Source organism: Trichosurus vulpecula, chromosome 7 (genome assembly GCF_011100635.1).
Source record: "Trichosurus vulpecula isolate mTriVul1 chromosome 7, mTriVul1.pri, whole genome shotgun sequence".
In the NCBI taxonomy this organism is placed as follows: Eukaryota; Metazoa; Chordata; class Mammalia; order Diprotodontia; family Phalangeridae; genus Trichosurus; species Trichosurus vulpecula.
In genome coordinates, this window is record NC_050579.1 from 95,311,745 (window position 1) to 95,383,833 (window position 72,089).

General features: G+C 38.0%; 2 protein-coding genes across 5 annotated transcripts in view; one reads left to right on the forward strand and one right to left on the reverse strand.

Moving 5' to 3' along the window:
* Positions 1-4,954: 4,954 nt before the first annotated feature.
* Positions 4,955-39,812, reverse strand: LOC118856959 (WT1 associated protein). Of its 4 annotated transcripts, none has more exons than XR_005010897.1 (8): positions 39,435-39,812; positions 26,612-26,649; positions 24,501-24,556; positions 20,739-20,797; positions 18,729-18,856; positions 11,353-12,095; positions 7,353-7,507; positions 4,955-6,243 (listed from the first exon to the last, which is right to left on the reverse strand). XR_005010897.1 is itself a non-coding variant. In XM_036767539.1 (8 exons), the coding sequence occupies exons 2-8, from the start codon at positions 26,639-26,641 to the stop codon at positions 5,663-5,665; spliced, it is 1,188 nt and encodes a 395-aa protein (XP_036623434.1). In that variant the 5' UTR covers positions 26,642-26,649; positions 39,435-39,714; the 3' UTR covers positions 4,955-5,662. The 4 variants fall into 4 exon arrangements, 2 of the variants coding, with proteins under 2 accessions (XP_036623434.1, XP_036623432.1); XR_005010896.1 differs by lacking the exon at positions 39,435-39,812 and adding an exon at positions 39,020-39,286; XM_036767539.1 differs by having other exon boundaries at positions 11,917-12,095; positions 39,435-39,714.
* A 31,889-nt stretch (positions 39,813-71,701) lies between these two features.
* Positions 71,702-72,089, forward strand: part of SOD2 (superoxide dismutase 2) — a 14,198-nt gene continuing 13,810 nt past the window's right edge. Inside the window, exon 1 of the mRNA XM_036767886.1 lies at positions 71,702-71,893. Within this exon, the coding sequence (XP_036623781.1) occupies positions 71,862-71,893 (32 nt within the window). The 5' untranslated portion in view covers positions 71,702-71,861. The remainder of the gene's footprint in view (positions 71,894-72,089) is intronic.

A 72,089-nucleotide genomic window follows, 5' to 3' on the forward strand; every position in this document is an offset into this window, starting at 1 on the left:
AGTTGTTTTGGACGTGTTAAGCTTGAGAAGACTGCAGGGCATCTAGGTAGAGGTGTCAAGCAGGCAGTCAGGGATGCAGAATTGACACTCAGGAGAAAAATGAAGATGGGCTATGAGCTATCTGCATGATAATTTAATCCACAGGGGCTGGTGAGATCACCAAGGGAGTACATGTATAGATGGGGCCCAGGACAGAACTTTGGGATAACACTCATATAGAGGGCAGGGTATTTATGAATCACCTGTAAAGGAGACAGGATATTCAGACAGGTAGGAAGAGACCCATGACAAAGCATCTTCACAAAAGGCCATCAGGGAGAAAGAATCCAGAAAGAGTAAGTAGTTAACAAGACTAAAGGCTAGAGAGGAGAGATAAAAGAAATACTATTTTAGATGGTAATTACCACTCAGTGAAGAGAAGTCAAATAGAAAGCTATGGCAAAGGATCACAGATCCCAAGTTTAGAGCTGAAAGGGACCTCAGAGGTCATCTCAAACAACTGAGGTCCAGAGGTTGACTCACCCAAGGGTCACCACACAGGCACTAGGTGACAGGTGGTATATGAATGCAGGTCTTTTGAATCCAGATCCAGTGTTCTTTCCACTCTGCCTTTATTGCCTCTCAAGGTGTGGAGAAACAAAAGGGAAGCAAAGAAATAGGAGGAGTTTAGGCCATCAAAGGGAGAAGAGATATAAGATGGTGTGGGGGTGTGGTGGTGGGCATCTTTATTTCTCCCAAATCTCCACCCTCATTCTGGATATCCTACCTCCTATTCCCTCTACACATTCATTGTGCTCTCCTGCCTTACTCAATTCTCTTGACCTTCCTTTTCTCCTTTGCTCTGCCCCTGTCCTGCTAACTTTCCCTGCATGTTCTATCTTCTGGAGACTTTGTTTTTGTCCTCATAAATCTTTTATTTGGAAAAAATATAATTGTGTACACTTTCAAACAGATGTTGTTCTTTGGTCTACTGTATATTCTGAAAGCGTAAGAAAAGCATAAGTGACTAAGACAATCCAAGACAGAGATATTATTCCCCAATATTTACTTAAGGACTAAAAATGTTATTATGTAATCATGTCCACATAGGGGAAAAAACAGTAGTTCTTTTCAGTTTTAGTCTTTCACATTAGCTCATTTACTCTTTGCAACAATCCCTGAGGTAGGTACTGCACAAGGATTACTCCCATTTTGCAGACGAGGAAATTGAGGCTCAGAGATATTTAAGTGGTTTGCCTAGGGTTACAGTTTAATTGAACATATTCCCATTAGAAATAAGCCTATTTTCTGGCCTTTTGATTGGTCTTCATTGCAGAAACTGCCTCCCCAGATGCTTTCTTTTTTGTCATTGATTCAATTAGGACTGAAAATATGCTCCCCACTGCCACTTCAACATCAATCCCATTCAGCTTCTCAGTTTGAGAATTAGCTTCTTCATCTCTACCATGCAACAAATCCTGGTTATTGCTGTTTAATATTTTCTATGAACCACATTAAAAGATCAGTTCCTTATCAACACTTGAATGAAACTTCCTCCAACCAACAGCCCTTTTCTCTACATTTCTACTACATATTAAATCTTTCTGAGCCTGTTTACTCAGATGTAAAATGAGAAAAGTAACACTCACTTCAGAGGTTTTAGTGAGGATTGAGAATGTATATAAAATGATTTGTAAGCCTTAGAAAGACATAAATATCAATTATTATGTTATTAATAATTTCAGCATTTGACTTAAGTATCTTAATTCATCTTCCTAATCTGACCATTCCTTAAAAGTCCAGTCTCTTGATATATGGATCACGATTCATTTCCTTTCCTTACTATGTGATACACAGAACTATTAAGGGCCAGAACAAAGATCTGACCCATGATACATTTCACAATCTCTAGATGCACTCTACCTTAACAGGGCCTTGGCTCACCGGGTCATCTATCCAAAATCTTTTGACCCTAGTAACCAATGCTCATTCTAGCCCCTCACAGCTAAGAGCTTACTGCTTTTTCTTACAATTGTTGGAAAAGATTTCACCTACTTCCTCTTATCTGAGAGGAAACATCCCTTTTAGTTGTATTCTGTGGTGTCACCCTCCCATGCCATAGAAGACCAGTTTTTCTGACTCATTGCTTCTCTTTGAAGCCATCTTTAATCATTCTTCTACCTACTGACTAATTTCTCATTGGCTTTAAAAACCTTTACTTTTCCTGTCTTCAAAAAAAAAATACCTATATAGATGTGCTATAGTTTTCTATATCATACTATTTTTGTACTTTTTATAACTAACCTTCTTAGAGAGGTGTTCTATTCCCAAGGTCTTATTTCCTGCCTCCCTCTACAACTTCTTGCAAAACTGACTTTTCCACCATTTTACTGTTCTAAGATAAAAACATATAGCCTTTCTACTCTTGACCACCACATTCCATTTTTCTTCCCTCCCTTGACTTCAATGACATTCTACTTTCCTAGTAATGTCTCTGATAATTTTTCACTTTCCCACCCATTCAGTAACTGTAAGCATTCTCAGCATTTTCAGCCTGGCACCCTGGTCCCATTCTATCTACTTTCAACGAAGTTCATCAAGTCCAAGTGTTTCATCTTCTACCTTCTTCATGATTCTTAAACCTACATTTCTAGCACCTACCATTCGTATTTGCGATTGCTGAGCTTACAGATGTCTACTTGTACTTTTGCTGCTGAAAAAACTAAAATCATGTTTCTCCTCTAAACATCCTGGTTTTTCTACCAGCAATTCAGCTTACTCTCCCCATTGAGTTTCCAAGTCCTGCCACTGGACTGAGTCTTTCTTTTTATACTTTAACAACCATCCATGCTCAAGCACCAATCAGCTCATGCATTTAGTCTTCTAGGTCTCCTGTACTTACAATTAAGGAATTGTTCCTAAAGGAGAATGGATTGGAAATACAGATACAAGAATTATCTCCTGCAAATAAAATTTTTATGTCATTCTCCTCCAGTGCCCTGTCATATCCAAACTCAGCCTCATGACTGGGCTCCCTTAAATCTCTTGTTCTCCAACTCTGCACCTCAAGTCAAGCATAAAGCATAAGAAAAATCCACTTACTGTTCAGAGATTTGCTGATTTCTATGACCAAAGGCACACCATAGAGGGATGGACAAAAGAGTAATCTCCCTTTGGTCACAGCTTTTTTACACAAAGTATTTTTTCTCATACCATGTAACTCATTTTTATGCTAGTACTCATGAAATACCATTTGGTAAAGGTGTATTTGTTCCTTCCATTCAAATATTTTACACAAAAGATATCTAGAATAAAAAAAAAAGTATGCTTATCTCTGGTAAGGGAGACCAGAGATCATAGATTACTTTATTAAAACAAAATTTAGTTTAATTAGAAAGCCTAGTAGGCCCTCAAACATATTACTGAAATTTTCTTGGTATTTAAACTGATCATAAATGTTCACTTTTAACTCACCTCCTACTACAGAATTTATATAATCCATCACAGGACGAAAATATGCTTTCAAAGGCACACATAAAAGATACTCACACCCTCTCTATGAAACCTCACAGAATGTTTTTTTCTTTCTACTTCAATGATTTACGATGCATGTGTTGAATTATTCTTACTAAGGCTTCGATAAAACTTTCTCCTATTGAGTGCCACTAATTTCCAGGGGAAATTCAACAAAATAATTCTACAGGATACTTTCATTTGTCCTCCATTATCCTCAGTGAGAAGCAAAGCACAACCTTGAAAAAAATTGAAGAAAGCCAAAGCATCCTTTTTGCTTATTTTTAAAAACTTAATTAAGGCTATGATTTAAAAAAACCCCAACACATTTTATACCTGGACAATAAGGATTACTTTGTAGAAGCTGATTATCCTTTTATAAAATAATCCTGGATCATATATAGAAAATTCATATGATGAAATTAATTATTTTGATGCACTTACATGAAAAAGTCCTACATTCAAGAATTTTTAATCTACATTTGATACTACTCATTAAGATAAATATACAACCCTAGTAAAAACAAATTATCAACATTTACTATGTCCAATATTACTAGTACATTTACTATGCTTGCACTACTGATATTAGGGGACAAGCGATTTCAAGAACAGGCACAATTACTTTAAAAACACAGTATTCTGACGGATATTTTGAGGGAACCAATCATTACTTTTAAGTAGTAAAACATGAACAAGAATATTACAAATTCACTTATGATAGTGCAGGACACTAATAATTCATTTTGACATCGTACATATACCAAGATTTCAAGACAGTCTAGTGGAACATTTTACATACCACTGAAGACTTAAAAATTTACTCATACACCAGGTAGGTAAGAAAATTTTTTTGAATGGGCTTACATTGTGTTACGCATGTCAGGCACTAATATTTCTACCAGGCTTAAACTTTTCCTGACAACTTCTATGCTACTTTACCTAGTTTAATAATAACTAAATCAAAGGCAATGCATTTTTTTATCTTTTTAAAGAATGTATCTTTTAAAATATCCTAAATGAAATCATCCCAACATAACTAAATTCTTAGAGACAATGTTTCATTCCCATTACATAAGAGAAAACCTCTAAAATCGTTTATTTGTAACTGGAGATGGCTAGCTACTAAATAAAAAACTATTTAGGCTTGATGTTATGATCAGAAAATGTACTTTTTCCTATCATGGTATATTACACAATTACAAATTCTAATACACCACAGTATTAATGATGCAGAAGTATGACTGAAATAGCATTGATTCAATATTCAAAACAGACATCAAAAACAAAATTTACTGAACTAAAATTAGACCATAAACACTAACTGCCCCTCTTTAAAGCATCCTTGACTTAGCATAAACTTAGGTCTCAGTCTTGCAACTGGTTGAAATATGATTAACTGGAATTCAGGTGTTCATAGAAAACAGTGCTACTAAATACTAAAAAACAACTAATGAAGGAGTTACATTATTAAAAATCTTTATTTAGGTTTGGTCAGTACAGGTAAGATATAGTGGAGTCACAGAGCAATCTGCATTAACAGGATACAACAGTTCATAAAAACTGAGTAACTATGCACACAAAATTCTTAAACATTCAGTCACCTAAAGAGAAAATGCACAGATGTATGGTGGAAAAAACTGTAATTAACACGGAAACTACTACGGGACTCCATCAACAATCCAACTTTTAGTGATAAAACTACTGTACTGGGCAAACTTGGCAGTCATAAACCCACAACTACTATGACAAGTCTGAATGTTGCATAAGGATAAGAACAGTATGAGTAAGAATGCCCTTACACAGCACGGGTTCTAGATATACATGAATTTGTACAGACATCATCGTGTTATACTTTGTGGAAATTATTTCCCATTTTCAACTTCACATTAACTCATATAAAAATAACTTGAGCCTACACAAACGTCCTTTTAGCAACGTTCAACGTAATTAACTGTTACAATTTCCAAAGTGGCAGAGGTATTGAAGCAAGGGGAAAAAAAAAACAAAACCAAAAAAAAAAAAAAAAAAACAAAAAACAAAAAAACAAAACCCCCACACTGCACAAAAGGCAAATTGTGACAAAAAATATGCACTAATTAAAATTGTTTCTGGACAGTATCCTCTCCCAAATTAAATGACACTGTATAAAAATGTTGCTGGAAAAATGTTACAAAACTGAGCCCTGTACATTTACACTTGAGTCCAAACCATTCTGAACATGGCGGGAACCCACAGTTCGGTTACCTTTCCCAGTCACTGCTTTCTCCTCTTGAGGATCATGATTGGAGTCTGTGTCATTTGAGTGGTGTGTGAGAGAGTTTTCACTGCCCGTGGGAGAGTCTACACTTTCATACCCCGTACTGAGTTGGTTTATGTAACTACTACCTCCTCTGCCAGTTCTCTCTTCAGAGTTGTTGGAGACCTTATTACCATTCCCTGGAGATGTAGGAAAGTCATCTTCTGTTGTGTTACCCTCCCTAAAAAATCCAGACCCAGACGTCCTCTGATGGGAGGAGCTGCCGTTACTTGGTCCATTAGCCAGACGGCTGCAGTCTTTACCCACGACCTCTCCCTGGTCTAAAGGCTCAGAAGATGGAGTCCTGCTGGTACCTGGGACTGAGGCCTGGGACTGCTGCTGGTATTGAGCCAACTGCTGACGAGTCTCCTTTAGTTGCTGCTGAAGAACTAGAATGGTACTCTGCATACCCTCTACTTCTTCATCAAGCTGAATAATGAAGTCATTGAGTTCTGTACAAAGAAAAAGTCAAACCTCTTTTTAATATCACTCAAAAACAAGTTTCATGTAGTAGGATAGTAGTACTATTATCTAGAATTCAAACAAGGGTATTCAAGTAAAATACTGACAAATAAGGTTTGAAATTTATCTAGGGTTAACTTTCAAGATCCACCACACACGCGCGCGCGCGCGCGCGCACACACACACACACTCTCTCTCTCTCTCTCTCACACACACACGCTCTCTCTCTCTCGATGGTCCATTTGATCTTCTTTCTAAACCTTCTTATAGAAAGTTGCTTAAAAGAGATAAAAAGAAAAAAAAGTAAAATAGCTCAACATGTCAAGATGTATGGATTCTCAGTACTAGGACAACTCATGGAAAATCATTTTTACTTGTAAGCACAGCTAATTAAGAAATCCAGTGAATGCACTAATTTTATTTATCTCTGCAAAATAGTTACAAAACACATTTTCAGGATTTAGAAAAAAGGAGGGGGAAGACTCTAGAAGGGAAAAGGCATACTTTCCTAAAAACTTCTAAGGCACTTAAGAAAAACCGCAAATATGTGGCAAACTTTAGTAGGCTGTATTGGATAAATCATAGTTTTATAAAACTTACAGATTATGCTTACTAGTAAAAGGACCAATTTATAATATTTTAAGATGTCATTTGAGCAATGTATTCCAATTAAGTTCATGCATTATTTCAAATACGAATTCCAGTTTGCAGAATCAATTCTTGGATATTTCCCTCCAAATATCTTTATTGTCTCTATAGCTGCTAAAGAAAAGGGAAAATAGGATATCTGCAACTATGCAAACTGGTCAGAGTATAGATATGCTCCCCAGCCTCCCTTAAGCACTTAATATACATGCATGTTCACTCAATAATTTGGACAGTAAAGGAATAGCCTTTGTATTCATAAGAAATCTACAATTTAAATGTCCTTTTGTTTACCCCTGCCCCCCTTTCCGTCCCTCAAATACTTCTTTCTCCACAGTCATTATGTAAAGAAGGTAATCTTGTACTACAACTTGAACTACTACATTCAAGCTAGCAGATTTTTAAAGCCAGTGCAAAATTTTCAAGGAACACTATTCAAAAAGTAAGCCCTTACCATCCTGACTGCTCTTAAGTTCTTCACTATATTTCTTCTGTAAAGCCAACTCTGCTTCAAGTTGTGCAATACGTCCCTGTGACAGTTGCCTTCCAAGCTCTTGATTCTCCTGAATAAGCATTCGACACTTCGCCATTAACTTTTTGCCTGTTTGGCTGCAAAGGAAAGAGCCATCCATCACAAAATGAAGACAAAAGCTTTTGTAATCTTCCTTGATTATAATTTTAATAGCAATAGTAAATGTTTTCCAGATAACACAATTTACACATTATAGCTCAAAATAGCTATGTCACAAAGGTAAATCTCTCTATAATTACCACTTTTTCCTCTTGTGCATGTTGATCTTCAGCATTTCAGTTATTTGATGGCAGAAGTAAATAAGCAAAACTTAAATGTATATGGCTAAAATGGCCATTTCTTGCTTTTATATCACAGCAATAAATCCAATCTGGAATCCATTCATCCTTACCCCAATTTATTAACAAAAATAATATGCACCTGGGAATCTAAATGCAGAGCACACTGAGAAATTTATCAAATATTCTGCTTAGAGAATAATAATTCAGTAGTAAAGAATGAAAACCTGATATTCAAAACAGGCATATGTTAGGAATGCCTTGTTTTAAAGAAAACATAATGTAAAAATCTGTATTAACACACACATACTTAAGTATATGTTTGCAGGAATGGTTATGTGGAGAGTTGGTTAAAAATTTTTTCATATAAATAACCACTTACCCTAGAGTAATTTACACCTGACTTTTTAGGAACACACACACCCCTTTGTGGATCATATCCACTTCATAAAGATGTTTACTAAACAGAGCTCGATATTTAAAGAAATTCATTAGGCTCTTTTCTAAAACAAAGAATCTATTAGTAGAAGTACATAGTCCTTAATTTATCAGTTTTGTAAACTTAATTTTTGTGTATTAGTTCTTCTTAAACTTGGACTCATCTATAGGTCAATTTGGGGTTTGTGACTTTATTTTTAGATGTTTACAATTCTAGGTACAAAATGAGGCACCTTGGGATAGAACAGAACTAGGGGATATAGTTTTCAAACAATAATGCAAAAATAGACATCTAGCAAACCGAGCTATTTATACTTGCTGAAAAACATTACGGGGAAGTCTGTGTAAAATACAACCATAGAAAATATAAATACAAAACCCCCTCAATTTAGTTTGTCTACAAACTGGGAGAAAAAAAAATCTTGTTCAGCAACAATATGAAACTGTTTTTCATCATATATGTTCGAAATCCCTTAAAAAGACCTGATCAAATGTTAAAAATCTTTCAGAACCTGAATGTAGAAGGATATTGCTGTCACTAAGTTTCAAACTCATAGAGATCTTAGATCTTAGGTGAAGAAAAAAAAAAGCTAAGTTATTATAAACAATTCAATCAAAGCTTTCCCTTACAAAATTAAATCAGATGTTTCAATTTGTGATTTTTTTTTTCCTGAAAAGTAACTTAAAACAGGTTACATATTCCAAAGAATCAGTGCCCACACTCTGTTCTCTTTAATCTTTTCTTTAGGCTTCCCATAATTTCCAGATGTGTTGCTCCCAATGGCATCTGGTCCAGTCAAGTCTTGAAAACTTAACAATGGGAACATATACAACCACTTGCTGCGATGTCCAAAGCCAGGTCTTGTAGTTAATTCAGGTAAGTACTCAAGTTTCAAATGCAAAATATGAATTAACTGAATTTTCTTATGAAATATGAACTATGGCTAAACCTAGATAACTGGGGTTTAGGCAAGATAAGCAATTACAAAGATACAAACATTTATTTGGCCAAGCTATAAGTCAACATCTATTAGGAGAATTATTCTTTTGCATTAAAAAAAAAAGATCTGATTTATGTTATTAATTATAAAATCAATCGAACTGCTTGTTTCTCTTTCAGTTTTAAGTGTGACATTTAACTCCACGTATTATAAAATATGATAAATGAATTGTTTTGTATACACAAAGAGATGTAGATCTTTCTAGGCATTTTAATGATGTTTCCTTCTATTTCCAATATTGATGCAACTACTCTATTTATAAGATGGTCACTGTATTCTATTTGAGTTATCCATCATGAGGTAATAACTATACCAAAACTACTAAACGACATCTAACTTAGCAAATTCAGAACTATTTATGAGACTATATGGTAAAGAAAAAACCCTATCATTAGAATAATTTTAAAATTCAGAACTAACCTTTTTCAACCTACAAATCAAACATAATCAATTCAACAAGTATTTTGAAAAGGGACATAGTGTTGTATGATGGTGTTTCCCTGGTTTCTTTTTTAATAAAAGGGAATTTGGCTACTTGATACAGCTTCTCAACTATTTAAATGCATATGGATAATTCAAAAACGCTGGTATTTATTAGTAGTTGAAATGTTCCTAAAGTGTATCTTCACACGAATGTTGCAAGTATTTCTCTAAGTTCTTCTCCCCCTCAAAATTTAGAATTAAGTTGCCTCTATGAAAACAATTACCAATTTGTATTTGGACTATACAAGACAAAACATTGCTAAACCAATGATAATCTGTTTAAAGGCAATCATATAATTAATGAAACCTGAGATGATCTCTTCTATGTTCTGCAATTTAAAAAAATGTAGATCTCAAAGTATTCTAATTACCTGTGTAGCAAGTTTAAAAAATGTCATATATTGCCTTGAGTAAATATATATCAATAAAATTTCCTATGATATTGAAATCATTCTCTTTTACCTTTAATGGCAAAAAGTTCATACAAAAACCTCTATGCTGTCATAATTCGCTAATTTCAAACAGAGATTTGATTATTTGTTTAAAAAGTTTGGAACCATGTTTTTTTTTTTCCCCCGATGAAAATTATACAAACAACCCCCCTTCACCAGCCCTCCCACTGCCCCACATAACAGTTCCTTAAATCATACATATTCAAGATACTTACAATTGATTTGAATGATTAAGAGAGAACTTAAGTCACCTTTCATAAAAATTATATTTAAACGCTGGGACATGCTGGAACATTTATCTTCCACTCATCTTAGAATCCAACATCACCTTATGAAAACTTCAATTGGTGATTTATAGAATGATCTGAAGAAAAAAATTCACCTCCAGGATAGTCGGATGGAGACATGAAGAAGTAATGCCTTATATCTAAGTGAGCAAATGGATTTGCTAGCAACAAACACTAGACCTTTGCCAATCCACAAAACATTAAAATTCTGCCAGCCCACCATTTCCAAGACTGACACCCCAATCTTCAGGCAGGCATTCTGTGAAGTTGTCCCACAATATTACTGCAACGTCTTGGGACAAAATGACAAAAAGTACCAAGAATGACAAAGCTCCTTGACTGATACCAGCTGGATAAATGCAGGTCTTTAAGAAGTGAGAAATAAAAGCCTTTTTCCTTCATTTTGAAGAGCACAACAATACTCTTCCAACTGCCCTTAAAGCCCCCAATGATTCAAAATACAACAGAATAAATCAATAGAAATTCCTTGAGCTATTTACAACTATTTCAAGTCATATTTTAAGTCAAGAAAATAATTACAAAAGGCCCCAATACAATATGAAATAAAAACACATCCCCATTAACACTGAAGAACGGTTAGCATTGTAACGTGCCTAATTAATGTGGAGATGTAATAATTTTCATAATACTGCAAAAAATTATGCAGTGAGGCTTATCACAACCAATATCCTTAAACAGTTTAGTTGTGAAATGATTGCTTATATATAAAGCTTCAGACAATTTAAATCTATAGATACTACACCTTCATTTTTATACAGTCCTGAATCAATTATCTACATCATTTGCAACCAAAGAACAAACCATTGCTTAAAACCACAAACGAGCCCCGAACTATATGGGCCCAAAGGTAAGCATAAGAACTATGACTGGTATGTGTTACTTGATCCTGTCATCGCTATTGAAGCAAATAAACCCTTTATATATATATGTATATATATAGAAATATATATAGCAAAATTCACCTCATTTGAGTTTTGACCCAGAAGTTCAAAGAATAAGCAGGAAGTCCACAGTCTTATTGGCAAAACTGACTTCTAGTGTCTCTAAGTCACTAGGCTCAAGGTTAAGAGCGAAGCATATTCCATTTTTACATTTTACTGGAATTTTACATGTTCAATTCATGATTTAAAATCTCTAGGTTTTCTTTCCTCCAAACTGTCTGTAGACACAGTGTGCCACAGACTTAAGACTTCTGTTTCTCCCTCTATTTTCTTCAAACAGAAACACTTGTCAAGTGTCTACATGTTCTAGAAAGGGAATTTTTTCGAAGTTGGCCACTTCTTCGGAATAGTCCGACGCTGTCAGGCCTCTGAAGCAAGGGGGGGGAGGAGAGAAAAAGCTGAAACACAAGGTTCATCTGGTAAGTTTTACATTAAGCATTACAAGCTGGACAGTATAAGAATGTGGCTTTTTTGGCTCAAAACGTCTGAGTCTTGGTGTGGAAACGAGTACTTGGCTGTCCCACCATAGCATTCTCGTAGTGGGACTGTCAGGGAAGTCTTGACTGGGGAGTATGTTTTGTTTACCTATCAGGCGTAAATTTCCAGGCACTCAGTTCATTTTGGGCTTGTTCCAGTTTGTCTTTAGTCTGTTCCAGTTCACCTTTCATTTTTAGGAAAAACAAGTTGATTGCTGGGTCCACCATCGTTGATCTCAGTTGGGCAACACTAGGCTGCTGAACTTGTTTGAGGTACTGGATTTGAGTCTGTGCAAAATAAAAAATAAATTATTACTACCACATCACAGAAGGAGGCTTATGTTAGTTTCAGAGAACACAGTTCAAATTATGTACAAATAACAATGGACCCAAAAAAAAAAAAAAAGCAGCGCCAAATAGGGAAAATACTTGGTTAAACTCATTAAATAAAACCTGTTAAAAGCCTTTTCAGGTGTTTTCAAATCAATGAAAAATAGCTATAATCTTTGTTAGGCTGCTTGATTTTACTATTAAAACTGTAAGCCTGAATTCAAAGACCTTATCTTTGTGACTTTTTCAAAAGAATCTATACCAGTGACATTTGGGATTGAAAATAAAATGCTGTTCAACTATTCTAGCCTGGAGGACAGAAATCAAATAGTTCCAGAAGGAGTAAGCAATTTCTGTTTTCATATTATCATGGAAAGAAAAACTGATTCGACTTAGCATGAAAAAGAATTCACACACAACTCTAACAAGGTAATGTAGTGTTTAACACTGGAATGCAGTCTGAAACTGAATAGTTCTCATATAAAAATAGTGAAAAGAATGAATTCACAGGTCTGAAAAACAAAAAGCATATCTTTCGTTCATGTATCTATGCATACCTGTGCAAACTACTAAATATAAAACCCATCAGAAAAATATAACTAAAAACAAGACTAATATTAAACTAAAACTTTTGAGGTAGGGTATAGATAACCAATGTGATTTCATTAGTTAACAGAAAATTCTTCCCTACTAATCCTGATCTGCAACTTACATAACATTGAGTCACCTGGGCCACTGAGAAGTTAAGTAACATGCCCTGAGTCACATCACCAGTATATGAGAGGAGGACTTGAATTCAGGTTGTCCTGACTCCCAGGCTGGCCTTCTACCCACCATGTTACACGGTCTCTCACAAATGTAAATGTGGAAAAACAGACTAAAAAGTGAAAGTTTTGGCCTTTAGTCTGGCATTGTAATTTGACTTTTAAAAAACAAAAATGTAGTGTGACAGATTTAAGAAACAAAATTGCAATATAAATAGCAACTTAAAATACACAGCCAACACATGTGCTGTTCCCAGCAGAGTATACCCTGCCCATACCCCTCTACCCCCCTACCCCAGCATACTTGAACACAAAGTCCCAAACTGTCTACTTCATTATTGTTTATTGGCATGGTAAAAATCCCATTGTGCAGGGTGTCCCTAAAGCCCTAGTGAAGTGTAAATGCTACAAACTACAAAAAACCATCATTTAAGAGTTTAATTATTTAAATTTCATTTATAGTTCTTATGAATTTAAAATAAATTTTAAGATGTGGCATCATGTCATTATACAGTGTGTGTACATTCGACAGTTTGTCAATGATACTTTCTCAGACGGGGGATCAGTAGAAGGTCCTCTTACTTGGCCATCCCAGTCACTTGATCTATTTCCATTAGATTTTTTTTTCCTGTGGGGTGATGTCAAAACTGTCAAGTATAAATCAAAACTTCATTCTTTAGATGATCTTAAAGATTACAAATGCAATCCTTTCATTCACTGACCAGCAGCTGATGAAAGTTTTTACAAAGCTTGAAGGCTAATAGAGTTATCTAGCACAAGATGGTGGTTATGTTGAATTTTATTAAGAAACATCAACACTTTAAAAATTTAAATACTTTCAATTTTTTGGTAAGTTTGTAGTATTCATACCTCTTAAGTTATTAAAGCTTAAAAGTACACTAAGACTCATAGGGTACATTGTATAGATTTATATTTAGCAATTTGTAAAATACGACTGTACTAACATTAATCCTCTTACCCCAAAGTGGATTTAGTTCGGGTGACCTGTCCTAAAGCTAAAAAAAGATTATAGCTGATGTTTTTAAAAACACCTTTACTCTCTTCTTTAAGTAGCACACTGTGGGGATCATTTAAATTATTTCATTGTGCATTTATTTTGAGGATATCTTTAAAAGTCCATGTGCACTACCTAAAATCAAGACTTTTAAAAATGCTTACAGGGAATTTATCACACTGGCCGTACATTTAGGACTGTACAACACATAAGGACAGGATAGGATAGGGTGACCTGTGATTCACTGGTGGAGGGAGCTCCAGAAGAGGGACCTGGTTATCAATGCAGGCTGGCAACTTCTCTGCAACCTATGATCTTAGAGTTACTTAGACCACATAGATGTTAAGTGAGTTACCCAGGGTCACGTGTCCAGGATGTGTCTGAGGTGGGACCTGAAGAGGGTTTTGCTGGCTCAGAGGCCTGGTCTCTATCCCCTGCCATGATGTCTCAAACACATAACCACTAACTGCAATGCCAATTCACATACAGCCATGTCACAAATAACCACAAATCATAAAACGTTCCAAAACTGCTGATGTAAATTTAGTTGCTTATGGGAATGTTTATGTTCCAACAGACAAGTCTCATTTCAAAGACATTTTAAAAAATAAGTTAAGGCAAAAACAGTGAGGAAGATACAATGAACTCTTGCCTTATTTGAGGATATGAAGACACAATTAGGGCAAAAATACCTGAATATATTGGGCCAATGCCTCTAGAATATCGAAATCCATCAAGAAATTATTCAAAACATAAAATCAGTTAACTCATTCATAACTTTTTGGATATTTTAATGGTATCAGCAATTACCATCCCTTCATAATAACAATGATGGTAATTTATAACATATTCCAGTCAAATTTATCTCTGCAAGAACCTAGAAGCTAAACACCTACTCCGCTTCATTTGGCAGTATCACCCACTGAATGATTATAGTGAAGCAGGGGAAAATCTCTGAAAGTAAGACATTTAATTAATAATTCTCTTAGCACAAAAGGAAATTTCAGACAGTGACCTGTCACAAGTTCCTCCCCTCATTCCTAAGTGACTTGGCCTGGAAGGGGATGTTTATTTATCTTCACCTAACATGGAACTGGAAACAAGGAAGATTTAGAACAGTAAATAAAGTGGTTCTCTAAGTTCCTTTTGAGGTCAGGTTTTCAATACTTTTATTCAACAAAACACAAAAAATATATTCCACCAAATACAAATTTTTGGATTACTGTCAATGCATCATCATTAGCATAGCATCATGGAGAGCTGAGAGTAGCTCTCTGAAGACTTCTGTATTTAAAAAAAAAAATCTCATTTATTACTCAATTTTCCATGAAAAAAGCTAAATAAATATCTTACAGATGAAGAAAATGAGATTCATCAAATGCTTTGCTTAGAATGACAGGAAACATAAGAGATAGGTATATGTAACTCCTATTTCTTAGCCTACAATTTTATTTATAGCTAGAAATTTAGGCTTGTCTTGTCATCAAACAATACAGTACAGTAACAGGCTAAGATGGGGAACTAGAAATCCTTTCATACAAAAATCCTTTGAATCTAACTAAAGTACTTTTTGTGTTTTCCAAGATCTCAATCAGAATTGAGAATGTGCTAAGTATTTATGGAATTCTGACAAAAGTTCAACTTCAAGACATGCATTATACTGTAGGTTAATTTAGATTACTTGGTAAGGTTTAATTTCTATATTCAGAAAATTTCAGTCAATGAAAAGATACTGATAATTCAATCCATCTTCCACAGAGCTGCCAAAAACGTTTATCTGACCACAGGAATAGTTCTGCTGAAAAACTGGAGTGGTTCCCTATTATCTCTAGGATAAAACACAAATTCCTAAGGGCATTTTAAAGCCCTTTACAGACTGGCACCAGATTTTTTTCCACATTATTCCCTTTACACAGTATCTGTGCCAACAAAAGTAGCCTACTTGTTAGATGAATGGAGCATTCTAACCCTTGCCTCCTCCATGTCTTTCATTGCACTGACTGTTTTCATTATGCCTGGAATGTACTCTCCTCTCACTTCTACCACTTAGCATCATTTGCTTCCTTAAAGCCTCAGTTCAGGGCCATCTCCTATTGGAAGCTTTTCTAAGCCTAATTGTTAGTGTTCTCTACCTCTTCCGAGTTATCATATATGGCCTTCTCATCCACCATGCAGATGCAGATAAATTTCTATATATGTTTTCTTCCCAATTTAGAGTGTAAGCGCCTTAAAAGTAGGGACTCTTACTATACCTAGTTATATCCCCAGTACTTAATACAGTGCTTAGTATATAGTAAGTGCTTAATAAATGCCCTTTTATTCATTCAAGTGCAGTGGTAATCTCCGAAGAATTGACTGACATTAGTTGTTGGGTATATATTAGGAGACAGCTTAAGTTAATTTTGCTAAACATTACATTGAGTAACAAAGAAATAATATTCTGCATTCACAGATGCAATGTTAAAAAAAATCTGCAGACAGCCACCATGTGCTAGGTACTATAGAAAATAAATCAAATTTTATCCCTGAACTCCAGCAGTTTATAATCTTGCTAAACAGACCAATTGTATTTTATCATAAAGTTAAAAAACCAACTATATTTGGAGGGTGGGCAGTAGAGATTATATATTCCGTCCAGACATTATCACCAATTTTCCATATATAAAACCCACTGAGAACAGGTAGGTTTTGAATTAACAATAGTAATTTGACTGACAGGTCCTATGTTATTAGGAAAAATATAGTTTTTAAAAAGGCATAAAGACCATAAAGGGAAATTATCATGCCTGAAATGAAATTAGGCTTTTGGGCAGGAGGATTACACAATGAAAACTAGTAAATCTCACCTTCATTCCCAAAGCCATTCTGACCTAGTAAAAAAAAAATGCAATGGTGATAGATTATCACTGCAAGTAAGGCGAATAAGGAATAATTTTATGGAGAAAGCTGCAGCAAGATTTAAGAAAACAGGAACTGGAAAAAACCCCAAAAAGCAACTCATGGTGTTTTCCTTAAGCAAAAAGTATTCTTTAATAAAAGTGACTGATGACTGATTTGGTAAAACAACATGAGGAAGAATCAAGTGGGGACATTTAGGTATAGCCCAGAGTGAACAGGAAAGCTCCAAAGAGGAAAACATCTTTCCTAAGTTTTGATTAAAATGGCACAACAATGAGGCTGTTAATAGCTCACAGGTCTGGGTAGAAGGGAATAGGGATAGTCTAGGAATGCACACTGAAGAATAAATCTGAGGATCCTAGAAATTAAGAGTTGGAAGGGACTCCAGAAATCATCTAATGTAACTCCTAGTCAAGGCACAGATTCTCTCTACATGTTCTTCCCAGAGTGGTAATGTACCCTCTAATTTAATAACTTGAAGATCTCCAAGGACAAGGAACTTACTATTCTTACAAGTAGCCCTAGAATTTAAATTTAATGAACATTTATTAAGTATCTTCTGTATGTAAAGGTTACAAGGATAAAAAGTGAAAAAAATAAAACTGCTTCCCTTAAGAAGCTCATATTCTATTGAAGAAGGGGTGTGTGTGGGTCAGGGATCAAGAGACAAGAATAAGTTAAAGCATATAATTAAGCACATTATAGATGAGGAAAGTAAGATAGGACATTCTAAAAGATTAATGATTTCTTGGGGGGGGGGGAATTTTTGTAGAGTAGGCAAAACACTCAATTTGGGCCCTGAAAGAAAGAAAGTGATCCATATATTTAGCGGGGTAAAGTAGGGATGGGAGAGTGAAAATCCAGTCTAGGGCTGGGGAAGGACATGATTGGGATACAGTAACTAGTCCAATTAGCCTGGACACAGGAAGTACAGAAATAGACAAAAGCTTATAAACAACAAATGATTATTACAGTCTAATGCTACAAAAATTTTAACGCGAATTAGAAAGAGGGCACCAGATTTGATACTACTAATGATTAGTTATGGAAATGCTGGAGTTAAAAGCATTAATGGAGATACAGACAGCACACTCCATAAACTCAAACTGTAAGAAAAGAGAGAAACAAGGAAATAAGTCAATGGAGAGGCTAGGTATAATCAAGGTCATCTGTGGCTGAGAGAATTTTCACTTGTATTCATAATAACTAGCTCTAGTCACTCCATGTTATTTTGAGAATCAGTGAGTTCCCTGACTTCTGGCTACTTATCTCCACTGACAAGTCAGTAAAGAAACGAAGACGTGCAGGATACAGAATGACACTTCTAACCTAGTCTAAAGTAAGGCAAAACTTAAAGGCAACACCAAATACATGTAATTCGTTGGAAGGGTAAGCAAAGTCTGAAAAAAGATTTTATTTAGATTGGTTTATATTCAGATAAGGAAGGTGAGAAACTGAAATGATAAAGAAAAAGAAATATTTTTTAAAAAAGATCAAAAGGATCATGAAGATACAGAGGAGAAATTAGTGATATGGTTGGCTCATAGAATGAAAGAAAAAAAGAGGAAATTTAATTTAATATCTCCTCCTGAGATAAGACTGTTGATAGAAAGAACATAAAATAGGGTATTAACTCTTTAAGGTTGGGAATTCAGAGACCCCCATTTAAAGGAAAATATAAACCCCAACCAACAACCCCCAAACTAACAAAAGACCAATCACAAAGTGTTAAAAAGTTAATTTTAGATTGGAGGAAGTCTAAATTTAGCCTAACATTTTTCAGGTCAAAGGTTATCTACTCTCATGCTGAAACATGCTCAATATTAATATGCTACAGCATAAAATAGATAATATTCATATAAAAAATTTGCAACCTATTTTTTTTAAAGATAATGTGAACCTTTAGATACTTACAGTACACTCTTGCATCTCTTGTTCCTTGGTTGCCAGTCTCATCACAAGAATATTTTCTCTTCTTGCAGACTCTTGTTGTTGCTGCTTTAGCTTTTCTTCAGACTCTCTCAAACCAGTTACATCATTAGCTAATGTTTTTGATAAAAATGGAGAGGGAAAAAGAAAACCATACTGAGATTATCTGAAGCATTATTTCAATCCTACATAGAACTATTTGCTTCAAATACACTGAGCACCAGAGTTAAAAATCTCAAACCATAGTTCAGGATGCTAGTGCCATTTATAAATGGGATATGTGTGCTCTAAATTGCAAAGTCTACTTCAGAAAGATAGAATACAGTTTTATAAAGTAAACAAGAGGCGCCTACTAATAATTAGTTTAAAAGAATAAAATTCAACAATCTAATCACAGCTTCACCCCCTCCCCTAAAAAACTTTTAGAAGAACCTTCATCCTACATAATAATTGCTCATATTTATTGTTTATTATTGTTGAATTATTTTAATCATAATAAAGTAATCTTATTACAAGAACTGTGTGAGGTTGGTAGTCATTATATATTATCCTCATTTTAGATATGAGGAACCAAGGATCAGAGGGGATAGGGTACTCACAGAGGCTAAGTGAAATTGGAAAAAAAGATTTTATTTAGGTTGGTTTAAATTCAGACAAGGAAAGTGAGAAAATGAAATGATAAAAAAAAATTTAAAAAAAAAAAAAAAAAAGAAGACTAAGAGGATCATGAGTCACAGAGATTTAAAATAATAACAGATCCCCCAACTCCAAATCTAATGTTCTTTTCACATTATCAGTTGCCTCTTCCTAAGAAGTATCAAAAATCTGTAAATTTGTCATTTCTAAAAATTCTTGCAAGAAACCATAATAATTTTTTTATTAGCATGAAAAGCTAATAAGACTACCACTGTGTAGGCATTTAGAATAAGGTTTTTTTAAACATGTAGAAAGTTTTTTTTTGAGGTTTTTAAAAAAGTCTCAACAAAATATAATGCATGTGCGTGCGTACACACACACACACTCTCTCTCTCTCTCTCTCTCTCTCTCTCTCTCTCTCTCTCTCTCTGTCTCTCTCTCTCTCTATTTTATATCATATACTAGAACTCTACAACTTATAAATGTTGCCAGGATATAACTTCCTGAGCTAGGGACAAATAGTTTACTATCTATTATAAACTAAAAAGACTATTACTCTGACTTGTTTAAAGTGACCAATTAAAATATTCAAAACAATAAAGGTTTTTTGTTATCCAATTTTAGCATTCATTTTTAATAGTACATGTTATTTTATATCAGGGGACCTGAGGTCGTGTGTGTGTGTGTGTGTGTGTGTGTGTGTGTGTGTGTGTGTGATTCCCTTTGGCAATCTGATGAAGCTAAGGGACCTCTTCTCAGAATAAGGTTTTCAAATAACTGAAGAAAATGCTTAAGTTCCTGAAAATAAAGTTGTAATGTTTTTCTGATAGAAGTTCAGTGATCCCCTAAAATCCATTCAAGGATACTTTTGAGATCTATGAACCCCTGGTAAACAACAGTTCTACATGTAAGTTGAATTCTGATGTCTAATACTGGCATGGAAATGACTCAGTTTTTGAAGGCTATGCCAATGATGCAAAAGTTTTGGCAGCTCTCACTAAGTTGCAAAGACTTCAAGTTTGGACCTGGAGATAGAATTGTATTATGTTATGTGAAGACCAGTCCAAGTAGGTTTGGACAGAATGAAGATCACCAGAGTGTTGGTCACTTAGAGGATGAATGTCTCAGGCCATAGTAACTCATGAAAACACACAAGGGGAGGACAGTCTGTCAGTGGAGGAAATACTCATACTGATGAAATCAAAGATCTTGTGAAGTACTAAAACTTGTTTAAATATATGTTACAATTAAAGTCACTGTGTAATATTTTATGTTGCCTTTGCATACTCATACTGCAAAATCTTATTTTTCAAGTTATAGCAATCTATTCTCAAAGAGGTTGAAACTCAGGTTACTTACAGTTTAAGTCTGTGTACTTGCCCTCCAAAGCTTGTACATATGCTTCATACTGCTTCCACCTATCACAAAAACAAATTCTTCAGTTTATTAAACAAGTGGAAGAAGCTTTTATGACAGCAGTTTACATTTACATGACACTTAAAGGTTTATAAAACACTTCCCTCAAAACAATCCTGTGAGGCTGTTGCAGTAGGCACAAATAGTATTCTCATACTAAAATTTAAGTTCAATTCCAAGAACCAAGTAGGCAATTAATAAATGTTTGATGAATCAACTATTAAATATCTATTAGACTCAAGGCAAATGAAGAAACTGAAGTTCTGGGAGGTTAAACAAATTGTCTAAGGTCACAGTAAGTGTCAGAGTTGGCATCCTTTGCACTACACACTATACACTAGAAAAGACAAAGTTATTTCATAAATCCAAGAAATTTACTATTCAATTAAATGCATCTAAAAATGAGAGCTACTTCACTATCACAATGGTAGTTCAAACATAGGACCCTTGGTTTAGAAGAACTAAAAATGTAGGAAAGAATTCATGCTGAATATATACTATATACTTGTGAGCAGCTATGTGGTACAGTGGATAGAGCACTGGGCCTGGAGTCAGGAAGACTCCTTCCTGAGTTCAAATCTGACCTCAGACACTTACTAGCTGTGTGACTCTGGGCAAGTCGTTTAACATTTCAAGCCTCAGTTCCTCATCTGTTAAATAAGCTAAAGAAAGAAATGATGAAACACTCCAGTATTTTTGACAAGAAAATCCCAATGGGTTCACAAAGAGTCAGAGAGAGCAAATGACTGAACAAAAATATACTTATCAATAAGCAACAATCCCTTCAGTAATAGGCCAGACCATCAAGATAAATTGACGGAAACTTGTATATTACTCTCTAAAAAAAGAAAGGTAATGCGTACTGTAAGCAGTACTAATAAATGTTATTTATTCTTGGACTGACTCAAACAATATTTAGTTAAAAAAAAGAGAGAGAGCATGGAGGTAGAATGATGCACTGGAAAAAACACTGGATTTAGAGCTGTAAAGAATATTGGATTTGAAATTGGGGAACTTGGGATTCTAATCCCAATACCGATCCTCATATTTGTGTGACGGTGGGCAATTCAACAATTCCCCTCTCTGGACGTTAGTTTTTGTAAATGAAAGAGTTGGACTGGATTATCTGTCAGGCACTTCTCTCCATATGATCCAGCAGGCTATAAATTATAGAGCTAGTGATTCTTATTCTTGGCTCATCTGTGGCACAATTATAGAAGTTTTAGCAACTCATTTGAACATGAGATACTATTTACTTATGTGAATACCATAATTCAATAGTATACAAGTTGGTATTTACTCACTGTATATGTGAGCTCAATAGAAATGTTACCATTATTCCGATGTTGCTACAGATGTTGAATAGCTTCAGCAGATGGGCAGCAGGATCTCTTTGTTGCTAATAATGAAAACTCCACCTCCTGCCCCTTGATGCTAATCAAACAGTAGCTGCTTTAATAGCAGACTCCCCAGAAAACTGCATTTCCAAAGTTACTGCTAGTAGGAAATTGTATCACAGACACATAAATTAATCCCAGTTCTGGGAAAAAAAAAAGATGTTCTTCCCCAACATTTTTTATAAAGTGTTAAGATGTTAATAGTAAGACATCTTAGAAATCAAGAATTTTAGAGCTGGAAAAGCCCTTAGGAGTCATTCTATCCTATTTTCTAATTTTACAGATATAGAAACTGATCTTATCCAGACACAGGAGGAAGAAAAGCAACATATATCCCATGCAGAGATATTGCACACAGACATACAACTTCTTCATCAAAACGTGATATTAATGAACTCTTTACAGATATGAGGGTGCAAAAACCTAGTTGACCACAGCTTTGGCTTTAACACTGTGTTTGCAACGCATGGTCTTAAACCATGTTAAATAATCTGTCTTTATAAAGCACGTTCATAAAACTCATCTAGACCTTTAGGAAAATGGAAGGCCACCATCTAAGCAAGGGCACAAATAGCTGTTTTTGTAGGGGTCAAAATTAAGGCTTTGTCTAGATCACTGGAGGAAAAGGAAACATAGGATCTCAACCAAACGACACATCAATTGGGTTCAAATTTCAACTGAGGAAGACCTTAAATACATAACTCTTAATTTAAAAGTGCCTTTAAGGAGTATATGTGGTAAAAGAATCATGAGCCATATGGTGTGCTTTCTTGTAAATTAGTTAATTCTCCATGCCTCCTGGGACAAATTTAAGAGAAGGCCAGGCCAGAAGCAAGGATATACCTAAAAAGAGTTATAGCAAAAGGTATTTCCTTGCATGAGGACAAGTAGATTACTGAATGGTGTTGTTCTAGGATGCTGCTAATCACAAATTACAATCAAGAAGGTAAATATGGAAAATAAGATCAACTGTCATAGGTATGTAAAAGGGATGGAAGTAGGGTGGCTAAAGAAGATGATCAAGGATAAAAATGGGACATGTTTCTAGGTATCCTTCCAGTTTACAAACCTTCTCTTTCTCTCTCCCACTTTTAATATTCAGTCTTTTTAACCTGTTTAGTTCTTCACAATTAAGAGATTCCTTGTAATCTCTAGAGATGAGAAAACAGGGAGGTTAAATTACTTTCCTCCAAGGTTACTGAGAAAAACTCTATTTATTAATATCAAGTCACCATGAAAGTGCACTAAAATAATTAAACATAAAAAGAGTTCAACTGATTTCTTAGCCACACAGGTATATAGTAATTTCAATACAGTTCCAAACTTTAAATTAAAAAAAAAAAAAGAAAAGAAAAGAAAAAAAAAAGAAAGGTAATTGACAGAAGTGAAGTGACTTGGCCAAGGTTACATGCTAGTTAGCAGCAAAGCTTTATCTAAAATCTAGGTTTCCATTTGATTAACTTTTAATTAATGAACAATGCATAATTTATTTGTTACAAATAGAAGTATCCTTTAAGGCATCTATTTTCAAGTGTTAAGAACAAAAAAATGGGGGGAAAGACCTACATAGTATACAGGTAGTCTAGCCCACCAGCATTAGTTGTAGAGTTTGGTTTTATTTTCCCCTTGGGAGGAAAAGAGAGGCAGGGAGAAAAGTAAATGGAAAAAAAAAAACTGGTGCATTACTAAGGAATTACTATCTTGGAGGGTACTGAAATAGCCTTATATTACCCATAGTAGTTTTATTCATCTCAAAGTAAATTTAAAAGTCCTTACTTTAAAAAAAGTTTTTTTATATCCAGCATATCTATTAATCTAAAATAAAACAAAGGTTTCATGGTACAGTTGATAGAGTTGGGAAAACCTGGGATCAGGTTCTGCCTCTGCCACATACTAGGTATATGACCATGGACATTTCACTTGTCTCAGAGCAATTTTCTAAGACTTTAAGTTACAGACACTCTGAGTTGCTGATCTGCATTAATGGACTCACAGATTTGTACTCTTCCCTTTAAAAATGAAGCCCAGTTTTTGTGGCAAAGGTATGACCTTAGGCAAGTCTCCGAGCTTCAGTTTCCTCATTTATATAACGGGGTTATCCATTATATAATACCCAACAGTGTATTCACAAGGGTGTCATGAGGAAAGCATTCTGTGAATTATTATGTAGGGGTGCAAATTCAAGCTATTATTACCAGTCCTGGTTGTAGTCATAGTACATCATAAAAATTAGAGGACGATTTAGGGGAAGATACTACTCTATAGGAAGACCTACACATTTTTAATTAAATAGTATCAATTACTTTACCTTAGGATCAATTCATCTCTTGCCATAACTTTGAAGTCTGTTTCACTGAGTCGAACCTTTAAACAAAAGATAATAAAAAACTTGAACTAGATGCACATTTTTTTAAATCTAAAAACACTGTGTTAGCTACATTTAGGAACTTATTATTTTTGATAATGCAGAAGATGAGGCAAGCCAATCTTGCAAAAAGGGCAAACCACCCATTTATTCTTCAGATCTTTAATTACTAGGTCTAAAAACTCATTCAGGTAGTCAATAAGCACTTATTAAGCCCTTACTATGTGCCAAGCACTGCACTAAGTACTAGGGATACAAAGAATGGCAAAAACAGTCCCTGTTCTCAAGGATCTTACATTCAAATAGGAGTGATATACAGTTATCCCTTTGACACTGAGGAGGGTTAGGGGCAAGGTGCTCCCTCAATCTGGAAAAATTTTTGGGCCTCCCTTTGTACCACAGAAGAAGTCAGAATTTTTTCTTTTTCTTCTATGGGGTATTTATAGTACGTTATTGTAAAAAGTTGATATCATACAATACTATGTATTTCTAAATTTCTAAACCTTTTCTGTGTTGTCTGCTGGCCTTCATGTGTCCTCTGAGGCTTCCACAAAACTCCCTGAAAATTCCAATTTAATTTCTTATGCCAACCTGCGACAGATCACAACCAAGACTGGGAAAGTTGTGATGTGGAAGGGATAACTGAATAAATTACCAGGTATACACAAGATATATACAGAATACATAGAAAGTAATAGTAAGAGGGGAAGGTCTGAGCAGTTGGAGGAACTAGGAAGGTGAGATTTAACCCCTATTCATCAAATATCCCTTTGAAGTCCATAGGAGTTTTGCACTTGAGATATATGAGGCACAAATTAGTTGAATCACTGAATGCTGCTTATTACAAATGATTTCTTTGTTCACATTTAATCTATTTTGTTGAAGAGGTTTTTTAAAAGCTGAAAAGTCTGGTGTCTCCTGACATCTAATGTTCTAGGGTCACTGAAGTTTGCTATAGGAAAAGTATTTTGAGATATCCACTGAGGATAAAAAAATGAAAAGACAGGTTCCTAGAATTCTTTTCCCTTGGTGTAACTACAATGGTTAATTTGCCTCAAGAAGCTGACTTTCTTGATCTTCCCTTAATACAATCATTTCAAAGTGAACATGAATCTAAGGGGATGAGGAAGAACAAAAAGATTACAAAGAAAAGCTAAAATGTTAAGAAATAAAAGCAAGTCAGATTTATACCACGCATATATTTAAGTCCCTTGGCTAGTTTAAAACGTGGAAGACTTCTTGTTTATATTACTTAATTTGGAACATGAAATAATACCATGTATTATTAGTCATCTCCTGAATATATATTTTATTTCTTTACTTCTCCTTTAAGCTCCTTGAATACGGATGTAATTCAAACTTTTTTTTTTTTTGCAGTGCTACTGTTAGCTAAGACTAAAATATTTGCTTAACTGAACTAAGTTTGGATAGAGTTTAGTTGAGAAAATATACCACAAAACTAAAAGGACTGCAGAATTGACCCTCTGAGGGAGGTAGGGAAAAAACCCAAAGGAATAAGTTCTATTTCACTGCAACTCAGATTTAAATAACAAAAAAAAAAACTTCCTTACCCAAGGGCATAGGTAACCTATTAAGAGTTTTATTTCCCATCTCGTCAATTCTTAAGCTATAGTTGCAGAGTATCGATTCCCAACTTTGAGAACAGTAATATTTTCTGTTAGTTTCACCATATGTATAGTTTTATGGGGTCAAAATTCTCCTTAAACTCTGTAAACCTTAAAACATTATTTGCAGGTATGTTTTACTGTTCCTCTAGAGAGAAGGATGTGAACCAACTAATCCTTCTCCCTTTCTCCTTAACAGGGGTCCATGACTTAAAAAAAAAAAAGTTTAATGACTGCATTTCAATATAATGTCCTTTGTAATTCAACATTTTTGTGCAGTTGGAAACATTATTCTGAGAAGAGATCCATAAGACTTCATCAGACTGCCAAAGGGTTCTATGATATTAAAAAAAAAAAGTGAAGAAACCTTTGCTCTATACCATCATAAAACACATAGGCTGCTGTAGACTAAAATCGTTTCAAACTTACCTTTTTGGGGAGGGGTTCTTCGTTCGTCATTTTGTTTTCTAGGAAAGAAAAAAAGGGTATATGAGAAAAAAAACATACCATTTTAATTGTTAGAACTAGATTTATAGTCATTTCTCATTATTGTGTATTTTATCATTCTTAAACGCCAGGAGTCACCATTGCATTTATTCTATTTCAAAGCCACACTGACAAAGAACAGTTGCTTACCTTTCAAGATCCCACTCACATTGGCACCTTCGTCCCTAACATTGTTTATTAATCTATCCATTCTCAACACTTCAGTATTCTAGCTATGGGAAAAAGATGATTTCCCAGTATATTCCTACAAGCCCCTTAGGAATAGTTCCATTAGGCTTGCTGAAAGCCACAAGCAGCATAGGAGCTAGGAAACAGGTGTATAATTACCTAGGTTTCTTACTAGCAGGAGAGAGATAATGGGGGTAGTAACAATCTAAACACCCTTTCCTGTCATGCATTATACATTTTTTGGTTGATAGCAAAATACATGTTTCCATATCAATATTACAAATTTCTTCTATGACATACATTAAGTAACTTTCAATAAATTCCACAGACTGGTAGCTCTCTCAAACACTATATCCCAATCATACAAATCCAACCAATATACGCTATGAAAGATAGTTTCATGTATGGAATTATAAAGAAACTTTAATAGCAACTCTAGGTAATTTATTAACTTGTATACATAGCCTTTTTTGCTTTCAGCTACCTCTAAGCATGGTAACATAAAGCCAATAAAGTAATGGAACTATGTAACAGGTTCTATGTTCCAAAACTGACTACACTGTTTTACATATAAGTTAATAAACTTTGTATTATGAAGCCACAAGTCAAAAAGAATATTTTATTTCCATCGACTGCCTTGAGTTATATGAGACACGAAATATCTGAACCTGCAGTTCTTAAATAGAAACCATAAACAGGGAAATATAGGAGAACATATAACTCCATTGGTAGGCCAAGATTAACCTTTAAGAAGGCCACAAAAAATGTTAGGTATACCAAGAAGTATCTCAGAAAGTACTGTTACTTTTTAAAATGCACTTAATTTTGTTTTGGAATTGTAAGTCCATATATACATACTCGGAAGTTATTTCTAAAACTTAGACTTTTCAGGTAATTACTAACATCTACACTTAATGTTAGATTTCAACAAAAGAAATGACTAAACCAAAGGAACATTTCCAAGGCACAACTCTTTTCCAGTTACACAACCTTGGACATTCTCTTGAGAGTTGAATGCTTACTTACTCTTATTTTTCTAGCTTTACTTTATGTCACTAATTTCAGATCATTAGAAATGTGATTTTAAGAATTAGGAGCAGCTAACTAAGATTTCCAAAAGGAATTTTTTTCTCCTTATTTATTAAAGAATCCCTGTGATTCTTTCCAAAGAAAATCCATCTTCACACTCTTTAGCCAGCAGGTTTCCTTCCCTGTTACCATCACACATCACAGTTCTGATATAAATATAACCCCAGTGCTACTTTAGTCAGAAATTAGTTGAAGATTATCTTTAAATCTGAAGACTTTGCCAGCATGCTGACTCACCTATACTTAGATTTTAACATCTTCCAACAGGTTCATTGGTGGACAAAGTAATTTATAAATATGATTAAATTTCTGGCTTAACTATTAGTTAACAATTTAGACAATGGGTATACCAAGCAAATTGTTCTATTTCAGTTATTTGTGTATTAAGTTGAGCTTCTGTATGAGTAGTATTCAAGACTACGTTTCTATAACAGCTATAGATCAGTATACTTATCAACTTTTCTTTTGAATTGTTTCTTGGCTATTAGAATTCTGAAAGCTAAAAGGTCTTTTGCTAACTAGAGGCCAATAACAAAACTTACTTAGAACTGTGAAAAAAGCAAATTTGATTTGATGTACAGAAACTACCATACAAATTATAGTGTTAAGAATAGGCTAATTTCCATTTTAAGTTGGCCGGCCAAAATGCTCTAAGAGAATTCATCAACAGAAGGCAAAGAAATAAAACTGAAAAAAAAAAAAAAAAAAAAAGACTAAAATGGGAAAAAAAATCTTATATCACCAATAATCACACTGGAAACTTATTACCACATATTCATGACTGTCCTTTCCTCCATCACCCTACTGCTTTATACTTCTGTACATGATATATTCCTCCTACTAGAATGCTGGGCCTGGAGTCAGGAAGACTCATCTTCAGGATTTCAAATCTGGCCTTACAGCTAGTGTGACTCTGGGCAAGTCACTTAACCCTGTTTGCCTCATTTTCCTCATCTGTCAAATGAGCTGGAAAGGAAATGACAGGCCACTACAACATCTTTGCTAAGAAAACCCCAAAGGGATTCATGAAGAGTTGGACACAACCAAAATGAATGAACAACAACAATAAATGCTTGTTGAATTTAATTTTGATCAAATAAATTATGAAAATTTAGTCCTATCCCCCTTTATTAACTACAATAGACCAAAAGGAAGTCATTTCAAAATTACTCTCTTTTTTATTTGTGTTTTTAGATTTCATAGGTGGAAGTACAAATACCACAGGCATTGAAAACAAAGCTTTCTTTTGGTTAATCACAACTTAGATCAAATTGGGTCAAAATGAGCCCTTTGCCAATAGGTGTACCACATGGTGTGGAGGATAGACTGGAGTCAGTAAGACCCATGTTTAAATCCTCCCTCAGATACTTATTAGCTATTAGCTATGCAATCTTGGGAGAACCACTTAACCCCTATCTGCCTCAGTTTCTGTAAAATTAAGAAAGGGGTTTAGCCCAATATGATCTTATGTAAACATATAAGAAATATAACATTCAAGGAAATTTCCTCAAAATTATGATGAAAATTTTAATTAAACTCCCAGGCTAGTTCTATTTCTACCATTGCCTCATTAATGCTGAGTGTTTAAAGATGTAAAATGTTGATTCATTGGTTAAGGGTAACAATCCCAAAGTTCTTCCATCACATTCCCAATCTAAGTAACTCCAGTTGTCTAGTACTTTCAATATTTTCATTGTTAATATTGCTATTTTAGCTAAACATTCCCCTTTTCCTTTATATATTACTTAGCATGTTTCAGGAAAGAAAACTTTTAAAAAAAAATGTTGGATTTTCAACCTTTTCCCAAAAGAAACTTATTTAAATTTATAAAGAAATATGGTAGGACTACAGGTTCTGCTATAGGGATTTGCTTTCGTGACAACTTTTCAGAAATATTTCCTATCATCTACTGATAGATATATTATTAGTCAGACCTTTAAAATCAACACTACAACATTCCTTTGTATTTGAATGGTGAAAAGGCAACGGTAGTCTTTCTTTGATTCAGCAACGTATCAAAATAGTAAAATATATGTTAGTATAGCAAAAAGATTTGAATGTACACAACATCCACAAAACGTACAGCTCTCCAAATTGGCTATTCAATCTAAGACCCAATTCACCGTTTTGGGCATTCACATTGCATATACTTGAGAAAATGCTAATAATGGAAAGAATTCTGTCCTTCAGGTAATTTCAGCACATAAGTATTGTATAAACAATGGATAAATCAAGTACCTTTAACCTCAACTCTGGCCCCCCTCTCCCTAACCCTAGTCAGTATTACATAAGCAAGTACACATTGCTTAATGCTACACTCTAGCATTACACCTTGATTCTCTCCCTGTGTGAAAACCCCCTCCACCAATGCAGATCAGCAACTTTATACTCTATAGATCATCTGCTCAGTATGGATGTCAAAAGGACTTGAATCCAAGTCTTCTTCACTCCAAGGCTGACCCTCTATCCACTATATCATGCTCATATGGTTTCTCAATATTTACCTACTAATTTACAATTCTGTAGAATCATATCTTTGCTAAATAATGTTAATTATTAAGTGTTATAAGAGAAAACGAAATGAGCAAGGTGTTAAATCTTGAACAGTTTCGATAGTAAAAAAGGAACTTGTAAGAGAAAAGGCACAAGTTATTTCAAGTAGGGGGGATAATTCATTTGATGGAATAAAGCTGGCAGGACAAATGGAGAATGCAAACCACAAAATTCTTCCATTTATTCAATTCAGTGACAATTAAATGTTTACTGTGCTCAGAACTCTATGCTAGGTGCTGAGAGTGATACATGAAGCTTATAAGCCTAATGAAGCAGAGGTATCACACTCTCCCAAACTGGATTAAATGTAATTGGGAAATGTTTAACAAAATAAATGAAAATACCATACAACAGATATGGTTTTATAAGTCAATATGCAGCCAGCAGGGATTCATTTCTATTTTGAGTTGACACCACTGCAGTGGAGTATAACAAACAAATAATGACTACTTCAGGCAAAGACAAAGAGAAAGTAAGGTAGCAGCAGCCCACTGCTTTCAGTCTGGCTGGTCCTTGGAATGTATGGCTCAGAGTAGTCACTGATAGCACAAAAAGGTTATTATCACAGATTACATAAAACAGTATATATTATAGCTAAATACATCAAGAAATTAAAAGCAAAGTGTTACGCACTTGAGTTTGACTTTCAAGGATAGGTTGGAATTAAATGGGCCAAGAGGATATTCCAACCACAGGAAACAGCTTGAGCAAAGGCAACAAAGTCTGAGAAATCTCTGTGTACTGGGAAAAAGGGAATCTGGCTGGAGTATAAAGTGCTGGACAGGGACTAATATGAAATAAGGTGAAAAGGTGACACAGCACCACATTATGGAGAGAAGGCATCTGAATGCCAGGTAGGAGAATAGGAACTTTACTGAGCACCTATGTGGACAATCAAAATTTTTGAGCAATAGATACAAAAAAAAAATATGTGTTAAAAAAGATTATTCTGGCAGTATAAAGAACGAGGAGGAGAGGAAGAGAGAAAAAGACCTTTATGAGATCAATTGTGTCAAACTGCACAAAGGGATCTTTGTGGACTGTATAATGCGTTATTTGGCTACTGTATTCGATTATAAGTTGGTTTTTTTTTTGGAGGGGGAAGGCAGGGCAATTGGGGTTAAGTGACTTGCCCAAGGTCACACAGCTAGTCTGTCAAGTGTGTGAGGCAAGATTTGAACTTAGGTCCTCCTGATTCCAGGGCCGGTGCTCTAACTGTGCCACCTAACTGCCCCCAGATTATAAATTTCTTGAGAAGAGGGACTGTCTTCTGCCTCCTCCTGTATTCTCAGCACCTAGTGTAGTACCTGGCATATAGCTGGTGCTTAATAATTACTGATATATTTTGTTAAATATTCCCCAATTATATTTTAATCTGGCTCAGGCCAGAGAAACACTGAGGGTGGGAATATTGAGGGCTTTGTGTTTGACATCTCAGGTCTAGATGCTTGTAAAGTAGGCTTGTACTAGCATGCTGCCAGGGAAAAGAGGGGAGGGAACAAACAGTTGCTAGAGATACTGGCCAGGTAGAATCAACTAATTGGATGAAAGACAAGTAAAAGGAAGAAATGGAGATAATACCAAGATTTGACGGTGGGAGACTTTGTGAATGGTAGTACTGTTGGCAGAAATAGTTAAGTCTTAAGGATGAGCAAGTTTTAGGGGAAATGTGATGAGCTCAGTTTTGTAAATGTTGAGTTAGAGGTCCTAGCAGGACATCCAGGTGATAGGAGATGCCGTATAGGCAGCTTGAGATAGATCTAGGTCTAGAGACAAAAGTCAAGGGTGGTAAAAACTAGAATTCACAGCAGAAGTTATGGGAGCGAATGAGATTCCCAAAGTAAAGAGTACAGCATGAGAAAAGATCAAGAATAATCATAAAGAACACTCAATTTAAGGGGACAAGAAGGCAGCAATGGCAACATAAGGGAGTATCAATATAAGAGTGTGTCATATCTTGGCCCAAAAAGTTAAGTATTCAGAAAAGAGAATGGTCAGTATCAAATGTTACACAAAGAGGATGGGAGTGGGTAAAGCCATTGGATGTAGGGATTAAGAAGTAACTTGTAACCTGAGAGAGCAGCTTTACAACAGTTGGCATGAAAGCCAAACTACAAATATGGTAAGGATGGAGAAGCATTAGATATAGATTATCCTTTCAAAAAGTTTAGGGAAGATAGAAATGGTACGGTAGCCAGATGAGACAGAATTAATGAATGAACAAATGTTTATTAGACATCTATGAACCAGGTACCATACTAACTAGGTGCTGGGGATAAGAAGAAAATGTACATTAAGTACATTCATACAAAACTGGCAGATGAGGAGCCAATGAACAAAAAGGATGAAGCAGTTAAAAAAATCATCAATTTTCCTAGTTGTTGGCCTTCTGATGATGCTTTATGGTAGGTTTGCCTACCAGTTAAAAAGGATATTTTTGAATTATCCGTGAATTTCAATCATTTAATCCTACCTAAGTTTCTTTTTAGTATGGATAACTAAGGGCTGGCTTGCGCTAACAAGAAAAATGGCTCCTTATCCTTGGTTTTAAGAATAGAATCACCGTTTTAGAACTCAAGGGACCTTTAGAGAGAGATGCAGTGAGTTCAGGTTTGGCAGCAGGGAGTCAAATATCCTTTATACCAAAGTTTACCCTTATAGTGTGCTGGCCTCTATATTTTTCTGCTTCTCAATTTCCTTTTCTGGCTCATCCATCCACATATGACTGCCACCCACTCCTAACCCTCAATGTAGGCATACCTCCACAAGGCTCTATCTTGCATTTCTTCTGTTCTCTTACTCTCCTATGGTGGCTTAAACTCCCATGAGTTTTGCTATCACCTCTACACAAAGGATTTCCCAGATACATATCTAGCCCTATACCAACTGCCTACAGGACATTTTAAATTGGATGCCCAGTAAGCAGCTCAAATACATGTCAAAAACAGAACTCAATGTCTTTTCCCTAAAGAACTCTTACTCTAAACTTTCCTAAATCTGCCAAGTGCACCACTACCCTCCTTTGAGTTTCAAAGGTTCACAACTTTAGCATTATCCTGTAGTCAGACTCTTCACTATTCTTCACCCCACAGAACCAATCAATGATCAAACCTTGCCATTTCTACCTCCACTGTATCTCTCACAACTGTCCCTTTTCTCTACTCACAGAGCTACCATCTTAGTTCCTTTTTACCTCTCACTTAGACAGCCATAGTGACCTCTTAATTGGTCTTCCTGCCTTGTCACTCCTACTCCCAATATATCCTCCACGAAGCTCCCAGTGATTTACTAAAGTCCCAAGTCTGACCATGTCACTTCCTTACTTTTAATAAACTCCAGCGGCTTCCTACTGCCTCCAGGATCAAATAGAAGCTCTCCTGTTTGGCATTTAAAAGCCTTCTACAAGTTAGTTTCAAACTTTCCAGCCTCAATACAATATACCTTCTCATACTTACTTCAACTGGCTTTGCTGTTTCTCATACACAGCACTCTCCCTTTGGGCCTTTGCACTGGCTGCCTCCCATGCCTAAAATGTACTCTCTCCCAACACTGCCCCCAGCCTTAAAAGTTCTTACATTTGTTCAAGACTTAGTTCAAATGCCATTTTCTACATGAAGCTCTTCCTGACTCTCCCCCTCTCCAAACTCCTAATGCCCACCCTCCTCCTTAAATTATCTTGTATATACCTATGTAGCTTATCTGATAGTAAACTCCCCGAAAGCAATGTCCGTTTCATTTTTGTTTCTGTATTCCTATCACCTAGTATACCGCCTCAGAGAGTAGGCGCTTAATAAATGTTTGTTGATTAATTATATGGAATCTCAGCTTTCGAAAGTTGGAAGGTTCTTCGGTGGTTCTCATCAAGTCCAATATATAATAGCAATTCCCACTAAAATAGACAAGTGGCTGTTCAACTCAGTTGAGTCTGAGCAAGATGAAAGGAGGCAGAGACCCAAGGTAAATGAATTCATAAAGGATGCATGACTGAGGCTGATCCTGTATCTCAAGAACTTGGAAAGTAATCCACTGTAATTTCCATTGTTCAAAATAAAGTACTCATTAATAAAAGGTAATTAAAATATATTACAGACATATTTATATGACCATTAGAGTAAATTTCATACAAGTAGACTTGAAGGAAAATAAGTAACTTTTAGAATCTTTTCAAATTCTGAAAAGGGTTATTACTACTTTTTAATAACAAATAAATACTGTTGGAACAACAGAGCACTAAGAGTCAACTGAGGGAGCTGCCTAGAGTACAAAGTTGAAGGGTGCAAAAATATAAAATACGCACCTGTTATCATAACCATGGCTTTTAAGACAAGCACAACTTGTATTCCTCCTTTGGGTGCAAAATTAGAAAGTTATAGTGCTGATTCACGCTGAAAACTTACTTCAACATACACAAAAAGAGGATAAACTTAAATTTAAGTTAAATTAGAAAGTTATTCTTTAAGACTCATTATCAGACTGAGATTGCATTTCAGAGAAATTGTTGAAAACAGTACCTCCTATTTTCTCAAGGCTTTTTAATAGATGCTCTGAAGTGAAATCTAAGAGGAAAGGAAATCTGAATATTTAGCTTATTTTAAGGCAGTTTCAGTTGGAAGAAGCTAGGTGGCACAGTGGATAGAGCCCTGGGCCTGAAACTGGGAAGACCTCAGTTTAAATCCAGCCCCAGACACTTCCTAGCTATGTGACCCTGGGTAGTTCACCTAACCTTTGTCTCAGTTTTCTCAATTGTAAAATGGGGATAATAAAAAGGTTGTTGAGAGGTTCAAATGAAATAATATTTGTAAAGCCCTTACCATAATGCCTGGGACATGGGAGGTGCTTAGCTGGAAATATTATTGCTTTAATACAGTACCATGGATTTTTCTAAGCAAGAACCACAAAAATCCAGTTTGGTTATCAAAAAAATCATAGGCAAAACGAGGAAGTGGAAAGATGGAATGAATACTGACCACTGCACTTAGAGTTGGAGGACCTAAAACTTCATTCTGTTAGTATCATGTCCAAGTGGTCTTAGGCAACTCACAATCTATATGGGCCTCCATTTCTTCATCTGTAAAATTAGCAGGTTGAGACAACGGAAATACATTGCCTCAAAGGCTCCTTTTAGGTCAATCTATGATATAGACCTTTTCCTATTCAACTTGTAAATAAAAGTGTGGTTTTTTTTTTAAGACTAAGATTAATGCTAAAGAACCCTAGAAAACATAGGCCAAATAGCGTTTATGTGATTCTGTACCACATATTCAATTCAACAGCATTTAAGTACTGCACATGTAAAAGGCACTGTGGAATACAAAGACAAAAGGAAAAGTGGGCCCTTTGCACAAGAATTAATACAGTGTAGTAGACAGAAGTGCTGGACTTGATGCCAGGAAAACCTAGGTTCAAAACCTTTACTAACTCATTTGATCTGTTCCTCAGTTTTCCTATGTGTAAAATGGGAATACACTTGTGGTATCTACTTAATAGGGCTTCTGTAAAGATCAAATTAGATAAACATACATAAAGGTCTTTGCAAATTTTAAAAATGCTACGTAAACCTTATTGTTATTAAGGACCTTACTTTTTAATGGAAGGATACATGTACACAAATATAATTCGAGGAACGAGAGAATAAAAACAATTAGGAGGTTGATCAGGAAAGGTGTTCTATAGGAGGTAGCACTTGAGTTTCCCTTGAAGGAAGTTAAGGATTCTCAGAGAAGTAAGGAGGGAATGCATTCCAGGAACATGGGACAGTTTGTGCAAAGGCCTAGAGGCAGGAAACGGAATGCTAAATTCAGGGAACAGTGAAGGCCAGTTTGGCTGGAACAAAGGGCCTATGAAAGGGAAGTCATATGAAGCCTGGAAAGGTAAGCTAGAGCCAGATTGCAAAGAGTTTTAAATGCCAAGCTGTGAAGAATGCATTTTAGGGAAAAGGGATTCTTAAGCAGGGTACTGGCATGCTCAAGTCTTTGCTTTAGGAAGACTTATGGTAGCTGTGTGAAAGACAGATTAAAAAGGGAAGTGCCTGGTTGCAGGGAGTCTTATTAAGAGGCTACCAGCAGTATCTAGTGGAAAAGTGATGGAGGCCTGAACTAGGATGATCTTTTAATTTCAATGCTACCACGCATTTTCCAGACATAAGTGTTATCAACAAATGGTTGCATTTAAAGATACTGGGAGTAGGCATGGTTCAAATATTACACTGAAGTGACAGTCTTAAGGATTTTAATCCAAGAGCTATGGCTTGCCTATGATGTGACTGTGAATCTATGATGACTAGCTGAGACTAGTTAGCACGGTGACAACAGCACTAGAGTTGGGAAGACCTGAATTCGAAACTTGGACACTAGATGTGTGACCTGTCTACCTCAGTTTTTTCAGCTTTAAAATGGGGATAATAATAGCATCTACTTTACAAGGTTGTTGTGAGGATTAGATGATATTTGCCCAGTGCTCAGCACTGTGCCTGCCAAGCAGTAGGTGCTTTAAAAAAACTTGTCCCCCGACTTCCCTAGTTTCTCCATCAGTAAACTGGGTGAACAATGCTCATTTGGTTACCTCCTTCATACTAATAAAACATGGAATGATGAAAGTAATCTGTAAATGTACACTTACTCTAAAATAAGTAATATGCCCTCACAAATCTTTCTTTAATTTTAACCATTACATTACAGCAACATCAGAAGGCCTGGGTTCTGAACTGAAGTTACTGATTCACTTTTTTTAAATATTGGTCTCAGTTTTCCAAATCAAGTTTGATTACCCTTTCATATCTCTTCCAATTATAAAAAAATTTAGTAACTTCATCTGTGGACTAGACTCTACATTGGTAGTATTCTGGAATAGTGGAAAAAACACTTAACATGAGAGTCAGAAAACACAGATTACAGTTCTGGTCCCACTATTATCACAATTTAACCTTCAGTTTCCTCATCTGGGGAATATGGGGATAGTTACTCTGCCTAGGAATCACTGGGTTGAATATAAAACTAAGCTTATGAAAGTACTCTGCAAAAAGTACATGAAACTAGTTTTTTTTCCTCTCTCCTCACTCAAAATGTTACATATAATATTCAATAAATATTTGTTGAAAAAAGTGAAAAGAGATGGAACAGGTCTCTCCTACTACTTAAAATGGGACCATAGCAAACCATTTTCTCAAGATGTACTACTCAGGGCTAAAAGAAGAATTAGAGAACTAGCCTGATACTCTTTCAAGAAACTAAAGGCCCAGAGAAATTAAGTGGCTTGCTCAATGACAAGTAACCAAGCCCTGGTTCAAACTCGGGTCTTTCAAAACCAAATTCAAATAGTTTTCTATAGCACCTACTTATAGGCATCCTAACTACAGAAAACATAATCAAAAGAACGTTTTTCTCACAACTGTTCATATGCTGCCAATAGAAATTTCACCACTCAGAAAATGCTTAATTTATCACTAAGAATAAAATTAAGTTGTTGGAAGTTTAAGACAGAAGAAAAGAGATTAGGGGGATGGGGTTCTTACGGTTTTCATTGATTCTCTATAGTAGCCAGGTAATTTAAACACTACTTTTAGTCAGTTTAAGAGCAAGATGTAATACACAGGGCTCCAACGACTCAAACCACAATGCACTACTTAAAATATTTGCTACCTGAGGAGAAAAGCCGTATTAACCCTTTACAACTAATATTACCTGGAAGTTTAATAGATTTTTACAAGACCAAGTTATCAAATTAAAGTGTCAAAAATTCAAGACACTTTTACTTCTACTTTTCCCTTCTCCCAAACTATTTATAAAAAACGAACCTCATCTAAAAATTAGCGTGGAGTGGGAGGAGGCACGGGATTCTGAAGAAGTTCCAAGATGTAAACAAATGAATACTTCTTTAAAGCTACTTTGTTTTCTGTTCCCATGGGTTAAAGCTCATTCTGGCTCTAGGTTTGTGAAAATCCCTTGGGTGGAGGAAGAGAAGTCCACGAGCACTCCCCAAAAAGCTCCTTTTTGGTTAGGGTAAATTTAAATTTAGTCTCCCAGGGAAAAATAAACAAACCCACACGTTCCCGTCCCCCCCCTTTTTTTTTTGGCGTAGTTCTTTAAGCCCAGCCAGGCCAGAATTCGGGCGAACGTGGCGGCAGCGGGCAGGGTCGGAGGCGGGGAAGGGGTCTTCGAGCACCCGCCGGTGGGGCAGCGGGAGCTCCGGGCGACCGGCCGCGGGTGCAGCGGCCCCGCTCCCGCGCCCCCGGGCCGGCCACCGGTCCGTGCTCCCGCTTCCCACCTCAGGCGCCAAGCGGGCAGGGAGGACGGGGTAAAATGGCCTCGGGCAGCAGCGTCCGCGTCCCCGCATCAAAGGAAGCGAAGCAGTTAACGGAGTCCGCGGCCCCGCAGGCCCCGGCTCCCGAAACGCCGCGGGGAGCAGCCTGACGGCTCCGGCGAGGCCAGGGTGGGGCGAGGGGGGCGTCGGGAGGGACGCGGTCGCTCGGGGCCCGAGGCGGGCGAGGTCTGTTCCGGCTGCGGCCCCGCGTCCCGCACTTACCTCTCCACGCCGAGGCCGCCGCAGCCGCCGCCGGCTTGTCACATAGACCGGCCCGGGCGCCGACTCCCTCAAGTACGGACAGTCAAGACGGAGCGGCGGGCGGCCGGGCTCGGGCGACCCCACCACCCCAAGCCGCCTGGGTGCCCTCGGCCCAAGCGACGGCTCCTCCTCCTCCTCCCGCCGCAGAGACGGGCTCTTCCCTTTATTTGCGGGTCTCGCTGCTACAAAATGGCGCTGGAGGAGGAAATGAGGCTCCGTCACCCCCCCACCCCCTTCCTTTCCTCGTCTTCCCGCTCCTCCCGCCGGCCGGCCCCGCCCCCAGCCCCTGCGGCTCCGCCCAGGCTCCGATCCGCGGCGGCCAAGCCCGCCCCCATCCCTCCTCTCGTCTCGCCTTGCCCGGGCTGGGCTCACTCACCCGGAGGAGGAGGTTGCCGATAAGTCGTCTTAGCGTCCCGCCGGAGTCCGCGGTGGCTACACGCGGGTGAGCCGCCCGCCCTCTCCACGCCGCTCCCGGCCTGGGGGCGGGGGAAGGAGACGGCGAGCGGCAGTGGCAGCGGTGGCGGCCTTCACCGGGGGCTAGCTCGGGCGGCGGCGGCGGCGGCCTTCACCGGGGGCCGCTTAGTTCCCGCCCCCGCCACGGAGCGAGCTGAGGAGCCTGGAGCGGCCTCTCAGCCGGCCTAGTGACGGGTGGGGCTGGGGGGGGGGGTAGTGGCAGACGTGGAGGGACGGGGGTCACGGAGGAAGGCGGGCCGAGAGCGAGGGTGGGGAGAAGGTTGGAGTTCAGCCGCAGAGCATCCTGGGAAAGGCGGCGGGGGTGGGGGCGGGGGGTGGTTGCCTACCCTGTCTGACAGGCGGGGGAAGGAACGTTCCCGGGGTCGCCACCTGCTGCTGCTGGAGGGCGCCCGCCGGCGGAGGAAGCCTCAGAAACTCGGGGATTGGTTGTCTTTCCAAAAGCTCGCGAGGAGCCTTCAGTCCGTGGTGTTTGCTCGCGCGCTTGTGTTGTGCTCGCCAGCCCCAGCAGCCCTTCGCGTGGCCAGAGCCGTGGCTCGTGATGTTTTGAGGAACTTTGAGACGGTTCCTCTTTCGTGACATTGTCGTGAGAGTGGAATTGCATCTCGGGCCGCTTGGACAGCCTGCCCCGGGAGTCTGGAGACTGCGTCTCCCGGGGGAAGGCGGACGGGCCATTGTTCTTGCGTGGACTTGGCCGCAGACCCAGGGTATCTAGCCAACTCCCACTGCCGGGAAATAAACGCCGACAAGGGGCTACGATTGACTGCCCCGCTCCCCAGGAGCTCCAGGCTCTAGGGTTTAATTGTATTCTAACGTTCCAGATTTCACTGAAATAAAGCTCATTACGAAGAAACCAACCACGTTAGACCCGTTGAAATCCCTTTCTCTTTTTTTCCTTCCCAGAATAGAACCTAAAAAGGGCTTTAAATAAGACTGCACCTTGGAGTTTTCTCTACTAAGTACTTATCAGATCATTCCGGTAATAGATGTCTGCACAAAAACTCAGTGAGCTGACCTTAAAGAAGCTGGTCTTCTGAGTTTAGTCATTAGGATAAAATTAAAGGTAAGATGCGCTTCGTCGAAGACAGAGGAAATTCCTGTAAATAGCACAAAGGAACGATAAGATTAGCAGACGTTGCTGAAAAGTAGCGGTCATAGTGAAAAACATTTCTTTAGCTTTTGTATACGGTTTTCCCCAACCTATTGGTTGATACGAAAATGAAATTGCTTTTTCTAATAATCCTGGGAAACCTTTTAGGGCACTACCTTTTTAGAAATCTCGAATTCGTGAAATCATAAAGTTTTAAAGCTGTGAAGGCCCCTTCAGTATTAAATAGCCCCTTTGCAAGCTGACTTCCAACCTATCTTTCCAGCTTCATTGGACGTTACTAACCGACCTTGTGCTTTGTGATCAAACTGAACTGGCCTCTCTGCTCTTCGAGTCTCTGCTTTTGTGCTGGCTGTTCCCCACGAACACGCTTCTCAGTTCCACTTTATGGAATTCCTTTCTTCCAGATGCAGTTCAAATACACTTCTCGATCCTCCGACTGCTAGTGCCCTCTCAAGCTATCTTGTATTTATTTGTATTCTATGTAGTTATTTAGTATATGTTTGTTGTCTTCCCATTAACATGTACATTTCCTTTTGAACAGAGTTGGTTTTGTATTTGTATCCAAGGATACTCTGCCTGGAGTATATGCTGTATTCAGGAAGGACCAGCACCTCTGGTGTAAGGGCTTGCAGAGCTCTTTTCTTCAGCTCATCGACCTTTGGTGTCCACTTGTCACCCAACTCTCACCTGTGCCTCCAAGGAGCTGTAGCAAGTGCAGCTGCCAGGCCACGGTTAAAAAAAACCAAAACAGTCTTGACAGGCTGAATCAGGTTGAGAGTAACTTTGTGGGTTGGGGGGATGTCTACCCCAAGCATGGGAAGACTTCCCCTGGTGAAATGAGCTGATGAGAACACTTTGTTCCAAAGGCTTTGAAGGTGCTGTGCATACAACTTGGTCAGATATCGAGGATGCCAACATTGTCCACTGCATCTAGGGCCATAGCCAGTCATCCTGGCTTAGGTTTTGCCACTGGACTTGGATGACTCTGGAAGAGATAGTCTGATGACTTTGTGCAACTTTGCTTCACTGAAATCCAATTCACCTGTTAGCCAAGATATCACTGTCATCATTCTTCAAAAAAAGGAAGGATGAACCACAATCTGTAAGTGCAGCTAGGTGGTACAGTAGATAGAGGGCCACCTTTGTCAAAAACCAAAACCAAATGGGGTCACAATACAACTGAAATACCTGAATAACAAAATCCCCAGGGCCTAGCTCAGTGCCCAGCACATAGGAAGCACTTAATAATGTGCTCTCTAAACACTCAATCATATCCGATTTTTCATGCCTATTTTGGGATTTTCTTGGCAAAGATACTGGAGTGGCTTGCCAGTTTTTTTTCTAGCTCATTTTACAGATGAGGAAACTGAGGCAAATAGGGTTCAGTGACCTGTCCAGGGTCACACAGCTAGTGTCAGCCAGATTTGAACTCGGGAAGTTTTCCTGATTGCAGGCCTGGTGTTCTAGCCATTTCTCCACCTAGCTGCCCTTAAATAGTTTCACGTGTTTTTAAAAGACCCTTTAAGATGTTTTATATTGATCTAGTTAGAATTTTTCCATCAAAATTCCTTCTGTTCCCACACTTAACTATTGCTTAACGTGTACTTTTTAAAATTTCCCTTTGTAAAGGTTTTTTGAGTTCTCTTATCACCTTGGTGAGATTATAGAGAGGTTAGCCTGTTAAACAAATTCTATCTTCCCATAGAGGGTAACAAAGAGGCATTCTTTGGCACCTCCTGAAGGGCAGGTAACATTGACAAGGACTATTTCAATATATACTTGTTGGCTTGGACTCCTGTTCTATGGGCCTAGGGGGAAGAGCTTTGTGCTGACAGGAAATTAGTTGATTCCCACTGTGTTGGAGTAGGTTGTTCAGAATAACCAGCCTTTGAAAGTGAGTTTTCATCGAGGACTTGGCTAGAGCTTTCCCTTTGTCTCCCTTTCTTCTGAAGAATCCCTAAGAGTATAGCAGAAGGAAGAGTGCTTAAGATGTTAGTAGATGCCTTGGAGAAGAGGCATTAGGCACATTATGAAATGCATGTGCTCGTGCCCATGTGGCCTGAGAAGAAAAATCTTGGACACCAGGGGCCCACTTCACCTCAGCCCCAGAGATGTAAGAAAGCTTACAAGAAACTGAGTAGCAGCTGGAGTTTTGGTGGTATGTCATCAGAGGATCATAGCTTTAAAATTAAAAGGGACTTTTATGGAGATTATGGAGTCAAACCAACTTCATTTTCTACATGAGAAAGTTGAGCCCAGAACAGTTTAGCTACTTGCTAAGGTCATACAGCTGGTGGTCAGAATTCATACGCAGGCCCTGTGATTTCAAGTTCAGTGCTCTTTCCATTGTACCATGCAGTCTTAAGAGTTGCCGGAGAGACATGTAATGAAGGTAGACCATATACTTGCCCTTGTGGGACAAGAGAAAAGTTCCTTGGCAGTATTCAGCTGCTGGCCCCCCACCTCCAACAGGCAAAAATCTTTTAAAACACAGGGCAGCAATACTGAGGGCAATCACTTACGTAAATGGTGAGAGTCCCTGAGGAATGTCTCCCAAGTAGCAATCTAGCAGTTGAAGGATTTCTTGGGCAGTGCCAGCCTCAGGGGTTGCTCTAAAGATAACCCCAGGTTCAAGAATTTGGGGATCTAGGCTTCTATTGAGAGAAGAGAAATTTCCTCAGAAGCATGTTTCAGAAAAAGATTCCAGCATCTGTGGCCCCAGTCCTGGGATGAACAGTACAGGCGACTAGAATTACAATATGGAAGAGCAGGGGACTTGGACATGGTACTCTGTCAACAAGTATTTATTATGCACTTACTATATTTCAGGCACTGTGCTTAGCTCTAAGGATACAAAGAAAAGCAAGAACTGTCCCTGCCCTTAAGGAGCTCGTATTCTAATGGAGGAAACATAATGTAAACAACTATGTACCCTCAAGTTATAAGTAGTGTAGATGGAAGGTCTTTGGATGATATGATTCTGATGGGAAGAATTTTGCCTGTCTAGCCGCCCTAGGTGGATGGGAATGACGGGATGGTTTTCTAAATCTGAAAGGACTTTGGGACCTTGTACAGAATAGGACCGTTTTGACTGTGAGCACCTTAGAGTCTTTTTCCATATTGTTTATGTGCTCCTGAGGGTCCTTTGTATTTCGTGTGAGGTTTAAGAAAGGCTCTCCTGTACCCCATATATACATTATCATCTTGAGTGCTTCTGTAGGATCTGGGGACCCTCTTATATACATCTGTGGGAACCTAGACATGAGAATTTCCCATAATAGATTCTAGATGAGGACATAATAAGCCAAAGAGTTAGTGATTTGGTGGGAAGCTTTCATGATTATAGAATCACAGAATTTGAAAGTTGGAACTCATGTGCCAAAAGAATCCCCATTGACGTATCCAGTAAATAGATGTCTAGCCTCTGCTTGAATACCTCCAAGGAGAGAGAACCTACCATCTCTTGTGGCAGCGCATGCTACTCTTGGATAGTTCTAAGGTTAGAAATTTTTTTCATAACATTAAGCCCAAATTGACTTCTTTGCAATGTCCACTCATTGCTGTTGGTTCTGATATCTTTTTTTTAATAAGGTTATTAGGCTGCTAGATCACATGGTTTACACAGGCTTTAACAAAGGTTTTGACAGAGCCTGTCATGCTATTTTTGTAAGCAAGGTGAAGAACTGTGGGCTAGATGAGGCCAAATAGAGCAAGTCTGATTTTCTTTACATGACAGTTCCTGAAATACTTAAAGACAGATATAGTGTCCTTCCTGAGTCTTAACTAGAGGTTAAAGGAGCCAAATACCTTCAATGGATCCTCTTAGGTAAGAGCTTAAGGCCTTTCACCATCGCGCTTACCCCTCTGGGTACTCTCTGGTTTCTCAATGCCCTTCTTCAACCAGGTTGCCCAGAAATAAACACAGTATTCCAGATGGAGTCTGATGGGCAGAATACAGTGGGGTTTCCTTCCTAATCTTGGAAGTTATGCCCCTCTAGAAGAAGGGGAGGTGCCTGGCTAAAGGACAACAAACAAGAAGCCTAGTGGATGTCCTGAGAGCTGGATGGACAAGGCATTAATATTCATGGAAGTGACCTCAGAGGCAGTTAGTCCAGCTTCTATACATGAACAAGAATCTCCACTATAAAAAAAACTGGACAAATAGAGGCAGCTAGGAGGTATAGTGGATAAAGCACTGAACGTAGGTTACTAAGACCTGAGTTCGAATCTAGGCTCAGCCTCAGACACTTCCTAGTTGTGTAAACCTAGGCGAGTTTTTCTAAACTCTATCTGCCTCAGTTTCTTCCACTGTAAAATGGGGATAATAACAGTGCCTACTTCCCAAGGTGGTTTTGATGATCGAATGACAGAACATTATAAAAACACTTTGCAAACCTTTAAGGGTTATATAAATGTTAGCTCTTATTAGTTATCTAGCCTTCTTGAAGATTTCTGATGAGGGAAAACTCACTACCTTCTGGAGCAACCTATTCCAACTTTGGTTAGTTCTAAATGTTTGGAACTTTTATTTTAAATCAAGCCTAAATATGCTTCTTTGCAACTTTCACCCATTGTTCCCACTTCTGCACCCTGGGAGTCAAGCACAACAAATCTAATCTGTCTTCCATATAACAGCCTTTGAGATACTTAAAGACAAAAGTCTTTTATTGGGGCTAAACATCACCAGTTCCTTTAACTGATCTACATATGATATGATCTTAGAGCCCTTCACCACCATGACCACCTTCCTCTTGATACTGTCCAGCGTGTCAATTGGTCCTTTAAATTCTTAAACAAGAAACTGAAGCCCTTAAGTGGTGTTTTCCTCCTTGTTGCTTATCAAGATCAATAGCTTCAGATGAGAGACAGCTTGGAGAAGTTAAAGTTAAGAAGATGGTGTCTGAAAAAAGAATTTGGATTTCTGGGCCGTGGCATATGTAGCCAGAATGGCCTTTGTTTTCTTTGAATGACTCAGCTTACCTCATTGAGCCTCTGGACACTGTGGCTTGCTCTTCCGGGGCAGGAGGCCCAGGGAGCATTCCAGGAAGCAGACAACTTCCTGTGTGAGGAGTCATGGGGCTGGCTGAGGGGAGGTGTTAACGGCTATGCTAGGGGGAGGGGCCAAGTCAAGAACCAATCGGCCCTGGTCGTTCAGGCGGTGCTTGATGATGTCAAAAACTCTATAAGAGGGGAGAGGACAGCTTGAAGATCCTCTTTTCCTTTTCCGGTTGGAGCCAGCGACAGTTACAACGACAGTTACAGCGACAGTTTCAGCGACAGTTACGGCAGTTACGTCAGTTACAGCCACAGCCACAGACACAGCTGAAGCAGGAGCTGCCAGTAGCAGAGCTGACCTACGGGAGAAAGCTGAACAAAGACTTCAGGCCAGTGGGTAATCTTATTACCATAGAGGGGGAAACATGATTTTGCTTTACGCAATCATGCTTCTCTGTAGCCTCCTGGTTACTCTTTCAAGGCGTACTTATTGGGCCTGGAAGCTTTTGATCAATATATCAAAATGGGGTTGCTGGTTCATGGGTTGGTTACTGTGGAGCCTAAATAAATGTTTTGATTCTTCTGCCTTCTACTTTGAGAGTTTCTTATATCCGGCGATTCCGAACGTTTCAGACATGTTTATGATCCTATTTGAGATTATAAACTCTGCCCTCCTAATACAGCATATAAGAATGATATGTTCCTAACCAGGGATGTAGTAAAAATAGGTGCTGGTAAGAATGTAGTTTTTCTAACCTAGTCTAAAGGTCTTTACCCCTAAAAGAAAGTGGAGAGGAGAAAATAGGTTGTGTACTTATCCAAATACTAGAGAAAGTAGATACAATGCAGGAAAAAGAATAGCAATAGAAATGCTCAAATACTCACAGGAGAAAAATTCAAGAAAGGAAGGTAGCAATTAAACCCATGGCCTCAGATATCCTCAGCTGCATGAATGATTACATGAGTAACAGGCAAAGTGAACTAGAGGTAATGACTCAGGGATGTAAACTTGACCCCACTGATATAATGGGATGAGACTCATGACTAGAATATGACTCTGGAAGGGTATACCTCATTCAGGAGGACCAGAATAGGTAAAGACAGGATAGTGGAATTCTATTATACATTATCCATTGTTTTTCAAATCAGAGATGAAACAAGGATGTCCGTTGTCGTCACTCTTGATGTGGTATTAGAAATGCTAGCTATAGCAGTAAGATAAGAAAAAGAAATTGAGAGAATAATCATAACTAAAGAAGGAACAAAAAGATCACTTTTTGTAGATGATATGATGGTATCCTTAAAGAAACCTGAAGAGTCAACTACAAATTAACTGAAACAATAACTTCAGCAAACTTGCAAGATATAAAATAAATCCACACAAATCACCAGCATTTCTAGACAATGCTAATAAAACCCAGCAGGAAGAGATAGAGAAATTTTATTTAACTACAGAATGCGTGAAACCTTTGGGAGTCTACCTACTAAGATATGTACAAGGAGTATAGAAATACAACTACAAAGCACTTTATTGAAATACGGAGCTAAATAGTTGGACAGATATTACTCATTAAGAAGTCAAAACAATGAAAATGACAATACTGCTTAAATTTATTTATCCAATGCCATACCAATAAAACCACTGTTTCTCTGATAAGGGCCTCATTTCCAAAATATATAAAAAACATTTAAATTTCTAAGAATAAGAGCCACTACTCAATTGATAAATGTTCTAAGGATATAAACAAGCCATTTTCAAGGGAAGAAAACCAGGCTATTTATAGAACAAGGAAAAATGATACCAGAATTCATATGGGGCCAAGAATATCAATAGAAATGATGAAAAAAGTGGAAACAAGGGAGACCTGGTAGTGCTCTATCTCAAACTACACTACAAAGCAGTAATTCTTAAAAATAATTTCGTATTGGTTTAAAAAATTGAGATCAATCCTGAAACTGATTAGCTACACAACATATAGAAGCAAATGTATCTAGTAGCCTAGTGTTCGATAAACACAAAGACCCAGTTGCTAGAATAAGACTTCACTATTTGATAAAGTCTGCTGGGAAAATTGGACAAAAGTATGGAAGAAATTAGATCAACACCACACACTTTATACCAGTATAAGTTCCAAATGGATGTGTGACCTACATATGAAAGGTCATATCATAAACAAATTAGAGAAACATGGAAAAAATTCCTTATAAGATCTATGGATAGAAGAAAGATTCAAAGAGGATCATAAAAGATAAAATGAATAATTTTGATGACATAAAATCAAAAAGTTTTTGTACAAACAAATCCAATCAAATTAAAATTAAAAGCAAAAGAGGTAACAGGAAATCATTGCTTCAAGTTTCTGTGATAAAAGTGTCATTTCTAAGATACATAAGGAATTTATTTAAATTTATCAGAATAAAAATTTTTTCAATTGATAAATGGTTTATGGATATAAACAGGCTAGTGAAAAACCAAGGGCATCTGTAGCCATTAAGAAAAAAATGCTCTAAATCCCAACTAAGCAAAATACAAATTAAAGCAATTTTGAATTTATACCTCATACGTATCAGTAGCAAACATGACAAAAAAGGAAAATGATAAATGTTGGAGGGACTGTGGGAAAAGAGCCATATTAATCTGTACATGAGTAGGACCAGTCTGGAAACCAATTTGGAATTATACAGAAAAAGTAATCAAGCAGTGCATGCTCTTTGATCTAGTTATACTACTACCAGGCCTATATCCAAAAGAGATCAAAGAAAGAGGAAAAGTTCCTATGGTGTACACAAATATTTATAACAGCTCCTTTTGTGGTAGCAAAAAAAAATGGAAATGAAAGGGATGCCAACTAATTGAGGAAGAGCTGAGTAAGTTGTGGTATATGAATGTAATAAATACTACTGTACTGTAAGAAATGAGATGATTTCAAAGACTCATGGAAAGACTTAAACTTTTGCAGAGTAAAATAAGCAGAACCAGAAGAATAATTTATACTATAACATCAATATTATAAAAATGAACAGTTTTGAAGACTTTTACTAACTGATGAAAAATGAAATGATCAGAACCAGGAGAACAATTTATACAAAAAAAACCCCAACATTGTAAAGACAAACAATTTTTGAAAGGTGTAGAAGCTATGAACAATACAATGGCCACCCATGATTTCAGAGGACTGATGATGAAGCATGCTACCTACTTCCTGATAAATGATAGACTTAGAGTACAGAATGAGACATAACTATTTTTGCATATAGGCAATCAAGGAATTTATTTTCCTTGGCTATACATAGTTGTTACAAGGAATGTGTTTTTCTTTTCACTTCTTTGGGGGCTTTGAAATAGGTAGTTTGGGGGATGATACAGGTGTGGAATACTGCATGAACTTTCAGATAAGGTCATTGTATTGTTAATTTTGCTTAAATGTTTGACTTGTTACAGGTGAGCTCTCATAGAGTAGGGTGATCTGGAAATGTTTGTAACATAAAAACAAAACAAGTCAGTAAAACTTAAAAAATAAGATAAACTCATTCGAAGAAATCCAGGGACCAATGAAAAAGCAGATCATTTAGGTGGAGAATGAGAGAGAGAAAGAAAAGCAATATTCTAATCAGACCAACTAAATAGAAAATAGGAAAGAGATGAGGAGTTCCAGGGACAGATCATTTAGTTCAATGCCATGAAACTACAAATGAGAAAATTAAAGCCCAGAGAGTTTAAGTGACTTGATCAGATGGGTAATAAGAGCTGAGATTTGAACTCAGATCTTCTAAGTCCAAATTTATCATTCCTTCTGCTGTGCCATTGCCTCAAGCCTATGGCCTAAAGTTCTATAGAGAAATTTAACCAAGGAAGTATGAGAAGCTCTGAAGAATAAAGTTCTGAAGGTACAAAAGGAAATAATTCCAATGAGGAAACCAAGGGGTGATTATCTAAGAAAGACTGGTATAGATTCATGGGGACCCAGTTGATTAACTCAGATTTTAAAAAGACACATAGAAGATGGAAGCAAAGAATTTTTTAAAGCTATTTGGAAGAAAAGAGGAAGATCAAAGAAGAGAAAGAATGGACTAGGTGGGATCATGATAATGGATAGAAGCCAGAGAAGCTGGATTTTTTTTTTGCTTTCCTTGCCAAGAAGAAGCACAGAACAAAAGTTGTCAATAAGAAGTTAATGCCCAAGTTAGGTAGGGAGATAGAAAAAGAGAATTTAGCTCCCCACTTACAATCAAATCATAGGTTTATGCCCAAAGGAACTATATCATAAGGAAATGAAAGTCTGGTGAATGTGGTTTCTGAGCCACTGTTAGTGATCTTTGGAACTATCATAGAGAATGGGAGAACCCCACAGGACAGGAGATGGGCAAATGTTCTAGTTTTCAAAAAACTGAAGAGAATGAAATCTATAAACTGTAGGTCAGTGAGATAAATTTAGTTTGCTACCAAAAATTCCAGAAAGTGATGGCTACTGAATGTCCAGAAGATAAAGCAGCAATCACAAAGTGTCTTCATGGTTTTAACAAGAATAGGCTGTGCTGGACTAATCTCATTCCTTTTTTTTTTTTTGTTAGGGTTACTAGGAGAAGACATCAGAGGACTGTATAGACATAGATTTTATCAAAATTTTTGACATAATCTCTCATGGAGAAATGTGGGCTAGATGATAGTATAATTAAATAGCTTTAGAACTGGTTGAATGGCAGGCCTGAAGAAAACTTAACTCAACAGCAACATGGAGGAAAATTTCTAGTAAAGTGTCTCAAAGATCTGTGCTTGGCTCTGAATTATTAATAAAAGGTTCGTAGATTTGGAGCTGTAAGAAACTTTGGAAGCCATCTAGTCCAACTCCCTAATTTTTTCATGGGTGAAGAAACTAGGGTCAAGAAAGGTTAAGTGACTTCCTCAAAGAGGATCAGACCATACAATCCAAATTAATCATTTTACAGATGAGGAATCTGATTTGGCCAGATGAGACTCTGGGTTGCTGTTAAGGAGCAACACCCCCCCCCCCCCTCCACTTCGAAAACCCAGATGTTGTTGCTTCTCTCTCTGGTAACTATGTATATATTGCTATGGTCAGACAGTTAGAAGTCGGTCTGTTGATTTGTATTATTTTCTCTCTAATTTCTGTTTGTATTTGCTCTGAAGTTCAGGGTGCTGACTTTTTCCCCTGAATTAAGTGAGTGATATAAGTATGTTTAATTAAAGTGATAATGTAAACCCCTTAAAGATGCTTTTCTTAGAAAGGCAGATCAAAGAATCTGTGCTAGCAGCCCTCCTGTGTGCTGGTGTTGGTCTTGTTCTTGGTCTTATACCTCCACAGCAGCTGCCAGCAACATTGTTGTTACAGACTTAAATAATGGTATGCTTATCAAATTTGTAGATTGTGCAAAAGTAGGAAGAATAACTAACACATTGGATAACAATGGAAATTTAAAAAGGTCCTTCTTGATGACCAAGAATCTTGGACCAAATTTAATAGGATAAAATATAAAAGGATAAATGTAAAGTTTTATGCTTCAGCCTCACAAATACAAGTCTGGGCAGGCATGGTTAGACAATGTTTCAGACTTTTCATGATCCCATTTGGGATTTTCTTGTTAAGGATACCAGAATGTTTTGCCATTTTCTTCTCCAGCTCATTTTAACAGTGGAGGAAACTGAAGTAAATAGGGTTAAGTGACTTGCTCAAGTGTCTGAGGCCAGATTTGAACTCAGGAAGATAAGTCTTTCTGATTTCAGGCCTGGCGCTTTATTCGATTTGCCACCTATCTGCCCCTGGGTAGACAATAGTTTAGTGGTTTTAGTGGACTACAGGTTCAATATGAGCTAAAAGTATTATGTAGGAGCCCTAAAAATCCAATGCCGGTTTAGGCTAGTATAAGAGAGAAGATTAACTAGAGAGTTGATATTTCTGCTGTAGTGTGCCCTTGTCAGACCATATCTGTAATAGTGGAGTTACATATAATTTAACCTCTATTTTAAGATCAATCTTGAGATCACAATTTTCAAATGATTTTATAAATTTTTTTAAAAACTTATTCATTAAGATATATGTGTAGGGACATGGACAACAGAGCCCCATCCTCGGACAATGCAAGATGTTTCTCCTGCTGCCAACTCAAGTGGAAGGGCCCAGGCACTTGCTTCTGGAAGGCATAATGACATACATGGAAGGGCCCAGCTTCCTGATTCACCACAAATACAGGTATTCTGACTGTTTCTGGTCTGCTTACCACATGAAAAAGAGGAACCTTTTTGATTGGCTGCTGAGCTGTAGCTAAAAATGCATTCAAAGGCCACTAATCACCTAGGGCGTTTACTCTTTCCTTCCTGGCTGTGTTTGACTGAGGAATCAAGTACTAATGTAAGCCTTTGGTGGGGATAGAAACCTCAGGCCTTTATCACCTTGTGCCCCTGTCATTTCTTCTATCTCTGTTGTGTCTAAGGGGGAACATCAGAGATATCAATGACTTCATGAGCTTTGAAAGGTTGGAATAGTGAGCATTAGAAGTCCAGGAACATGAGTCCTGATGGTATTTTCTGGAGGCTGAGCAAGGGTAAGGCTACAGCAGGGCACCTGAAGAACAAAGTACTTGACCCAGCCCAGCAGTTAACTGTCCAGCTGTTATGCTAAATCAGCAATCTTTTGAGGGCAAATGCTTTGTGGGAACTACTTTAACTTTGAGTCCACTCTCCCCAGGGACCAAGGTAGCGTAGGGGAAAGTGTTCCATAGGCATTGAGGAGAAAAGTTTGTACTTCTGTTCTTGAAATATCTTTTCATTAAATAACCCATTGTAAAAGTAAATTGCTGTTAATTGGTTAAATGATACTGGGGTACTGCCAATATTAATTGCAATGTAAATGCCACCAGCAGCTAACATTAGAGAGAACATACCAGATTTGATGGAGGGAGGTGGGAGTTGAGGTGATAGCACTGGTGAAAGAGCCGCCTCCTCCAAACTCCTCAGGAGTACCTTCCTAGGATTCTGAAGGAAAGATGTAGCTAGCCTTACTCTGGGGAACCTGATTCATCATTGTGAGTGTGAATTGGGAGGAAGATCCCTATGGTTTTATAAAAGCTACATATATTTTAATGTGTGTATGCACACACATATAGATGCACACACAATGCTATACATACATATATCTATATACCTTTTTTTTTAAACTAGATTTGTGATTTCATCAGTGTAAGGAAGCTACTAGTGAGGAACTCTATCTTATATATGCATATTCCATAGCTGGAAAAGTTATAATCCCTCTAAGAAATGGAAAGAGACACATGGAATTCAGAGAGTTAATTGATTAGATCTGAAACCTGGGCAATTCAGGAGCTAAGTCATCTTATATACCTTCTTCTAAAGTCTGGATGAGTAGAGAAGCCAATGAGATGGTGGTTTTGAAGTAGTAATTTTAGTAATTTTTAAAACATCAAAAATTATTTCTCTGTTCCCTAGAACAACTAGGTACAACAATTATCAAAGATGATGGCCATTGTTATGAATAGGACTGATAAGGCAAGGCCTTAGTACGTTAACTGTTTGTACAAAGTACTTAACATCTTGTTGAAGTACTTAACTAAACTCATCATTTAATGAGACTCAAACTGGCCACTAGTGAAGAGTTGGCTCAGGAAAAGTTAAAACAGTGGTGTCAAACTCAAATAGAAATCAGGGCTACTACACATATAAAGATCCCTTGTGGGACACATATTGACTTAGAAAACCACATATTAATGTTATCTATGATTTATTATATTTTTATTTATTTTGTTAAATATTTCCTGATTACATTTTCATCTGTTTGGAGGGGTCAGGGATATTTGGGAGTGTTATACAGCCTCTGGCTTCGTGTTTGATGCCTCTGGGCTACAGGAATGTGGATACAGTTTGATGAGGGGTAGCTTGGTATAGTGAACTGAGTGCTGGACTTTGAGTCAGGGAGTCCTGGACTTGGACACTAGTTCATGGGGAAGTTCTTTAACCTCTGAGTCTCTTCCTTCATCTGCCAAATGGTAATACTAGTACCTGCTATACCTTTGTTGTGAAACTCAAGTGAGAATTTGTAAAGCACTTTACAAACCCGAGAGTGATACACCGACACACACCCCTATTATTATCTTTTCAATGCATACAGGCTATTGAGTATAGTCTCTACTTGGGCATATGCCCAGAAATATTATGAATAAAATGCCCTAAGAAATTGTGTTCCTTACCTCTTCTGATTTTCTAACATAAAACAAATGTTTTGTCTATTAACAGGAGAAGGTATGGAATGTTGGAATCAAAATTCTGTTACAATTGATGGCTGCTAGTTTCAATTGTCACTTAAGTGGATTTCTCACATCTACTTTTTTTTTTTCTCCTCAAAATGTCAGTCACTGATCAAATCCTAGAAAAGCTACTGATTTAAATTTTAGAAGCAACCAAGTAGAACTGTGTTCAAGTTTTAGGTGAGGGGAATTTACTTGCTATTCTGTTAAGACTTTATACAAAAAAGATGGCTTAGCATCTCATTAAGGCTTTAAAATGATTTAATTTATAGTTACTTTAAGTAATTGAAAACAAAAATTAATTGTAAAAGTCTCCTAGCCTCACTGGTTTCTTAAGTTCCTCCTTCACACCAAACTTCCACTTCCTTAAATACATTGTTTTGTTTCTCTGGTCAAGAACTTGGGGTGACTATAGCTCTTTGTGGCCTATACCATTAATCTAAGAGCTTCTGCCTAGCCTTTGAGGCCTTCTACAGCCTGTCTTCATTGTACTCATCCCACTCTATTTCCCAGGATTCCCCACCGCACATTTTCTATTCCTCACAGGTCAGTCTCCCCCTGCTATTTCCAGTCAGTATATCTTTGGTCAGGCTGTTTCCCATTCTTTTCCAGGAAGAAAGTCTTTGAGTGGCTTAGTACCTCTTTCTATTCTCCACTGAGCAATTTTCTTCTTTTATTTTACAGAAGCAGAAAGAAGATAGTCCCACATATATATCTTTATGGAATCACAGTATTTAGAGCCGGTCTAAGCCCCCTCTAGTCAAAGCTTCTATTTTCATAGGTGATATGAATACCAAGTCAGGTTAAGTGACCTATGCAAAGTCACACAGCTATTATTTCAGAGCCCATGTGAAACCCTAGAATTTTGTTTCTAGTGAGAACAATCTTCCTCTAACAAAGAGGAACATTTCCCTCCCAACAGGACTATTTGGCTGTTTGTTACTCTACTAGGTTCTGCTTTATTTAAATAATATTAGTAGGCATTCATAATAATAGTATAAGAAGCTTTAGACATTTAACCCTCCTCTGCTAGTTCCATTAACTCTTAACACAAAAGTAGCTACAATTTGCTTTAGCAAAAAATGTTTTTTCAAACTGACTTCTAAGAGAGATTATATGCTTGTCCTGGAACATTTAAACTGCAAATTTAAGATTTTTACAGAGACAATATGGAAATAGTGCTGCCTTGACCACCAAAAGATAGCATGACCAGGGGTGAGCTAAGTGTATAACATAGGACTGGGAAATTCTTTGATGCTAAGATGTCTCTGCAGCAGAGTTGTCAAACACATCAAAGGTTCCACCTGCAGTTCATGGCACTTAGAGTGTGGCCCAAACCAGATTAAAATGTAATTGGGAAATATTTAACAAATTAAGCGAAAAGACAAGAAAATAAAGATAACATTAATATATGTGGTTTCTAAGTCAATATATGCCACAGGGATTGTTATATATTGTTTAGTGGCAGCACTTTCTATCTGTTTGATGCCACTGCTGGAGAGGAGGCAGGCCCCTGCTATTCCTTCTTTAAATTGAAAAACTGTAAAAAATGTGAGTTACTTTATAACCTGTTGGGCAGACACCTGTTTGTTTTTCTGTAGTCCAATATTAGTTGTAACAATAAGCCACCTTTTATGTAATAATTATAACAGGTCACATTTATAAAGTATTTTTCCAATCTATAAAGTGTTTTCCTCAAAATAAACATAATTTAGTGCATCTATGATTATTCCTATTTTGTGGATAAGGAAACTGGGACTAAGAGATATTAAAAGACTTCCCTGGAAGTGGCAAAGACTTAAATTCACTCCTTACTCCTAATGGCAATTCTATCATGTCCACATCTGGGCCTCTGGCCTTCTCTGCTTATGTCTGCCTACTGTCCTTTTAAAGTCCAGCAACTACTGAATGATGGGCAACTAGGTGGCTCTAGCTAGGCCTGGAGTCAGGAAGACTCATCTTCCTGAGTTCAAATTTGGCCTCAGACACTTACTAGTTGTGCAACCCTGGTCAAGTCACTTAACCCCTTTGCCTCAGTTTCTTCATCTGTAAAATGAGCTGGAGAAGGAAAAGGCAAACTACTCTAGTATCTTTGCCAAGAAAACTCCAAATGGAGTCATGAAGAGTCAGACAGAACTGAAAAATTACTCACCAACAAAAACTGCTAAATGATTCTCTGCTCTATTCAAGTGAAAGGGGGAAGATGGACAGCCACTTTTTTCCTGTTATTGGACCTTCTTGACTTTGTATAGGGAAAATTGAGCTCAGTGTTTAGTTTGTTTCTCTTGATAACATCAAGACAAAAAGTAGACCTGCATGGGCAGTAGTAGCAGAAACAAGTCTGATAGAGAATACTGTTCTCTGTAACTTATTGAACAGTCATGAGAATTGTGTGAATTGCATCTACCAAATAATTTATTTTCATTGATTCCTGCTATGGTGTGTAAATCTAGTTATAAAAAGATTAAGGCACCACAGTTAAAAGTATTCCTCTCTAGGATATTGACTAATTATATTTATCATTTTAAGTCTGTTCAGGTTTACTTAAAAATAAATATAAAGGCACCATTCATCTATTTGCTTCATATTGATTTATCGAACACTTATTATGGGTGAGGTACTGTATATTAGAGTGTCAAAGATAAATGGGTCATGGTAGTTACCTTAAAGAAACTTATAATTTAGTAGAGGAGATAATAAATACCCAAATATTTACAAAACAAGACATTGTGTAAGTGCCACAAGAGTGAATCAAAGTACTGTAGATGACCAGAGGAAGGAGAACTATGGCCAAGATGATTAAGGAAGAATTTATGAATAAGGCAATATTTGAATTAGGACTTGAAGAGTGGATAAGATTTTGGCAGGTGGGATGAGGAAGGCATAGTGGGGTAGAGAAAATGGCATGAGCTAAGGCACAGGAGTAGGAAAGAATTTTATGTGTGACTCATGGTCCATTGACAAAACTCTGGACTCACAGAGATTGGGTTTGTTTTGTGGAGTTTCTTATTGTAATTAATTCTCTTTGGTTCATGTTCCCAAAGAAAATTTCTTCTGGAGGTTAGAATTTGACCGACAGGTTATTTGTCTCACCTGCTAGTAGTCGATCTGTAATATGAGCATAAACATATTTATTATAAAAACTTTAGGACAAAAACGAGGCTAGACTGGGGTAATACACTTTTAACAAATGGTTCTCTGGGGGTAAAACTGTAAGCAGGACACACTTTTAAATTTAAACTGCATTATTAACATTCTCTCCGTCACTTTTAAAAGTCTAGAGTGACAATCAACAGAATAAATCAAGCCCTGATTTGTAGTATTTGCTAATTTCCAAGGTATAAATACTCATACTGAAATTTTAACAGTTGACTCCCAGAGTTCAAACTGGCTCCAGCACAGGACACCTCTGGACTCAACCCCTAGTCCAAAAGTAAGGAACAAACTTACAACAACAGCAAAACCCCAGCAATATGCGTGGCATTGGAGCCTTTCCCTCATGTCTGGTCAGCACTGGTCACCGTACTATTCATTGGCACATCCTAGCCAGGTCACCACAGCTCCTACAGATCCTGTCCTAGTTCAGAAATCCTCCGGTACTTGTTGCTGCCGTTGCTACAGTTGTCATTACAGCCCAGGCTCTGCGGATCCTGATTTGGTCTAGGAACTCTTTGCCCTGGAGACAGACAGCCACTACCTACATCTGCCATTCTTCCAGAGATTTCATTCCCCCTTCCTCATATTTTTTTGTTTTTTTCTCCTTTTCCCTGACACTCCTGCTTGATACATTCATCTATTCATCTATATGTCTTTGGTCCAATAGGCTTTGCCTATTGTCATCCTATCCATTGCATATTTGGAAAATGGCTAGTTGTATAAGATAAAACTTGAAAGGTAATTTTGTGTTGTGGAGGGATTTGACTACCTGGCTAAAAGTTTGACCTTTATTTGATAGGCAATGACATATTATTGTAGGTTTCTCAGCAAGGGAGAAAAAGGATCAGTGAGGGATTTTAGGAAGAATAATTTGGAAGTCACCTACACTATGAATTAGTAGAGATGCTCTATATTTGTTGCATCCCCCTCCTCCTTAATTCTTTGTAGCCCGACTTTTGATGCCACCATTCCACAGAAACTGCTTTTTCTGAGGATATCAACCATTGCTCACCTGCTAAGTCAATCAGTAAATAAGCATTTATTAAATACCAGCCATGTGCCAAACACTCTGAAGGTGCCAGAGATACAAAGTCAGAAATGAAACAGTCCCAGCTCTTGAGGCCCATACTTTCTACTATAGGATACAATTTACACAAAGATAAATTACATAAAAAAACATTGTAAAAGATTTTAGAAAGTGGGGGAATGCACTAGCTGTTGTTTATATAAGGGCTTATTATATTCCTTGCAAACAGGGGATTCTTGATTTCTCATAAAGTCATTAGCTTCCATTGGCTCCGTTCCAATTTTTAAGGAATCATTTTCTTCAGTGAGCTTTTGAACCTCCTTTTCCATTTGGCCAATTTTGCTTTTTAAGACATTTTTCTCCTCATTGGTTTTTTGGACCTCTTTTATCATTTGGCCTAGTCTGTTTTTTAAGATATTTTCTTCAGTATATTTTTGTATCTCCTTTACCAAGTTGTTGACTCGTTTTTCATGATTTTCTTGCATCACTCTCATTTCTCTTCCCAATTTTTCCTCTGCCTCTCTTACTTGATTTTCAAAATCTTTTTTGAGCTCTTCCATGGTCTGAGACCAATTTGTATTTTTCTTGGAGGCTTTGGATATAGAAACTCTGACTTTGTTGTCTTCTTCTGAGTTTATGTTTTGATCTTCCTTGTCACTTTAGCAACTTTCTATTGTCAGAGTTTTTTCCCTCCATTGTTTGCTCCTCTTCCCAGCCTATTACTTGATTTTTAACTCTTTGTTAAAGTAGGGCTCTGCTTCCAGAGTGGAGTGCACACTGTCTCAAGCTTCAGGGGTTTTGTGCAGCTGTTTTCAGTGTTTTCTAGGGACCTGTGAAGTTTTCAGTTCTTCCAAGGTGATATGATCTAAGGAAAGGTGTTTACTCCTCTCCTAGCCTGTGCTCTGGTCAATGAGTGATCACAAGCACTCTTTTATGCCCTAAAACTGTGAGGAGGGTCCCTTCTCCACTGTGGCTGCAAGCTCTGCTGTCCTAGTGCCCCTACTTACCCTGGGACTGCCACCCAGGACCTGGATCCGAGTATGGGCAAAGCAACAGAGTTCTGTCTCAGTGCTAGCAAAAAGATCCCTGTAATCTCCTTCTGACAGATTGTTTGACCCCCTTGTTATCTGTGGGCTGAGAACTCTGGAAGCAGCTGCTGCCACTGATGATTCAATCACTCCCAAGGCCTGCTCCTGGTTTACTGGGGCTGGGGCTAAGCCTCGTTATAGGGTTTGCACAAAGCCTTTACACAACCAGGTTGAGCAAGACAGGAGATAGTATCCTGGAAATAGGAGTGGTTAACAGTATTACCTTAGTTATCTTACTTCTAAGTTATCTTATCTTTGCCATCTCCTTTGCTGGATTAAGGCCAGCTGCCTACTAGACATATATATGTACCTTAGACTCAGCATGTCCAAAGCAGGACATCTTAGATTCAACATGTCTAAAACAGAATTCATTATCTTCTTCTCTAAACCTGCCACATCTCCATATTTCCATGTATCTTATGAAGGCATCACTATTCTTTCAGTCACCAAGGTTCATAATCTGGTTGTTTGTTCTTGACAATTTTTTCCGTCATTCCTTATATCCAATAAGTTTCTGGGTCTTGTCAGTTCTACTTCTATAAAATCTCTTGAATCTGTCCTCTTTTCTCCACTTACATGACCACCATTTTGTTTCATATCTTGATCACTTTTCTTTGGATTAGACTTTTGTAAGTGCTTATAATATTAGTATAGCTCATGAAACTCATGAAATGCAAAGATGTTTGCTCAAATAATATAGCAAGAACAGTAGTTAAAAAGCATTCCTCCCAAGAACCTGGGCATTACTTTTCCACAAACACACACAGTATAGTGGGTTGGGGAAGGAAAGTGGGGAGGAATTTAAAGTATAAGAGTGAGACCCAAGTATAAAGAGTACATGTGGCCAAGGCAACTCTCAACCCTGGAACTGCATGGTCTCCATGCCTTCTCTCTGAAGAGTCCTCACAAAGTTCATTTCAGGGTAGGGCATTGATGCTGGATAGGTTGTTCTCTTGCTAGGCTGGGCTGGCTTCTCCCAGAACGCAGAAAAGATCTCTATTGGATAGGTCTATCCACCAGGCTCCCTAGGCTTGCTCTTCCTTCTCTCCTCTCAATCTGCTGAATACATACTCAACCTCTAAAGGTCAGCTCAAATTCCACACCCTCCATAAAGCCTTTTATCTCACATAGCACTTTGTTTGCAGCTTTCTTAGGCACTTACCATAGTCTATCTGCAGTACAGTTATTTGTGTATGTGCCATACTTCCTATACATTAAATTTCATGGGTTCAGGGACCTTCCAGCACCTAATATGGTGTTCTATAGAAATTAGATGATTAATAAATGTTAATTGGGGTTGAGTTCAAATTATGTATCGTATTAGTCTTCCAGTGATTACTAAGTAATGGTATTTTCCTGTGCTAAGGATTAAAACAATATAATATAAATATTTTAAAACTCTCAAGCCTTCCTATAGTCCTTAGTATAAATTTCTTTCTATAGAGCCACAGAATTAGAGTTTCGGAGTTGGGCAGGACCTTTGAGGCCATCCCACCCATCCTAGGCTGAATACGAATTTCTTCTACAATATTCCTGACAGGTATTTAAAATCTTTGCTGGAAGATCTTCAACAAGGGAAAACTCATTTCTTGCCCAAAAAATTAATTTTACTTTGGAATAACCCTAATCCTTAAGTAAATTTTCTTTATCTTTGCAACTTCCATTCCTTGCTCCTAGTTCTGTCTTCTGGGTCCAAGCAGATCAAATCTAATCCATTTTTCCTTATTCCTAATCCATTTCCTTCAAATAGTTGAAGACAGCAAAAGTCTTTTCTCCAGATTAAAAATCTTCATTTTCTTTAACGATTCCTAATATTATGGGACTTTGAGCCCCTTTACTGTGCTGGTCACCCTCATCTGGATGGTGTTCCTAGCTTGTCAATATTCTTCCTAACAATGTGGCACCCAGAACTGAACACTAAACTCCAAGTGGTCTAACCAGGATAAAGTATACCAATGCCATTGACAAAAGGCAAAACTGAACAAAGCATCATCTTCTTATTCCTTTGCTAGCTTTTGATCTTAGAAGTAAAATAATCAGGGACATGGCTAAGAGGTACATAATGGGAAGAGGCTAGAATAATCTACAAACTGGATAATCTACCCTGAATAATTAAATAGTTTTAAATATTTATAAAAGCTATTATATGAAAATATATTGGGAAAGAGCACCATCTGGTGATGAAACAAGAACAAAAAAAAATCCCAAATGTGAAGAAAAATGGGAGAAAAAGAAGGTACTGAAATCCTCAGGTACTTTTTTCTGAAAATGCTAACAATATGCAAGTCAATTTATATTCTGAGAACAGTAGTCATTCAGTCAATAACCATTTATTAAGCATACTTACTAAAACAATATAATTAGAGTGAGATTTGTTGGTGAAGGCCCAAGTACCAAACCATGACAGTAAGGCTATAAGAATTGGTCAGTCACAGAAATGAATGATATGAGACATGCTAGAACAATCTAATTCAATCTAATAAACATTAGGAAAAAAAGCACCTACTATATGCCAGGCGCTGTGCTAAGCACTGGGGATACAAAGAAACGGTCCCTGTCATCAAGGAGCTCTAAAAATCTAATGTGTCTCTAATCTAATTGGGGGAAATAACACACAAAGGAAGGGAGGAAAGGGGCGAGGGCAGGGGAGATCTGGGAGTATCCAGTGCTGGGGGGAGGGGGCATCTTGTTCAGTGGAGTTGAAACCAGGAAGAACCACAGATGCAGAATGGAAGAGAGAATAGATTGAATCTTTCTTGGATAATGAGTTGAGGCTGACCTTTAGGGAAAGGCAAATTAGGATGAGTCATATATCACTAAGCAAAGGTAAAGAAGTAAACATTTAGAAAATTAGTGCATCAAAAGGTGGAAAATGGCTTTAATGAGTGCTTTCCTGAGAATGCCATAGCTGTTAGTATATTGTATTTCATCAGAATAAAAGTAACGTAAATACTAAGAATGAAAGTGGAATAATCTGGATAAAGGGTTAAATCTACCCAGAAGATAAAGAGATGGACGTTTAAGCAGGGGAACTGCATGCATCTTTTCCAGAACTCTTTCCCGCTAAGGGCAGAGGAAGATGGAGAATGACTTGGAGCCATGAAACTGAACTACGAACATGTTAACTGTATCAGTGCAGTGCTGAACCTGGCTGGGTTTTACCCAGCCTTTATCCAGACTATATAACACAGCTAGGTGGCACAGTAGATAGAATTCCAGGACTGAAGTCAAGAAGACTTATCTTCCTGAGTTCAAATCTGGTATCAGACACTAACTAGTCGTGTGAAAATGACTGAACAGACTATATTAATGGAGCTTAATGAAGCATCTGTACCTAGAGGACGGACTTAAATGTTGCCCTAGAACCATGAAAGGGAATGGTCTGCCTAGAAAATAAAGGTTCTGCTCCAGGTCAGGTAGCCTGAACTACCCTAACATGAAGAGGCTTTCCACCAAATGAGGGCCCCAAAACCTGTTAACATTTTAAAAATTCTAATATATGTTTAAGTTTGTAGGGGCTAGTACTTAATTGGTTCAATTCTGAATTCCTGTTTTGTTTATAGGGTTTTCTAACATTAAAAAAAAATTATCAATGGACCCAGAAAAACAGAAAACAGCTGGAGCTATGTACTACAGAGGAGGTGACTTTCACAGGTGCCACCAGAATTTAGTTTAAGAAAAAAGCAAGTATTTAACGTAGTTTCACGTTGTCTTCAGTGCTAATATATCATTGTAAGACCAACCAATCTTCTGAGTTTCACAATCAACGTATGGAAGTGTTTATGAGAAGTTAACAGTGGCTTGACCACAGCACTCTAGGTTTCCTTTTGTCTGCTCTGGTACTGGTGTGTGTGGCTCTGATTGCTTGTACCTTTGGGAAAATTGATTAAGATATTATGTGGTCTTTGGGGATGTGTGATGGGGGGTCTTTCCTCTCCGTCCCTTTTATCCTCAACTTCAGAGCTGGTGCAGATATCCTCCAACTACTTCCTTTTGTTCATGATGACTCTTTTGATGCCAATTAAATTAGTATATCCATGGATACATTAAAGGGTTGATCCCTGACCCTCAAGTCTCTTCTTCCTGCTGACCTTGAAACATTAGGATGACTCTTTGAGCTCTGGAGATTCAGTGCAGGGAGGGATGCCGTTCCTATCATTAGGCCCAAGCCATGAGCTCATGGCCTCTTAGAGAAGCCTGTGTCTGGTTTGGGACTGTCTCTTGTTTGTATCTCCTTTCCTCTGGCATGTAACCTTGTGAAATCTCAGAATGGCATCTTACCCATTCTTGGACACCCAAATAGTGGGGTATCAGATACCAGAGCAGTTGCAACTGAAACAGCACCAGAGGCAGATCATCTAAGAGGGAAAGAGTCACTCAGAGAGAGAAAATGAGATAGAAATGACGTTGATCAGGCTGTCTAAAATAGCTGGTGAGCAGCCTTATGGCAAATATCCCAATGAGGGATCTCAATGGATTCTACTCATTCTCTGATTTTTTTATAGCTTAGCATTTCCCTTTTCTATGTGAGAATAAAACTGTTCCATTCCTAATTCATGCTTGTTTTCTGGATACCTTCTTACTTCGAGTGCTAAGGAAGATTTCTTAGACTAGAGCCCAAAATAAAGTTGTTCTTGGGTAATCTGAGGTAGGGGTGGAACTGGAGCACTGGGAGCCTGTTGAGGAGACAGGAAACTTCAGAGCACAAAATGCAGGGAAAACCACAAACGTAAGTAAAGGACAGGAGCCAGCTCCTGTCACATCAGCATAGGGGTACCTGGCTAGCTGCAGTGTTGGATATAGTTTTCCTGGTTCTGCTTCCTTTATTTTGCATTAGTTCATATAAGTCTTTCCATGAGTCTCTGTATTCATCTCATTCATCATTTTTTTACAATGTACTAATATTCTTCTACATCAATTTTTTTAAACTAATTTTTTCCCCAATTAACAAGCATCCTTTCTACCTCCAGAACAGTGGAGGAATAAAAAAAAAGATACACAAAATCCCTGCAACAAATATGCATCAAAGCAAAAATACTTTCCCATGTTGGCTATACTTAAAAAACATGTTTTTTTTCCCCCTTTGCCTATATAGTCTCTCTGTCAGGAGATGAGTCATATACTAAAACTTATCAGTCCTCTGGAATCATGGTTGATCACTGTGTTGGGTAGAGTTCTTAAGTCTTTCAAACTTGCTTGTTTTCACAATGAATTTGTTGTAGTACAAATTGTTCTCTTGGTTCTGCTCCCTTCACTTTGCATAAATTCAAAGACTTTTACCTGTGCCTTTTGATTATGAGTTAATAAGTCCTCCCCATTCTTCTCTTTTTCTTCCTTAGCGTATCCTTTTCCTCCTCCCTTTCCTTTCTCCTTTTAAGATAATCAAAACATGACAAAAATCACTCTCAGGTTCTCTGTCTGACTTGACACTATGTCCCCTGCTGACATCATAGTTCTTAGGAGATGTTTGTATCTTGTCCTTATAAAACCTTTTCTGATTTGTCATGTCATGCTAGATGGCAATAATTTTCAGTAAACCCACTCATTAGGGATTCATGATTTTCTCCAGGAATGTTTGGTATCTTAGCAGCAGAAAAAACTGACAGCTGAGGTTATCCAGGGTTGAGATTTGCAAAGTAAATGACAGAGGATCAAGAGGAGGCACAAAGTTCTAGATTGTTAAGGGCGTTATTGATCAGGGAATCTAGGCTTGGTAGGGAGGTGAGTGGTATTGGAAGGGACATATATAAGAGATGAGAGTGAGGAGGAGTTGGGGGATTGGATGTCATGGTAAAGTGTGGCTTCTAGAGGAGACAAGGAATGGAATAAGTGGAAGATGAGATTTTAGGCAGAGAAAGGAGTTTGAGAACTCTTGCAGGTGTAAGAATATCAAGTGATAAGGTCCCAGGTGTAGCTGAAGTGAAGTGGACATGTAATTATATTGTGTATAAATTTTATGATAGCTAATAAAGGCATGCCATGAATAATGGTTCCTGAGCAATAATTCTTTGTGAGAAGCAGCCTGGTGTAGTTGTTAGCGGGGGAGGGGAAAGAGGAGCAGAGGGAAGAGAATAAGCATTTTGATAGCACCTAGTATGTGCCAAGCTCTTTTTTACAAAAATAATTACCTTGTTGGATCCTTACAACAACCCTGCAAGGTAGATACTATTATTGTCCCCATTTTACACATGAGGAAATTGCCCAGCGTCACATGGCTAGTAAGTGTCTGAGGTTGGATTTGAACTCAGGTCCCCTTGACTGTGGGCCAGTGCTCTGTATACCGCACCACCGGCTATCTCAGACCTCTGACACGTATTGGCTATATCAATTTGGGCAAATGGCTTGATCTTTTAGTAACCCAGGCAACTTTCTAAGACTGTAAGTTTCATAACATTCTCAGATCTGTGTTGGTAGAGATTTTTGTCATATAGGAATTCCCATTGTTAGTAAAATTATAGACAGAAATTAAAAAAATAAAACAAAAAAGTCCTTGCGTTCCTACTTGTCTTGAGGCCCAATATTCTGTTCCAAGAGTTTTATGAAATAATTAAATAAAAATTAAGAAGTTATAAATGACAGTAGAAAAACTTAAATTGTAATGTTCCAATGACTTCCTTGACAGCTATTTCAATATTAAATTATATCTTATAGGTTCCTTCATAACTCAGATGAATGTGATGTAATTAGCAATGCAAATTAGTACATTTAATAAGGTCCTCAGGCTCACTCAGGGTTTAAAAAAATTAGCCTGGGAATAAAAGATGATCAGGATGATGGAGAGTTAGAATGTGAACAAAAATAGAAGATAGTAGCCCAAAGGACAGCACTTCTTCAGGTCTTTGTTTTTAGAATCCTCAGATATATTGTCCCTATGACCTAGAATTTGGGGGAATGGCTGAGGAAAAGCTTTTGTAAGTCGATAATCTTTTGCAAAGTTTCTATCTTTAGTTACTGGGCCATCTTGACTCTTGTTTTGCCACCGGACTCAGATGACTGGAGGAGAGAGTGAGGCTGATGACTTTGCTCAGCTCTGCCTCACTTCAATACAATTCACAAGCAAATCAAGACATTACCGTCACGATGTCATTGTTCTCTTCAAGAGTCAAGATGGAACAACAACTACTACAACTCCTTTAGTCTTTATAGCTAAATACCTCCTCTAGTTCCTCTTGGTGAATCTTGGTGTCTGATCTTTAGAGCTTACTCACTTTCCCAACTACTAACAATAAGCTACTTGAGGGCACATAAAAAGTCATGTACACCTTTGTATGCAGTGCCTAGCACAGGGACTTACATACAAAGGGAGCTCGGTAAATCCTTCTTGTTGCTGTTTAGTCATTTCAGTCCTGTCTGACTCTTCCTGACCCCATTTTGAGGTTTTCTTAGCAAAGATACTAGATTAGTGTGCCATTTCCTTCTACAATTCATTTTACAGATGAAGAAGCTGAGGCAGAGTTAAGTGATTTGCCCAGGGTCACAAGGCTAGTAAGTGTCTGAGGCCTGATTTGAACTCAAGTGTTCCTGACTCCAGGTCAGGCACTCTGTCCACTGTGCCACATAGCTGCCCAAAAATCCTTATTAGATAATTATAAACGACCACTGAAATTAACTAGTCTTTTTTCTATCACCACGTAACTGGTACATTCCTTAAACCTGACTGATGCAAGGGGGAAGGGAATGAAAAGGTGTGAGAGACTTGAGGAGGGAATAGAAGGTATGGAATAGTTTCAATGGGGAGGGAGGTAGGAAATCAATTAGGGAGGAATAAAAGGACTTTCTACTGCAATGAGGGCCCAGTCGAAGTTGGATAACATAAATTTATGATGTATCCACTATACACGGTTCTGTGATTTAGTCTAGCTCTATTTAGCATCAAGTGAGTAGGAGTGGAGGAGGCAGGTGGTGGGAGAAATCTAGGTCTGAAGTTTGAGAAAAGATGAGCAGTGATAGGATACAAGTTTGTGGAATTTGAGAATAGGGGATAGAATAGAATTGAAATGGCTAGGATGAGGGTTGTGATTGGAAGAGGAGCAGAGATAATGACCTGAGAAAGTATGGAAGAGTGGAGGAGCTGGAGATCATGATGAAGGTGAAGAACAATTTTAGGAAGGCTGAGGCAAAGGTAGAGATGGATTTATAGTAGGTTATGGCCAGATAGAAGAATATCAGGGTTTCTAACTAAGGCAGGGAATCCTTGTGGGTAATGGTGAAATCCAGCGTATTATCTATCATCTCTATATGTGCCTGACATAGAGTGAAGCATTAGGTCATGGGGATTTCAGAGAACTGAAGAACTGGGAGTTTAGAGAGTTTGAAGGAGCATCAGTGTGAATATTAAAGTCTTATAGTATAAAGGCAGGAGTTGAGGAGGAAGATGATGCTGAACTTCTTGGGAAAGGAGGGATAATGACTTGGGAAATGGTGTAAAGCAGTCATCATGATTTGGATTAAGTGGAAAATCTCCATTAAGGGAACTTCAAAGGGGAAGAGCTTGGGGAATGAAGGGTTGAAGGGAAAGTTTAGACATAGCAGTGGGGGGTAAGGAGTAGTATGACTCCTCATACAAGACTAGGGTGTCAAGGCATGGTGAGAGAAGGTCTAGCTAGGGCTAGAGAGGATAGCCAGGGAAGCAGTGTCATCAGTCTTTTTGTGTTCTTTCATTGTTGTCAGTTCATATTTCTCTCTCTCTCATTATATATTATATAATATACATATATACATACACATGTGTGTATACATATATATATATATTGTGTATACAAATGAATACCCATGTCTCTTTGTATTCTTCACACTCATTCTTTCTTAATGCACAGCAATATTCCATTATATTCATGTACCGCAATTGATTAGCCATTCCTCAATCAATGATCATTTTCTTTGTTTTAGTTCTTTGCTACTACCAAATGTCCTGCTGTAAATATTTGATGTGTATGGGGCCTTTCTTTTTGCTAACTTACTTCGGAATATCCTTTATGGAACTTCTGTCTTTATCTCCTGTAATTGATGTTGGTATAGAAATTGCAGTTAACTCTTGATAGTACTTTTGTGTAAGCTCAACAGAAGCACTTTAAGATAGGATAAACAAGGATCTCAGGAAGTGATATTTTTGACATTGGGTATGCATAAATCCAACTCTGCCCACATCCTAATTCATGTTCCCGAGGAGAACCTGTGCCTCTTAGCTGTCACTACTTTATCTTTTTTTTTTTAATAAATGAGTATTGGTATTGGTATAGTTCAGTTTCTGCAGCAATGTATCAATCAGCTCATTGATTTTTTTTGACAAAGATCTCACATTTAGAGTACTAATAAATCAACAAACATTTTCTGGTATCTACATTAAAAATAATAGCAGCTGACATTTATATAGCACCTACTATGTATCAAGTTGTACTAAGTGTTTTACGTTTATTATCTCACTTGATCTTCACAGCAACCCTAAGAAGTAGGTACTACTATTATCCTCATTTGACAGATGAAGAAACTGAGGCAAATGGAAGTTAAGGGACTTGCCCAAGGTCACACAGCTAGCATGTGTCTGAAGCTTAATTTGAACTTAGGTTTTCCTGACTCCAGGCCCAGAGCTCTATCCAGTGCACCACCTATGCCATATATAATATAGATGGCCTAAACCTGTGAAATTCTTAGCCTCTCCATCATTCTGCCACCATCATTACAGAAGAAGAATAGGACCACACACAAGTGAAAACCATTTTGTGTTTTTCTTTGATTCATGGGCTGCCATCGTGAAGGCCTTTCTAACCAACTGGCTAATGTTGTAGTGATGAACTTCTATATTTTTAGCTATATCTTTAGCTCGGTCAGTCATTTCATACAACTTCACTGGGACCATATTGTCAGCATTTACAGGCTAGAAGAACCTATCTGAATTGGCCTAATGTTTGAGAAAGCTCCCAATGAACCAATTGAATAGGACCTCAGGTTTAATCTTCCCATCCAATCTCACCTGTACATCACTGCCAGACAAATAGCACATCGTATGACTCCCCTAAGCAAAACTCATCAGTGACTCCCCGCTGTCTATTGCATCAAATCTTAACTCTTCTGCTATACCTTAAGGAAATGAAATAATTTGACTCTAACCTTCCTATCCAACCTAGTGGTGTTGTACTAGTCTCCGTCACCCACTCTCCCTTCCAGGTTTACTGTCCTGCAAACAAGCCACAGGAAATCTTCCTCTAATGTTTTATAGGACTAAAGGTTTAGAACTGGAAGCACTTTAGAAGTCTAGACCAACCCCTTTATTTTATAGATATGGGGGGAGTGAGTCACAGAGAGATTGATTTAACCAAGGTAGTAGTAACAGAGCTAGGCTTTGAACTCAGCTCCTCTAACTCTTAAGTCCAGGCTTCTTTCCTCAGGATACTTACTCTTGTCCTTTCTTTTCCTTGAGTCATTCATCTTTCTTCCAATTCAAAGTTTATTCATCTTCTAATTCATGTTATTTTCTCTTTACTACCAGCGATATGCAGGTTCTCTCAAAAAAAAGTATATGCAGAACACACTTTTAAATTTAATCTGCATTACTAATATTTTCTCCTTCACGTTCTTAAGTCTACACTATCAACAAAACCCTGGTTTGTAGTGCTTGCCAATTTCCAAGTTGTAAATGTTCACACTGAAAATCAAACAAAGATGGCTCTCACAGTGGCCTAAGCCACCTCCAGCATACTTTTTGTCCATATCCTATTAAGAGGCATCTTGATGTTGCGGCTGGTGTAGAGAGCTGGGGTCAAGCCCCACCTCTGACACGTACTAGCCCTTTAATGTCAGGTGGGTCACTGGAACTCTGGGCAATTCTGTAGCACCGAACCGTTGCAGTTGCAGAGAAGGTCCTGGCATGTATTGGTAGACGTAGTTTCCTCACCTGGAAATTCACCGTAAAATGAAATCACAGGGCCAATCCCTGTTGCTACACTCTATGCCTCCTTCATCTAATTCTTTCTCTGAACCTTTCTAGCAATAATAGTGTCTATCACTGAATTTAGCACTCAATCAAATTCTATTTTTTATTGTTCACTAATTGTTTAGTGAACCATCTATTAAATAGACTGTAAGCCTACCTGAGGGCAGGGGCTTTGTTTATACAAAAAGGCAGCTAGATGGTGCACTGGATGGAGTTTTGGACTTGAAGTCAGGAAAATCACTAAGAGCCGAGTTCAAATCCAACTTCAGAGGCTAGCTGTGTAACTTTAGGCAAGTCACTTAACCTCTCTCAGCCTCAATGTCCTCACCTGAAAAATGGGGATAATAATAGCCCCTTCTTCAAGATCATTAAACTAGATGCTAGGTTTTGAGAAAGAGGAGCTAGGTGGGCAACCTATGGGACTAGGTGGGGTTAGACTTGTGATTTTGTTCTTAGAAGCCATCACCGAGCAGTTGAAGCAGGTGTTCAGTAAAGTGAGTATTTTATTGACTGCCCTGGCTCTTTGGGGATGAAGTTTTACTTGACCAGATTTCCACATGTGGTTTTGGATTAGAAATCATCCCTCTTTGCACAAGAAGTCTTTCTTGATGCCTCTTAATGCCAATGCCTTTCTTCTGATTATCTCCAATTTATCCTGCACATATCCCGTTTGTGCCCTGATGTTTGCATATTAGCACAGTGGCTTGCACTCAGTGGACACTTAGTAAAGGTTTACTTATTGATAACTGATGTCTCCTTCGTTAGACCGTGAGTTCCTTGAGAGCAGGGACAGCCTTTTGCTTTTTTTTTTTCCCTGTCTCCATCACTCAGCCCAAAGACTGGTACAAAGGAGGTGATTAATGAATGCTTATTAACTTACTGATCAGAAAATTAAAAAAGATAATAGCAGTACCCTGTTTGTATAGCAATTTGGTTTTCGAATGTCTGTTTTTTATATATACACAACGTATATTATGTATACATACAATATATACATATACGTGTATGTGCTGGGCCTGGAGTCAGGAAGGCCTTAGTTTTATTATGTAATACGGTCTAGGTTTTGTTGCATCTTTCCTTGTTTGGTTAAACACTTCTAGCTCGGGCAGCACTCAGAGATCGCGTCCTGACAGCCAGCGTGTTTGACACCTCTGAGGGGTAAGCGCTCTCCTACGCCTAAGGTTAAGCTGATCAAGTGCCTGCGGGCAGCAGTGCGAGAAGTGAACAGCGCGATGCGAGGTGAGGGGGTACGCCCATTAACTCCTTTCTTCCCAGGGACCGCAGCGCAATCTCCGAGAGAGAGGTCACAGAGCGTGTGACCAGCGAGGGGGACTCCAACCTGGTGGAATTCCGAGAGGGCTGTACCAATTCACACAGATAGGGGAGACCGGCTTTTTTCTTCAACACGCTAGAGGCGATACGACCACGATACGAGGCCATTTACTTCGACTCATTCAGAATTGTCTTTACTTTTTGTTCTCTAACATGATGGGATGGGTAAGTGACCAGATCCCCAGACCCCAGGAGCGCTATGCGTCGGTTCTCCCCTCCTGGGGTTGGTAGCGGTGGGCGGAGGGCGGCGGGGGCCGGGAGGGAGGAGGGAAGGGGGGCGGAACCGGAAGGGGCGGAAGCCGCCGTCCTTGGTGTTGTGATCCCCGAAGCGCTGCGCTACTTTGCGCGTGGTTGCTTTTTGGTGCCCGGTATAGCCGGTATAGCGGCGGCGGGGCCTGCCTTGGCTGCCGCTGGCGATGGCGACCATGTTGTGCAGCGTGATGTGCAGGTGAGGGGGGATCCAGGGGTCGGGGCCCGTGGCTCCTGCCGGGGCCCCTCTTATCGTGCCAGCTTGCCAGGCTGGAGGTCACCGATGGCCCAAGGGCGCGCTCGGAGCCCAGGCCGGAGGCAGGCAGGGACCCCAGTGGGGTCTGGGCCTGCAGTGGGAGTGGTGCTTTCCCTACCGCTAATGCTGCCAGGCCTGG

Bases quoted from the DNA above. Each gene is read 5' to 3' on its own strand.
- LOC118856959 (XM_036767539.1), bottom strand. From the start codon at position 26,641: ATGACGAACGAAGAACCCCTCCCCAAAAAG. The intron at 18,857-20,738 runs GTAAGTAACCTG...CAAAAACATTAG, and splicing joins CAAGTACACAGACTTAAACT to CTAATGATGTAACTGGTTTG. The intron at 12,096-18,728 runs GTAAGTATCTAA...TATTTTGCACAG, and splicing joins AAGAGATGCAAGAGTGTACT to ACTCAAATCCAGTACCTCAA.